This window comes from Trachypithecus francoisi, unplaced genomic scaffold, assembly GCF_009764315.1.
Source record: "Trachypithecus francoisi isolate TF-2019V2 unplaced genomic scaffold, Tfra_2.0 Lachesis_group11, whole genome shotgun sequence".
Classification (NCBI taxonomy): domain Eukaryota; kingdom Metazoa; phylum Chordata; class Mammalia; order Primates; family Cercopithecidae; genus Trachypithecus; species Trachypithecus francoisi.
The window spans coordinates 128,584,340-128,651,214 of NW_022681456.1; the positions used below are offsets into that span (position 1 = coordinate 128,584,340).

Below are 66,875 nucleotides of genomic sequence, written 5' to 3' on the forward strand. Positions count from 1 at the left end.
GCTTTCTGCTTTATATCATTTACATTTTTAAAAAATCAGTTTAGATCATTTGCTAACAGAATTCCAGTGTGTTTAAAAGGCTCAGAAAGGGGCCGGGTGCAGTGGCTCATGCCCATAACCCTAGCACTTTGTGAGGCTGAAGCAGGAGGATCCCTTGAGCCCAGGAGTTCAAGATCAGCCTGGGCAACAGAGCAAGGCCCCGTCTCCACAATAATAAACATAATTCCCTTCTCAAGTGGTGTTGAGGACTATTATTCTGAAACCAGGTTATAGGACAAAGGTCAAAACCCTACTACTTATCTATAAAAGGCAGCTATGAAAGAGAAATCTCTTTATAGTATTTCAAGAATATTTATGGAAACTTAAACTTCTACTTGCCAAAAAGGCTGCACCATCTAGCTACCATACCAGCTATGTGGTTAAATAAGATAACGTAATTTTTTTTTTCTAACTGACTTACTGACTTCAAACAAACAGGACAACACAGCTCACCCTTACCTTTTGTACTTTTTTCTTCTGAACCTTTTTTTTTTTCTTAAAAAAAATTTTTTTTGAGTCTCACTTTGTCACCCTGGCTGGAGTGCAGTGGCTTGATCACGGCTCACTGTAGCCTCCACTCCCCAGGCTCAAGCCATCCTCCCACCTCAGCCTCCAGAGTGGCTGGGACTACAGGCATGTGCCACTATGCCCAACTAATTTAAAGAATTCCTTGAAATGCCTAACAATAAGTTAGGAGGATGAAAGGAAAAGGGAACTATTCATGACCCTATTTTTTTTTCCTTCTATGTCATTATTTTGGTGTAAGTGGTTGGTTAAAGCAGGAAGCCACACAAATAAGAAAGGATAGGCTATCACAGGGTTCCTTGGTTGCTCACGCTTCTTAGAATGTATATCTTTCTGCATTTGAGCAAAGTTCTGATTCCAACATACAGTGTGGCTTTTCAGGGCTGTAAACGACCTGTTTCCTCTGTCGCAAACATCTTGTGTTGGGCTCACTTTGAGGGTCTCTGAGCTCCCATGCACTGTGGATCCCTGGAATTCTGTGCTCACAGGCATCATGAACACCGTGTGCAAATGGAGAGCAGGGAGGCATGGACACACATATGCACATATCTTCAGCTAATGTTCATGTCCCACTGTCCCACTGGACTTCACTTAGGAAGCACAAGTTCAAAGATGAAATTACCAAGAATTTCAAGATGCCAACAGCAGGACATTAAAACCAACTGCGGGGTCCTTCCAAATGTGAGTCTGTGAGCCCACACAGTTTGCACGCCCGTGAAGCCAGCCCTGCCTCAGCGCTTGGTGGTCAAATTTTTAGATGGTGGCCCAGTTAAGGCAACACAAATCCTTTCAACGGGTGAGCCATCCAATGGCCCTAGGATTCAAGTTAGTCATTTGTATGTTTAGAAAATGATGGAGGCTTCCATTTCTATTAATATATCCAGAGCTCCACCCTCCTGCTTTACGTCACTTACATTTTTAAGAGCTTAGGTGTTTTACTCACAGGTTCTAAAAGAGCAAATGATGGGAGTAGAGGTGGAATTGTCCATTTTGTCTGAGATTTGGAACAGATTGAAAAGCAAAAAACTTCTAGGAGTTCTTAGGCCCATTCAGATACTCACTTGCTGTTCTAGGCATGATGTTTTTTTATACCAAAGCTGAGCAGATAGGTTGGGACGAGGGAGGGAGGGAGTGGCTTTATTATTGAGGGAGTACTCTTTGGGAGAGAAGAGAGGCACAAGGAAGAGGATGTGAGAAAGTGCCAGATAACTCCGCATTTGGGGATCCTTTTTGTACACGCAGAGGCTTAGAGCAGCCAGGCTTTCAAGAACAAAGAAACTCCTCTGTGTGGGGAGAGAGGGTGAGACAGGAAGTTAGAACTAGAAGCACTGGGAGAGAATGAAATCCTAGAAAGGCAATTAACACTTTCTGACAGCACTGAACAGAGAGCTTTTAACTCGCACGTCCCAGGAACCAAATACTACTACAGTGAACCAGACAGGGGGCGGAGGCGGAAGGAAACCCCTCTCCTCTTTTTTAGAAAGGAGAACTCGGTTAGAAAGAGCAGTGATGGATAACAGTAAAAGTTTAGTAAAGAGAAGCCACATTTGCATTGTACCTTTAATTCCTTTAAATTATCTGCATTCACCTTGGTTTTAATTTATTGCATAAATAATGCTAATTGAGAGTACCTATTTTCATCATTAAAGTTGACAGATACGTGCCTGGCTGATGGAAATTCTCCAGGGCTCCAAAACTGTGTTTACACTATGACCTGAAAGCTAAGAATTATTTTTTGCATATTTGAAGATTTGAAACAAACAAACAAAAAGCAAAGAATTTGCAGAAATCATATGTGGCCTGCAAAGTCAAAAATATATACTAACTGGTCCTTTATAGAAAAAGTTTGTGGACCCCCTAATCTCTCCAGCATCAGCCTGGGGTTATCAACGGCTAAGTGAGCTCAGTGCATGACAAAGAGGTCTGAGTACCAGCCTCTGAGGTCCCAATTTAATTTGCCTGGGGTACAGCCTGGGAATTGATTGTTTTTAATCCTCAGGTGGTTCTAGTGGACATCTGAGGTCAAAAGTAATTCTAATACAGTAGTTCCCAAAGTGAGGTCTGGGACCAGCAGCGTCAACATTGCTTGTTAAATGCAAAATCCCAGGCCCTACCCCAAACCTGCAGACTCAGAAACTCTTGGGTGGGGTCCAGCAGCCTACCAGTGTGCATTCAGGTGATTCTGAAGCACATTCAAGTTTGAGAACACTGCTCTAAGGCTTGACCTTTCAAACTTAAAGGTCGTGCTCATGGTTGCTCATGGCAGTCAAACCTCACAAATGGGTCAGGTTGAAAGCACAGGAGGAAGGGCAGAAGCTGACAAGGGGGAACCAAAAGGCTTCAGGTCTGAGCCTGGAAATAACCGCAGTTGTTCCCTTACACATAACTGAGGCCCTGGGAGGTGAAGTGAGCTGCAGGAACCAGAGCCTGGGACAGAATAACTCCACCAATGATAGTAATGAATTCCTCCCTAGAAAATTATCATTCATAATACTATAATACTTTTAACATCGGGCTCTATTTTTCATTATTACATGTATATTTATCTTTTAATGTTAGTATATTAATTTACAGAAGGTACTCACTTGGTAAACAGGGATTTAAACACAACTTTGAACTATCTTGAAATAATTTAAGTAAATGTTACATGTGCCCGGGAAGTAGGAAAATTGGACTGCTGACCTTCACCTCGTAACTGATGGGTGAATTCTGTTCTCCCAACCTCCCCCCTACGGAGAGGACAGATTCCCACAGGGTACTTGGCCCCAATTTCCTGCCCTCCAGTGATGTAACCTGTGGGGCAGTTATAGGAATGTAATAAGAATTACACTGAAGGCCTACCACATGCCAGGCACAGTATGAGGTGTTAACATACATTATCTCCTGTAATCACTACAACTCTCTAAAGTCAGCATTATTATCCCCATTTTATAGTTGTGAATGTTGAGGCACAGAGAGCTTAAAGACCTTCCCCAAATCCCAAAACCAATAAATGGCAGAGCTAAGATTCAAACCCAGGGACCTCTGGCCTCACAATAGGTGGGATTGGAGGTAGGGAAGCTTGCCTGGGACCAGGCGTGACGTGACATTTCAATACATCTACACTAGCTGGGCTTATGAATATGCAAAGTGATCATTCCCATCCCTCCCAAGTCTTGCCCATTTTCCCGGGTTTCCTTGGCAAGAAGTGAGTCCACACCATACAAAGGTTGAATTGCTGATGTGCCCATCTTCGAATACAAGGACCAGAGGCACTCGGAGCAACCAGAGCTCTTCTGTCCAGGTTGTCTAGAATGCCATCGCTACCAGCAGAGCTGACTGGGTCCTTAAATTCCTCCTTCTTCATTTTGGAAATGAGCAGTCAAAGTGGTGTATAAACACTACACATTATCATCCTCATCAATAATAACGAGGCAGCCTTTCCGAGATCTTCATGTCTCCAAAGCGCTGTGTGCTCATTAGCTTGTGATGCCTTAGTATCATTATCCTTGGTTACAGCCACAGGCAATGGGAGCACAAAGACCATGGCCCCGGTGGGTAGCACTGTGAGTCCACAGCACCCCCCTAGCCTGGAGCACCGGACTGAGAATCAGAGATAGGGATTTGCGTCTCAACTCTCCTCAGAACTGATCGACTTGAGAATGGAGAAATGACATCCACCCTCTTGGTCTCTCTAGCCAAAATATGGGAGTGGACTGATTTCTCAGGTTCCTTCTCCATGTGAGACAGGCAGGCAGCTTTCTAAACCTTGGAACCGATGGCGCGTGAGTGATGGTGGTGGCGGTGATGTGATGAGTACATGATGAGGGAGCTGATTTGGGCACTCTAGGGTATTCTGATGCCAAGTTGGTTTCTATAACATCCTCCCTCAATAACTCATGGAGCTAAAAATCTTCCTTTTTTTGGAAAGAATTGGGGTAACAGTGTGGGAGTCGTTCGTTAGTCGCCATGTGCGTGCATTATTTCCTTGCCCAAAAAGGTCAAGCATCTTTTTAACAGGCAAGTATCCGTGTGCTTGGCTCTCCTGCAAGCAGAAGATTCTAACGCTTTCCAAAGGGTTTTCTAAGCCCCTAAAAAGACATGTTTTCACAGACCTGAGATGGAGAGACATGGTTTATTTGTCAGGGAGCTTAGCAACTTCCAAGCTCTCTTCAATAAATTACATCACCTTCGGACTTAAGACCTCACAGATTTACATCCAAGTCCCAAAGTGAACACTGGAATTCAAATCTGAATGCGTGAGTGTTCTCTCCCTCACCCTAATCACAGATGTATCAGCCAGGGTGGTGTGGGAGAAGGCAGGCTGGGCCAGCAGTCTGGACACCTGGGCTACCTGGCTTCTAGCTCCACCTCTGCCTCTGGTAACATCTCTGGAGCCCACTGGGTTTCTGAGCCTGTGCTGGGGACATAGTCCTACTCTTGGGAGTTGACAGTTCAGGCCTACACAAAAAAAGAAGGGTTGGACGTCAGTGGTTCTTACCCGTTTTGAGTGAGGAAGTCACAAACCCCTTTGGAGATCGGCTAAAACCTGTGGAACTGGAGCACACAAATAGTAAAACTTTTCATACAATTTCAGGGGCTCCAAAGTTATCATTCCCTGCAAGGAATGGTCTTTTAGGCTTATTGCTAAGCCATGGTATCCTGTTCCGGAGACAAGACAGGCACTATTTTGAAAGCAAATGAGAAATTGTACAAATCCTTCTGTCTGGGAAAGAAGATGAGTTTTTAAGTTATTCGGACATCGTTTATTCAATTCCTGCCGCCAGGAAGGAAATGTGGCTGCCTTTCCTATTCCCAGCGGGCAGGTTATGAATATCCTTAAGCACGAAATGTCATGCATGAGGAGCGCTTTTGTGGGACAGCTCCTCCTTCCACCCCGCAGCAAACTCTTCTCCAGCCTGGCCGATCCTGCCAAAGCCACAGAACATCCAAACTGTTGCCCTCCCTTGCTGGGCTGCTGCTGTGTGCTGGGGAGGGGCAGCTGCACAGCAAGGGAGGGCAGTACTTACTGAATTCAGGCACTGGCTCAGGCATCACCATCATTCTCTCGGGGATCCTCAGCCTCTAATCCCCACTGGGCAGAGGACACTGGCTCAGGTAAATCAGATTACCTGCCCCAGGTCCCGCAGCTGGCAAGGGTTACACTAATTTCCCCTCCATGTATGTGACATCCCAGCCCCCAAAGAAAACACCAGAGTCAGGCTCACATTTATGTTCACCCTCCTCCTGGCACCAGGGACAGGGAAGGGGACAAAAGCCACACTTCTGCCTGTGCTCAGGATGGTGCATGAGCGGCCCCACAGAGGACCTCTCCCTGAAGCTTGTGGGTGTCCTCTGCAGCATCCAACCAGAGGGCATTTCCAAGCCAGATCTAAGAAACTGTCAGGTCAAGCAAAAAGTGGCTTCAGCTCTAGTGGCTGCAGCTGTGGACCTGGGTGGTGCTGCTCTGGAGACCCTACCCTAGAAGGGGCAGCAGTGTTGTTGAGTACCCCATGTCCTAGGCTCTGAGTCTTCTGCATCAAGCCTGGTGGAGAGCTCTTGGTTCAGACTGGTCTGAAAGCTGGGATTATTGTTCATCGGGGGCATGGACGTGCCTCCCACATCCTCTAGACGGCCTTGAGGATCCATGGGCTCTGTGCCTTCTCTTCACACCTATACAAGCAGTGAACACTCACCTTGGCCCTCGAGAACAGGGACGCACATGGGCCTCCAGCTATAGTCTGGGTCCTAAACCCAAGCCTGGGCCTGCAGTGTCGTCTGCTTCTGCCTGGCTCCCTGGGGGACTGCGGATGTTGCTGCCAGCCTCACGGTTACCCAGCCCTCTGGCCTCGAGTTTCTGCAAGGCACCAGCCCCCAGCTACTGGCTGGACCAGCTTGGATGGACAGCAGAATGACAGGGAAGACCCCCTCCAGATGTTTCTGTCCGAGCTCCAGGTCTGAGGAGGCAGAGCAGAGCTGACCTGAAAGAACTGCCTCTCTGGGCCGGGCGCGGTGGCTCAAGCTTGTAATCCCAGCACTTTGGGAGGCCGAGACGGGCGGATCACGAGGTCCGGAGATCGAGACCATCCTGGCTAACACAGTGAAACCCCGTCTCTACTAAAAAATACAAAAAAACTATCCAGGCGAGGTGGTGGGCGCCTGTAGTCCCAGCTACTCAGGAGGCTGAGGCAGGAGAATGGCGTGAACCCGGGAGGCGGAGCTTCAGTAAGCTGAGATCCGGCCACTGCACTCCAGCCTGGGCGGCAGAGCAAGACTCCGTCTCAAAAAAAAAAAAAGACCCGCCTCTCCGGACCTGCTGCAGCTGGCGGGGTGTCCACCTTGTCATCCTCAGATCCTGACGCCCAAGTGCGGGTCCCAAAGAGCCCTCGGGTCTGGCTGGGTACGGGTTTCAGAAAACCGTGTGCACCATCTGAGTCCAGCGTGTTGGGCGGCCTTGGGAGGGGGGCAGTGAGCTGGCACTGGTCCTCAGCCCAGGTCCTCAGGGCGCGGAATGGGACTAAGCAGAGGTGCTTCTCACCATCAAGCAGGAGCTGGGCACTCGTCAGAGAAGCCTGGTGCGGTGTTGGAAGCTGAAGCTGAAGCAGCAGGCCTCGGGAAGCAAACTAGGACGTGTTCCTGAGAGGCAGGCACCCGGAGCTGGGCAGGGGAATCTGCCAGACTGTGTCCAAGCCAGGGAGGGCTGGGACGTCTCCTGCGGGGCAGTGCAGGGAGTGGAGCAGAATGTGGGTTTGTATTTCAGATGAGGCCATGAGTCCTTGAATCAGTTCGCCTATTTGTGAAGTGGGGACCCCAAGACTGCTTGCACTGCTCACACGGTATCCTCATTCCCATCATCTGTGCAAGTCACCAGGGAGCTAGCGCCTGGAGAGGCAGACACAGCAGGCTGCCCTGGCCAGCAAGCAGACACTCCTGCTTCTTCCTAAGAAAGGGGAATTGGGGGAACGGGGCCCACTTCCCCATGGCAGACACTATTTAAAAATGAGGTGAGACTGTGGATACGGTCAACATAGAATTACCATATGACCCTGCACTTCTACTCCTACGTATTACACAGGAGTTGAAAACAGGTGTCCAGACTAAAACTCGTACATGAATGTTCATAGCAGCTCTGTTGGCAACAGCCCAAAGGTAGGATCAACCCAAATGTCCATCAACAGATGACTGGATTAGCAAAAAGTGGTATATGCATACAGTGGAATATTATTCAGCAATAAAAAGGAATGAAGTACTGATGCATGCTACAACACGGATGAACTTTGAAGACATTAGGTTAAGTGAGAGAAGCCAGACACAAAAGACCATATGTGTGAGTCCGTTGACAGGAAATATTGCAAATAGGCAAATCCACAGAGACAGAAAGCAGATGAGTGGTTTCCAGGATCTGGGGAGAGGGGAATGAGGAGCGACTGCATCATGGGTATGGAGTTTCCATGTTCATCCCATTCCATCATGGGTATGGAATTTCCATGTCCAGATGACAAAGTTCTGGAACTAGATAGTGGTGGTGGTTGCACAACATTGTGAATGTACTTAATGGCACTGAATTGTACACTTTAAAATGGTGACAATGGTAACTTTTATATTGCATGTATTTTATCCCAGTCAAAAAAAAAAAAAATGGAAAGGGGAAAGGGGTTGGGACTAAGTTGGAGGTCAGCAGAGGCTGAATATTGTCTATGAAATGAAGGGCTTCTCTGTGGTCTCGGAGGCCACCTTCAGTTCTAAAAGTGTCTTGTGATATGGTCTAAAAGTGTCTGTGATACGGTCCCCGCTCTCCCCACATTTTAACCATAAGCAAGTGTGGAGTGATGATATGCAATTGAAGAATGGAAAAGCTGCTGGCTGCCTGTTGGTCTCCTAGTGTCCGAGCAGGAATTTTGTGGTCCCAGCTTTGGAGTCGGCGGCGGAGGGAGACAGTGGTCAGAGGAGCTTAAATGAGTGGAGAGCGGCTTAACACAGGCCTTCAACCAGAGGGGCTCTGCTTTATCTTTTTTATATATTGAGGCTCTACATAAAAACTTATTTGAAAGAATCTGCTAGAACACCAACTTTCTTATTGTACAGATAAAGAAACGGAGGCACAGAGAGGGGTGGTGACTTGCTCAAGGTGCTGGCAAGTAGAGAAGGCCTCCTGAATCTAGACCCCATCCCCAACACCTGGGCCTTTGCTTGCCCCTGTAATAGTGTCTTCTGCCTTTATAAACACAGCACATCAGTTAGCGGATGGCCCTGTGCCTAGCATCACTTTGGCGATTCCCCTTTCTTTGGTCATCATGGGAAGTGAGGACTTCCTCAGCCCCTGCCCCTCCCCTGGGATCCAGGAGCACACATTCTTCCCCAACCAAATTCCCTCTTGCCAAGCACTGGCTTTCACTCCCGGGCGAGGCGGGGAGGTAAGCAAGCAGCTCCCACATGGACATGGACAGGGCCTCTTACATGTGGTTCCTCCTGGGTGAAGGAAAAGTGGGCTCTTCTCTATGGAAATCATAGACCCATTCTCCAAGTGTGGGAAAAATTATAGACTGCATTCTTCCCTATATTTAAGCTCATTCAAAGGAGCAGCAGGTATATTAGTATAGTTCTGAAAGGTGTTCTGAAGACCCAGTGTGTCAGAATTAAAACTCTGCGCTCTTAGTGCAGAAAGGCAGTGATTTTCGTGAGTGAGCTTAGGGTCTGTCTTCTCACCATCGGCCTCCTCTGCTCCTCTAGCTAGGTCCACCCCAGCAGGTGGGCAGCCTGGGCCAGCTTCCATGGACTGACTGCAGGGTGGACTGGACAGCCCTTGACTGTCCTAGACAACTTGGCCTCCGCTGTGGTCTTGCAGAATCACAAGAAATTGATTAATACATGCCCGATTCTCCCTTCAGATAATTGGGCTGCTAAGTGTATTTTTAGAATTCATTTAAACAAATGCTCATTCCCCAACCCCAGACTCTGGTTTATAACCAACTAGGCCATTTGGATTTCTTTCGTTTAACCTCATAAGTGGTGACTCTAATTCTCATAACTTTGCTTACAAAGTCCACAATCGTGAGCCTGGACCATACCTTCCCTGTCACCTTCTTTGCCTAATTCCGACTCATCCTTAAAAACCTATGTCCATCGTTCCCTCTTCATCCCTCTTGTACACGTTTCTCCCTGAACTTCATCCATTGTGATGTTGATGTGTCCATCTTCCCAGCTGTGAGCTCTTGGAGTTCAGAGATAGCTTCATTCATTCCCTTCTCTTCATCTCCAGCACCGGTGCCACATAGTGACGCCTGGGATGTTCAATAAATTAATAGATTAAATAACTAGTTAATCTCAGAGGGGAAAACAGATACATGAATCACCAGCAGACCCTCTGCAATGCTAAATGAGGAGGGGAGACGCAGGCAGGGCAGCAGTGGAAAGAGTGCAATAGGCGGATTTGCAGGATGTTCTTTGAGGAGAGCTGCAGAACGGGGTTTGTTGGTAAGGCATTGCGTGTTGGGGAGGGAAGTGGTGACACTGAGAAAAAGGGGTGAGCACTGCACAGGTGATGGAGTGTCACTTACTGAAATTAGGAATAGAGGATAAATGGGTCGCAGGGAGATGTTGTTGACTTCGTTTTGGGCGTTGTGAATGGGAGGGACCTGCAGCCATGGGAGGGAGCCTACAGCTCAGCAGGGTTTTGAGTCATCAGATTGTTGGAGGTGGATGGGATTGGGCATGAATGGGGGTGGCAAAGAACAAAAAATGTTCCCCACCTCACCCTGGAGGGAGTGCCAGCCTTAAAGGGGTAAGCCAGGAAGAAGACGAGTGAATGAGGCCAAGGAAGAGAGGACAAAGCTGGAGACTTGGAGGTCATGATGTTCAGATCAAGGCAAATTGGAAACTCAGGAGAAGAACCAGGTGAGAATGTACCATGAAACCAGCAGTGGAGAGGGGTTTCAAAAGGAAGATGTGATCAGTGTTTCAAATTCAGCAGCGGTGAAGCAGAAGGAGGTTTGAAAAGCCACCTTTGGCTCTGGCAATTACAGTGACTTTGGGATGAGTAGAGTGGGCGAGGAGGTCAGATAGTGGTGGGGTGTAGGATGACTGGACAAAGAAGTGAAGCTTCAGAGGAAGAAAGATCTGGCAGTAACTCAAGAGGGAAACAGGATCCAGGAAACTGTGGGTGACTTGAGAGACAGCATGCATCCTGATGAGGCTGAGCTTTGCAGTCTTAACAGCTGAGATTTTATCCCGGCTCCATGTACTAGTCTGATTAAGGACTAATTTGTTGTTCCTAGAGCTGGAGCTAAAGTAGGATCTTTTATTCCTTTTTTGAGAGGAACATTTAAACAGAGAAAACTCTGACCCCCAAGGACATGATTCAGTTTAGAGCAAAGGCTGAGGTGCCAACTCAGAGACCCAATAGGACAGTGGCTTAAAGAACAAAGTTTTTTTCTCTCTCTCTCTCATCTACCAGTCAGCGTAGGCAAGCTGTTCCACTCCACGCAGTCATACAGGGATCCAGGTTCCTGCCATCTTGTTTCTCTACCATCCCCAAGGGCAGCATGTGTCTCAAAATGTGGTCCCCAGACAAGCAGCACTAGCATCACCCAGAAACTTGTCAGAAATGCAAACTTCAGGCACCACCCCAGACTTACCAAATTAGAATATCTGGGGGTGGGGCCAGCTGCATGTTCAGAAGTCCTTCAGGTGATTCTAATGTACCCTTAAGCTTAGAAATACTTCTCTGAGGTACTGTCCTTGTCTGCATGGTTGAAGCTGAATTTCAGACATATCTCTGTCCCAGTTTTCAGGAAGGAAAAAGAGTGTAGTGATGTGTAGGGGCAATGTTTTAAGGTCTAGGCATGGAGTGGTACTTCCACTCACATTCCATTGTCAAGAACTACTGTATGCCCAGATCTACCTGCTTGAAGGGTTGGGAAATGCAGTTGCTGGTTAGGTGGCCATGTACCCAGTTACAGCCCCATTATAATGGAAGAAGAGAAGAACAAATTTTGGGAGATCACTAGCAGTCTTGGCTACTTGTATCAAACTGGAGTGTAAGTTTAATGCCACCTCCCATCCTTTGGAATAAAGAGATCTACCTACAGATCACAGTTAAGGCCTATCTGTTTAAAGGGATCCATAAGGGTTTTCTTGTCAGGTGTGCCAGCCTCCAAATGTCTGTCTACCCTCACCGGACATGAGCAGCCCAACCCTTAGTCACCTACCTTATCAGCGATACCTTGAGGTGCCCAGTTCCTGGTTGGAAACTTCCAGTAAGAGGATTTCATCCAGTTGGCCCCATCCGAAAGAAGTCACCCAGGCTTGGAAGGGAAGGATGGGTGGTAAAGAAGGGTGTTGGTTTACTGGAAATCAGAGCTAGAAGGAAGATAAGCAGCTTGTCCAGTGAGCAGCTAGGTACTTGCTGGGCATTTTATGCACACCTGCACAGACTGTGCACTGCACAATTCCAGGGGCAGCCATTCACAGTCACTCTGATGTGGATAGCTCCCCCTGGAGCAGGGTGATGGAGGCACTTGTGTCTCAGCCATGTCCCACCCTCTGCTGAACCCCAGCACCCTGGGGTCTTGGGCATTCCTATTGCTGCTGCTCATTGCCTTACAGATCACGGTGAGCTCTGGCTCATCCTGAATGGGCCACTCCATCCTTGCTCTGAACAGCTTCTTAGGAGGTGTCTCAGTGCTCCTTGGACCAAGCCTGGGCAGAGAAATCAGTTCTGCATGGGGGCAGCTTTTCTTCCCTCCTCCAAGTCTACTAAAAGCCCAAATCTGAGAGGCCTTGACCTTGGCATCAGCAACACCTGGGCTTGATTCCTGGGTCTGCCAGCAGAGCCTCAGCTCTTCATTTATAAAACAGAAGCGATAGCAACTGCCTTAGTGAGTTATTGAGACAGTTAAATGAGAAACCTGACCCAGATGAGGGTCCCAGCACTATTTATGGCTGAAGCTGCAGGGGGCCGGGCTTTCCAACTACTGACCAGAGTCTGGAGGACGTGCCGGGGGCCAAGGTGGCTTCTCAGAGCCCGAAAATACCTTCTCTGCATGACTAGGAAATTATACATTTCTGGAACAGGCAGGGTGACCTGCCTTCCTTGGATCTGGCATGTGTTTACTTAATGAGCTACTTTCAGATCCAATACACGTACACTGTCTCTCTCTACCAGCTGTCTGTGATGCTGGGTTCTGCAGCAGGAGAAGGAAGCCACTTGTGTTTGCCACACTGAGATCTCACGGTTGATGAGCCTTAGGAGCACTGGGTTTTCCCAGCCTCTGCTGTGGGTCCATTGTTAAGACCTGGAGCAATGGCACAGAAAGAAGGTGTAGAGCTAGGAGAAGGGGGTCGACTGCACGTTCTTTTCCGATACCTTTCAGAGCTGTCCCCTCCTGCTGTGGGTTTCTTCTGAGGTCTGCCTCCTCTACAGGAGTGTCTGATTATGCCTTCAGGTGTTTCCCATCAAGGAAACTGTCCTGTTCCCATTTGTGCCTCGTTTGGATTATTTTCAAAAAGATATTCTACTTTGATATACAGTGGACATAGGTCTGTGTTTCTCACCCAAGGCTGACATTGAAGAAGGAGGGAAAAAAGAAGAAGATGCAAAGAAGGCAGAGAAAGCTCAGGCAGAGCTCCTCTTGCTGTTCTCTTTGACTTAGGTTTCCTGAGGAACCGGGTGAGAGCAAGATGGGGTGACAGGTATTTACGTAGCTCTCCCAGAGTTCATGAGCGTTCATGTGATTCTTCAGTGCATTTGCTCATTCATTCATTTATTCATTCAGCATCAGACACCCAGACATGGGGTGCTGTGTTGGGTGCTCAGGACCCCAGAACTTAGCTCAGATGTTGTCAAGTAATGTAGTTAAGGGGCATGCCTTGGGTTTCATTCATGGGGGTTGGTGACCCTGGAGTATAAGAGTATGAAGTGGATTGGAGACACTTATAGAGTATGGAGGAAATGGGGCAGAAAGATTCAGAATGTCGTTGACAAGCAGTGTAAAATAGTGATGAAGAGCCAGGACTTAACACCCATCCGGGACACTTTTTTTTTTTTTTTTTTGAGATGAAGTCTTGCTCAGTCGCCCAGGCTGGAGTGCAGTGGCACTATCTTGGCTCACTGCAAGCTCCGCCTCCCGGGTTCATGCCATTCTCCTGCCTCAGCCTCCCGAGTAGCTGGGACTACATGCGCCTGCCACTACGCCCGGCTAGTTTTTTTGTATTTTTAGTAGAGACGGGGTTTCACTGTGTTAGCCAGGATGGTCTTGATCTCCTGACCTCGTGATCTGCCCATCTCAGCCTCCCAGAGTGCTGGAATTACAGGTGTGAGCCACTGCGCCTGGCCAAGCCGGGACATTTTTGAAGTGAACTGGAGCACTGCTCTTAATTATGTTGACAATAGGTGCAAAGCAGGATTAACCTCTTTCTCTCTTTCCCCTTCTGTAACATGGGGAAGATGTGTGTGCCTACCTCATGGAGTCGTGAGGATTAAAAGAGATAATGCTTACAAAGACGGTTGCTCCTTGAATCACACGGGATTGTTGAACTGCACAGATTCGCTTCTATTTTTCAACCAAATGTGGATGGAAAATACAGTATTGACGGGATGCAAAACCCAGTGATATGGAGAGCCGACTTTTCTTGTATGTGGGTTCTGCAGGGCTGGCTGCAGATCTTGAGCATGTGTGGACTTTGAAATACAATGGGATCCTGGAACCACTGCCTCATGTATACCAAGGAACAACTGTACTAAAACCATACCTGACACACCACAGTTATTCCTGGGCACACGAGGAAATGCACAAAGATTTAGGTGATGCAGCAATGGCCCACAACTCCTGCGCTTGCAGTAAGTCTTAGAGTGAGGAAGCATCTTTACCCAACCAGGGAAAGAAGACAGTCATTCCAGTTTTATGGATGAGAAGAGCCAAGGCTAAAAGTCACAAGCAAGTTAGAAATGGAAGTGGGACCAGAACCCAGGTCCCTGGATATAAGCTCAGCCCCCCTTAGGGTGCAAGATTGGGGACGGGGTTGATCAGAAGAGAAGGAATGTGTAGGGTGACCCAAGTACCAAGACAGCTGTCACCTTCTGCACTCGACGACCTCACTAGCCCTGCTGGGACCGCAGAGGCTCAGGTGCTGCTTCCTGGAGCCCTACCCATAAGGAGCCCCACCTGCAGCCCCACCTGCGGGGCACCTCTTCCCACCCCCTGCCCCAGGACATCCTTTTGCAATGCCTTGCTGTTGAGAGCAGAGATGAGGTGTGTAATGCTCACTGCAGCTGTGGCCTTCTTTCTCTTCTTTTAAAATGGCTTTCCTGTCTGAACCAATCTGCTTTGTTAAATTGAGGTCTTGATTTTCTGCAGGTGAATTCTTCACAGCCACCTGGGGACAGGGTCCCCTCTCAATCATCTGTGTAGAGTCCACTAAGCAGGCCGAGAGGGTTGAGGGGCAGAGGCCCTGAGACTCCATCCATAGCCATCAGACACAGAGCTTGGCCAGTGTATTATTTAGGGTTACCCAACCTTTGCCTGTTGCCCTTCATTTGGGAAGCTCTTGGAGACGTGGGTTTCATCATTACCCTCGTCTGGCAATGAAGCTGTAAAATTGCAGTATACATAGTTCTTGCAACTCTCCATCCCATTTCGTCCTCACAGCCACCATGCAAGGGAGACAAAGCCGGCCCAGTGTCATCTCCAGTTTACAGAGGAGGAAGCTAAGGCTCCAGAGGTCACAAGGTTTGCCCGGGGTCACACTGCTGTAGGTGGCAGCTGATACTTACACCCGGATCCCCTAACCTGCTGACTAGTGCTGAGTTTGTGTTTGTTTGGTCACTGATTCTTGTCACAAGCGCTGGAGAAGTCCTCATTTCATAGGTCAGACAGCTTTAAAAAAAATGGGGGGGAATCTAGGAAAAACATAGCAAAATGTGATACCTGTGTACAGGCACCTCCAGAGGCTCCCTGTGTATGCATACACCTAGAGGGTGAGAGACGCTGAACCACTTGCCTGACGGTAGGAGCAGAATCCTGACTAATACAAAGAATGCAATTTGGTACTTGCAAATGAAGTAAAAATAGTCATGTACTTAGGAAACCATGTCTCTCAGGGCATAAAGACTAGGAATTCTTAGTGCTAGGGTTTTAATTCAAGTTCCACCTACAGCACCATCCACATGACTCTATAGTTAGCAATCAAACTCTAAGTTTGGTCCAAAAGAGTTGCCTGTGCTCATTTACCTGCACACAACAAACACAGTCATGTAAAAGAAAAGGCAGCTGCCGGCCAGGCGAGGTGGCTCCCGCCTGGAATCCCAACATTTTGGGAGGCCAAGGAGGGTGGATCACTTGAGGTCAGGAGTTTAAGACCAGCCTGGCCAACATTGTGGAACCCCATCTCTACTAAAAATACAAAATTTAGATGGGCATGGTGGTATGTGCCTGTAATCCCAGATACTGTGGTGGCTGAGGCACAAGAATCACTTGAACCTGGGAGGCGGAGATTACAGAGAACCAAGATTGAGCTACTGCACTCCAGTCTGGGTAAACCCTGGAAAGAAGGAAGGAAGGGAGGGAGGGAGGGAGGGACCCTGGAAGGGAGGGACCCAGGAAGGAAGGAAGGAAAGAAAAGAAGGAAGGAAGGAAGGAAGGAAGGAAGGAAGGAAGGAAGGAAGGAAGGAAGGAAGGGAGAAAGGGAGGAAGGTAAGGAGGGAGGGAGGGAGGACAGTTACCCAGAGACCCCAGCCCAGCCTGTGCCTCAGTGTGGCACTGGCGGTCACTGGATCCTCAGCCTCAATGTCACAGAGCTAGAGGACTAGGGAGAAGGTATGGTTCCCTCCAGAGGGTTCTCCAAACAGTTGGTCTCTTTGTACTGACAGCCATCATGGTCTTCCTGACCCAGGATCCTTTCAGAAAATACCGGGCCCTGTGCCTCTCAGCCCCTAGCTGGAGTCTCTGCCCTGGACAGATCCCCCAGCTCTTAGCTTCCACCAGAGATCCCCAAGCTACAAGAAATCCGAACTAGACCTCTGCTGGGAAAAGTCAAACATCTGCTCTGCACAAAACTCATGTGCCTGGCTCTCCGCTAGTGTTCTGTGCCTCAGTTTTCTCTTCTGTAAAAGGGGAAGATAATCCCATCGTGGGATTATTATAAGTTTTAAATTAACTAATGCACATATGGCACTTAGGTTCGTGCCTAGCATGAGCTAGCATTTAGTAAATGTTTATTATTTAATCAGCCAATCAAAATCTTATTGGTGGCCATGGAAAAAACACTGGCCTGGGAGACAGGAGACCAGGTCCTCCCCTGCCACTGATCTGCAGTGTGGCTTTGACCACAGTGTGACCTCCTGATCCCCCACCCCAACTCCCACCCCACGAGGGCTCAGCTGCCTCAGTTTTCAAAAGGACTGAGCTCAGAATCCTTGTGGCTCCTTCCAGCCGCCCCGTTTCGAGGGCCTGAAGAAGTCCTACTTCTCTGCTTCAGAAGGACAGTCGCACTCGACACCCACCACAGACAAGTGGAAATGAAGCCAGAGGGAACCAAGGGCACAGAAGGTTGAGGCTGTCTAGATGGAGAGAGGAAATCCACCGTGCAGGGACTGTCATCAAGTTTCATTAGAACCCAAAATGAAGTCATAAATTCAACCACGTAGACTGTTTTTTTCCTTTGCTACTGTTTTTGCCCATCAGGCAGGCATGGCCTCTTACTGGCCAAAAACTCAAAAAGGTGCAAACTGGCACTTATTTAACTGAAGGGCCACGGGCATGGGGGGCAGGGGGTGGGGCACTGGTTTTGTTGGGGTGGGGGCTCTTTATTTTTACTTTCTGAAAAATTGACAGATAAAATTGTAAGTATTTACTGCGTATAGCATGGTATTTTGAAGTATATATGCATCATAGAGTGACAATCTAGCTAATTAACATATGTATTTCATGTATTACTTTTAATGGCAAAAGCTGCAATTACTTTTGCACCAACCTAATAGCATTTTAGGGTGAGAGCATGTATCATCACTCAGCGTTTTGTTTGTTTGTTTGTTTGTTTGTTTTTGTTTGAGACGAAGTCTGGCTCTGTCACCCAGGCTGGAGTGCAGTGGCGCGATCTCGGCTCACTGCAATCTCCACCTCCTGGGTTCACACCATTCTCCTGCCTCAGCCTCTCGAGTAACTGGGACTACAGGCACCCGCCACCGCGCCCGGCTAATTTTTTGTATTTTTAGTAGAAACGGGGTTTCACCGTGTTCTCCAGGATGGTCTTGATCTCCTGACCTTGTGATCTGCCCGCCTAGGCCTCCCAAAGTGCTGGGATTATAGGCGTGAGCCACTGCGCCCGGCCCACTCAGCGTTTTTTAAGAATACAATGTGTTGGGTGGGAATTGAACAATGAGAACACTTGGACACAGGGTGGGGAGCGTCATACACTGGGGCCTGTCGTGGGTGGGGTGGGAGAAGGGGAGAGGGATAGCATTAGGAGATATACCTAATGTAGATGACTAGTTGGTGGGTGCAGCACACCAACATGGCACATGTATACATATGTAACAAACCTGCACGTTGTGCACATGTACCCTAGAATTTAAAGTATAAAAAAAAAGAATACAATGTGTTATTAACCGTATATAGTCCCGATGTGCGATAGATCTCTTGAGCTTATTTCTCCTGTCCAACTGAAATTTTATACCCTTTGACCAACATCTCTTCCCCTCCCCACTTCCCCCAACCACCATTCTACACTCTATTTCTATGGGATCAACTGTTTAGATTCCATGTATGAGTGAGATCACGTGGTATTTGTCTTTCTGTGCCTGGCTTAGGTCACTTAACATAAGATGCTACTGTGTATTTATCCAAAGGAAATGAAATTAGTATGTTGAAGAGCTATCTGCATTCCATGTTCATTTCATTACTGTTCACAATAGCCAAGATACAGAATCAACCTAAGTGGCCGTCAGGGGATGAATCGGTAAAGCAAACGTGCCATATATACACCTGGAATGCTATCTAGCCTTAAAAAAGAAGGGAATCCTGTTGTCTGTGACATGTGGATGAACCTGGAGGACGTTATGTTAAGGGAAACATGCCCGTTTTGTTTGTTTGCTTGTTTTCAGAAACATCAGGCTCCCCAAAAGCCCTCCCCTGCTATGGGGTGCTCTTCCCTTAGGGAAAGGAGAGTCAGGGCCCTCCCAACCTCAGCTTTTGCTAATGGGAGCAGACAAAGAATAAGAGGTTGGTGAGATCCCAGGAGTAGAGAATGTGGGGAAAAGTGGAAAGTCACAACTAAGTGAGGCCAAGCTTGTTCCAGGCCCTAAAGTGGCTTCCCAGCCCTTCCTGCCCCGCAGGCCCACCAAATGCCCGGCCATTCCTCCGGGCCTTTGCTCACACTGTCCCCTCTCCCTGGGTAGCCCTCCCTCCTTTTCTGCCTGCAGCAACCCTGCCCGGTTTTAAGGACCAAAGTAAATGCCCCTTTCTTTCTCCACCCACCCCCACGACCCTCGTCTGGCAGAATCAATGCCCGACCCTCTGCGCTCCCATCAGGACTGGCCAGCATCTCTGACAGCGCCCTCTAGTGTCTGGAAGTTGTTTGTATGCCTGTGCGCCACCCTCACGACTGCTGTGACCTCCTGAAGGAGCAAGTCCAGTTGCTCCAAGAACCAGGCCTGGCACACAGCAGGGACTCAATACGTGTTTGTTGAGGTAGTGAAGGATGCAGCTCACCCAGGGCCTGAAAATGCCATGTGTATGACTGTAGGATCTGTACAGTCAGCTACCACCCCTTGCTCCCCATCACCATTAAAGGACTTGGTCTTGCCCGTCAGCCAACACTTGTGCTACCCTGTACTCCTGGGCGCTGGCCCTGGCTGGAGCCTGCCCTGCTCACCAGGACTCCCGGCACATCTGGCCAGCCAGCTGGGCTCTTCCTGCACATCCTGCGTCTCTGTGCTTTGAGCCTCATCTACTTGGAAGAGGGGGGATGCAGTAGGAGAGACCATGATCCCCAAGTCTCACAGCCATGTTGTTACACATCCAGCCCTGATGAAAGTCCCCAAAACACATCACTTCACCATCAAGGCATCTGTGGTTGCCTTTCTGAGCTGTCCTATGGCATGGATCCTGACGGTGACATTCACAGCCCCCGCACCTGCTGGCTGCCCCTGAATCCCACCTTGTGCTGCAGTCAGAACCTCTTCCTGGGCGGAAGGCACCCTGAGGCTCATTGAGGGGCAGTCTGGGAGATCTTCATCATTTCAACAGGAACTGTGTCCTAAATGTGAATTTGCATGAGAGGACGTGCCCACCCTCTTGCCCCACCCAGTTATGCCTGTTTCAGATGTGAAGGGTACTTACACTGCAGGGCCAGGGACTTTCAGGGTTGGAAGGGACCTTAGAGAACACTGACTTAAAGTGTGGTCCCAAGACCAGCAGCACCTGGGAGCAGTGACTAGCCCTCCTGGTTTCCCAGGATTGTCCAGGTTTAATCCTGAACGGCACTCCTGTATCCCAAGAAATCCCCCTGTCCCGGGCAAGTGGGGATCATCAGTCACCCTGCCTGGGAGCAAATCCTGCAGGGTCTCACCCTAAACCTAATGAATCAGAAACCCTGGGGATGGGCCTTGAGATCTGCATTTTAACAAGTCCTGGTCCAGGTAATTCTAAGACCTGAGCAGGAGAACCACTGCTTTTCCCTGTAGGTGGGAAACCAAACATTCAGGAAGGGCAGTAGCTTGCCTCACCAAGCACAGGCAGCAAGTAAAGGGCAGAGCCAGAAAGAGGGTCTGGACCCCGCTGTGTGGCACCGCTGCCCCCATCTCTCAGTCCACAAGCTCGAAAAGTTAACCAAATCAGTCAGCCTGTTAAATAAGATGCTGAGAAGCACCCAGGCCAGCTGCTGTGGTCCATGGATACTGGGCTTTGCCCTGGGGGTCTGGGAAGGTGGGAATAGCCGCCTTCAGAGAGGGTGGAGTCCCCCTGAGTCCTGCAGCATTTGGACAGAGTAGCAGGAGTTTCAGATTCAGGCCACAGCCTGAACAAAGGACCAGAGGGAGGACAGAGACGCGCCTTTTAGAGGCCAAAGAAGAGATCAGCATCGCGAGGCCGGGGATCTGGGAGGTACGGTCCCTCTCCTTTGTCCTCAGAGGCTTGCCCATGATTCTGCGTCCAGCGTTGGTTACCACCCACAGTGGGAGTCTCTGCCTTGCCTGCCCCCTGCTGTTTAGCTGGTGCCCCTCAGGAACACTTCCTCCAATTGGTTCAGGAGCCCAACTCCTAACTGCTATGAGCAGAAATAACACCCACTTAGGAAGGTCAGTCGGCTTCCCAGCAATCATAAGACACTCAAAGCTCAATGAAAAATGATTTGGGGGATTATCCAAAGCCCTGGCCCCTCCATTCGCTGGCAGATAAGCTCACATCAAATGACTTGTGTTTGCTTTTCTCCTCTCCAGGGTCAGCTGCAGCCATTGCCACACTCCCCCATCCACCTTCCCCGATATATCACTCTTCAGGCCAAAGAAAGTTGGGGTACAACGAGGTCCTAGAGAGGGGAGTCCATTGGGACTGTCGGGAGGAGGGCTGGAAGTGGTGGCTGGAGCTCTTCTGCTCACCTTCCTTCAGCCCTGTGCTCTTCCCCGGAGGCAGCAGAGCTAAGCAGGCTTTGGAGCCTTTCCCAGTGCACTAGGCATGCCCGAGCCTCCCTCCCTCACCACACAAAAGCACTTCCTTTCCCTGGCTTTCTAGCTGCTTCCCTCCCAGCCTTTTCATTTGAAAATATTCACCTCCAGGTCTCCGTTTCCTCTCCCTTCATGATGCATCCCTATAATCCTCATGCATCCTCCATGGACAAAGGTAAGCCCTTGCTTGGACATCTTAGCAAGCAAGCAGTACTGTAGCCCACCCCGTCCTCCTTGGCTTCCTGGACCCCGCACTCCCCTGGTTCTCCTTCTACCCCCCTCCGTTTCAACGTCCCACCTGACTGCTTCTTCCTCTGCCCACTTCCGGGGTCTTTCCTCCCCTGCCTGTTCCTGGAGCACACTGCCTGCCTGAGGTGGCCTCCCTCTGTGCCAGTCAGGTGTCTGTCCCCTACTCTCCATTCCTCCACCATCTCTTTCTCGAACTTAAGCACCACCTTCCTGGAGTCGGCATCACTTTCAGGACATTAATTTAAGTCCCCGAGCTTCACTTGTAAGGCCACTCTTGACCTGACCCCTCCTAACCTTCAGCTCTCACCCACTCCATGCACCCTCTGCACCAGTGGTCTCTGAGGTGGTAACAGACACTGTATTGGGATACAGGAAAAACTTACTGAAATCCCTATCCCTCATTATTTTTTAACTTTAAAAGCTGCAAAATGAAGTTTCGATGAATACCTGCTATATAGATGGACAATAGTACATGAATAAAAATTATAAATAAGAAATTTGAGGGGGTGTACAGTCAGAAGAGCTTGGCAATCACTAACTGCCATGGGCCTCACCCCCACTGCAGTACCTCTGGCACAAACACGTAGCTTAAAGAAGCTACAAGTTTGTTGTTCTTTCACGTAAACTAAGTCTGGAGGTAAGCAGCTCAGGGATGAATGGCAGCTCTAAAATCATCTGAGACCCAGAATCTTTGAGCTTGTTGTTACTCCCTTTTCAACCCATAGTTTTCAGCTCATGGTTCAATGTAGCTGCTTCAGCTCCAGCCATCACATCAGCATTCCAACCAACAGGAAGAAGGAAAGGGTGAAGAGAGACATGCCCCCACCACTCTAAAGATACTTCTAACTGCTAAAGACAGACAATGACATTATTAATGACAAAGGGATTAACCCACCAGAATAATATCTTAACTCCAAATCTGTTTGTATGCCATAAAATATCTGCAAAACATATGAAGAGAATTAAATGAGGTATAGACAAATTCACACTTATAGGGAGAGTCTGTAATAGGCATCTTTCAATAGCCAATAGACCAATCAGACACCAGATCAGTAAGTATGCAGAAGATATGAAAAGTGCAGTTAACAAATTTGACCTAATCGACACATACAGAATTCTGTACCCAACAATTACAGGATTTACATGCTTTTTTGTTTTGTTTTGTTTTTGTTTTTGAGACAAAGTCTCGCTCTGTCACCCAGGCTGGAGTGCAGTGGCGTGATTTCAGCTCACTGCAAGCTCCGCCTCCCAAGTTCATGCCATTCTCCTGCCTCAGCCTCCCAAGTAGCTGGGACTACAGGCACCCGCCACCACGAGGATTCACATTCTTTTTAAATGAACATGAAACATATACCAAAAAACGATCCTTCTGAAAAGCTGCATACACCACTTCTGCTTACATACCACTCGCCGGCCAGCAGTGAATCCTGGCTATGCCTAGCAGGAAGGGAGGCTGGGAAATGTCTTTTGCTCCAAGTGACCAAGTACCCAACTGAAATGGAGATGCTCTATTCCCAGTGAAAAAGGAGAGAACAAATATTAGGGAAACCGTCAATCTCTGCCCCCTGCCCCTTTCTCCCTTGCCCTGGCAGCTCTGGTCCTGAGAGTACTGCACAGTGGATAAGAGCTTGAGGCCAGAGCCAGGGATTCCTCATTTAACTCTGGCTTTGCCGTTTACTTGCTATGTGACTTTGGACAAGTTACTTAACCCGTCTGAACCTTGGTTATATTGCAAAATGGGACTAGCCCTACTTCATAGGGCTAGTATTGGAAAGATGGACCAAAATAATGCATGTAAAGCACTTAGTTCTGCGTCTGGCACATGAAAGTGTTCCATAAATGTGACCTGCACAGAGAGGTTAAGTAACTTGCCCAAGGTCACACAGTCAGTAAAATGGCAAGGCTAGCTTTGAGATTCAGGCATCTGGCTCCAAGCTTCTTTGGGGCCTTTGCCACTCCCAGCACAGGGACCCACATGTGCTGGGATATTACAGGAGATGGAGCCTTAAATAGTGGGGGATAGAAAACTGCAACCATCAATGACAGAATTCTAGAGATGTCATTTTAAAATGTGCATCTTAACTCCTATGTGCAAATTTCCTCATTCTGTCTGCAAAAGATTGAATTAAGTGAGCCCCAAGGTTTCCCATTAACCCTGACAGTCTGTGGTTCTATCTTCTCTACCGATAACGGCTACAATTTTACCATTAGAATTACGTTTTTCTTTGTTAAGTCCTATCTTCTGCCTGAAGTTCTTTTTAAAAAATACGATTTTCCTTTCCGGGATCCTGATCCCTGGGTTTGAGTGAGTGAATCGTGCCCCTTTGCTGCAGATGGAGAGAAGGTCCTGTGTTAGGAGTCTAGTGGGCCCTGGCTGGGAGGAGAGGGACGTGCAGAGGGAGGGAGACTGCAGACAGGAGCGCCCGGACCCCCACAAATCCCTCAGCTTACTAAAAACCCATGGCGCCCAGAGGACGCTGCACCCAGTCTCTTGTCAGGGCCGACAGCAGAATGGCCACCAAACAGCTTCTGCTCCATTGCCTGGCCACCCCCATCCATCACCATTCTTGACAGGCTTCCTTTTTTTCTCATATATTTCTTCCACCACCCTATCTCTCAAACTAAATTGAAGAAAAATGGGTTTTGTCTTTTTTTAATGAGAAGACTAACAGTCTTAAATTACCTTCCTCAAGGTCTGCAAATAGAAATCCCAAATAAGACAGCCACCTTTTCTTTTCTCTCTTCTTCTCTCCCTGTCTCTGTGAGCCCATAAGCCTGAAATAAAAGGCAGAGCAGTGGCTCAGGGAAGTAATTTGGGCTTGGCCCAGCACCAGCCAAAGAGGTAAGAGCGAGGGGGAGGAGGGCCCGATGGGGGTTTGGGAATGATAGAGGAAGAGGTCATGGGCAAAACCAATGCCTCATTGCATATGGTTCTGAAATAAAAGAGGTTCCCAAAATGGGGACAAGTTCTTAAAGAGCAACTACTCTGTAAGTGTGCAGGTGCCCGGGGTACAAGTATGTCCAGGTGAAGGGGAAACCACAAAGGCTTCAGACTTACTGAGGTTCAGACCAACTAAGAAGCAAATGGGATACTGAGTACAGTGGGCCTTCTCCGCCTTTATCACCACTGTTGACATCATACTCCCTAGAAAGTCCATTGACGGGTGTCAGGACAAGAGACAGAACCTAGTGCTGGGGCAAAGAGTGGAGTTTTAGGACTGGGGTCTTAGGTTCTAGCACCAGCTCTATGGCATGTAATAATAAAAGCTAACATTAAATACTTACTATGTGCCAAGGACTATGCTAAACACGTCACATAGATTATCCCATTTAATCTTCAAAACAACCCTTTGATGTAGGTATCGTTATCCCCATTTACAGATGAGGACACTGAGGGATGGGAAGTTATGTCACTTGCCCAAAGTGTCACACATCTTGTGACAGATCAGGGTTTGAACCCAGGGAGTTAGACTCCAGAGGCTCTTAGACTTCTGCCAAACGGTCTAGGCCTGTCTGGGCCTGTCTGGACCTGCTTCCTCATCAGGGAAGTCAAGGGGTGTAGAGGCCAGGTGGGGTGGACTGGGTCATCAGTGAGGGCCTTTCCAGCACAGATGCTCTGATCTGGGATTCCTGCCACACCTGTGGATGTGCAGTACAGGTTTCCACTGCAAAGTAGCCATGCTGAATGTGTGTTTGTGTGTGTGTGTGTTTGTGTGTGTCTATGACAGATAAACTTGTGTCAGGCAACTCTGATAAGACAGGGAAAGAGAATAAGAAACAACAAGCCAGGGGAAATCTTTGGAAGATTTGTAGGTTCGACTTTTGTCAAGAGGACAAAACTGGCACCTGAAGGTCTGGAAAATTCTGCCCAAATTCACCTCCACTAAGGCATCCAGTAGCCTTTGCGATTCCCTAATCTTTACTCTATGCTGCACACCCACAGCCTCAAAGATCCCTGGCAGGACAGGGGAATAAGCCCTTCAAAGGGAACCTGGTCGAGGCGAGCCCTGGTTCCTGGAGGGGTGAGGTGGCTCTCGGTGATTCCCCAGTCCCGCATGTGTGCCTTCTCTAGACCCAGCAGCCATGGCCCATTACAAGACCGAGCAGGATGACTGGCTGATCGTCTGCCTGAAGTATTTACTCCTTGTCCTCAACTTCTGCTTCTGGATGAGTGAATTCTGCACACATATCCCGTTTCCCGAGCACTGAATGAGTCTAGCCACCTTTGTTTTTTGTGAGTCACCACTTTGAAGTTGATTTCTTCCAAATCAAAGACCACCCATGGGCAAATTCTGCCTACTTGAAAGCAAATGTGTATGTTTGCTACTGAGGGGGAAGAAAAGAATCTGGTCTGCAGGTTGGCGTGGAGTCCGTACCACATGGCGTCTGAATAGAGGCACGAACATCACAATGAGCTTTGTGTTCTGGCCCCTCGGTACAAAGGCTCAGCTTCTCTCTTCCCTGCTAACTTGTTGCACAAGTGCCTTGTGGGAAATGTGGCTGCTTGAAATAGTGGCTAATAATGGCTTGTTTCCAACCAAAGCCCATTTGCCTTTCATGGTTAACATTCTCCAGGCCTAGGGCAGGGAAACAGAAGTCCTGGGAGCTCCGGCTGCTGCTGCCTGCGATGGAAATGGTCTCCATGGTGATTCCCCCCCAGGAAACCTGCCTGGGTGATGTGTTCCAGAGGACCACAGCCTGTCCACTTGGGGCAATTATCTGGACCATTGAGAGCCAAATACCACCAGTTCCCAAAAATAGCCAGACACCAGAATATAAGTATTTTGTATTACAGTCTCAGTAAATTTGGGAAGGTAGAAGAGTAAGAGTGCAGGCTTTGCAGGTCGCTGGACCTAGGCTGTGCCAGCTGCTAATGGCGTGGCCTTGGGCAACTTAAGTTTGAGGAGCCTGTTTCCCTGGCTACAATTCAAGGATGATTGGTGTTGCATTGGATAAATGCTACATTTTGAATATCAGATGTGAAATGCCTGAAAATACCACCAAATCAACCCTCGGATAAGGCAGCCAGGCTTCCTGCTACCATGGTAAGGGAGAAGACCCTTTATAGAGTCTTAGAATCATCTCAGAAAAGCAAATGCAAATGGGATATGTCTGAGTTTTGAGCATCTTTCCTGCAGGGACTTGATCCGGATTGGGAAGAGCCATGACCTAGGAGTTTGGGATGGGAAGACATGGCAAGGCAAGAGTTTTTGAAGAGTCTTGGCCAAAAGACAGTCATCAGATGCTATCTATTCAAAAATGGTGCAATCTGCTGTTTGTGTAAATGTTATTTGCAAAGTCCCCGAAACGAACAATAAAATTATGTGCAGCTTTTATCTTCCTGGGCAAGAGTTTCCTGTGGAATAATAAAGCTGTGTTGACGAGGACGGTAAACTGTGTGGCATAGATGGCTTCGACTCTCGGGGACAAATCCAATAGTACACTTAGGATTCCTACTGATGAGCAGTTCTTTTTAAGAATGACTATGTTTTTCCTAATCATAAAAGTCTTATGTGTCCACTACAGATCACCTCTAAAATATTGAAAAGTACACTAAGAAAATGAAAATTGTCCACATCTCCCTGTGTTAGCTTCCCAGGGCTGCTGTAGCAAAGTGCCGTAGACTGGATGGCTTTAAGCAACAGAAATTCACTCTCTCACCGTTCTGGAGGCTACAAGTCCAAAATCAGGGCATCAGCAGAGCTGTGCTTCCTCTGGAGCTTCTAGGGGAGGGACCCTTTGTCACTTGTTCCAGTTTCTGGGAGTGACTGGCAATTCTCAGCACTCCTTGGCTTGCAGCTGCATCCCTCCAATCTCTGAGGCTTCTGCTGTCACAGGCTGCTCTCCTGTGTGTCTCTGTCTTCACATGATGTCTTCCTCTTCCAAGAACACCAGTCATGTTGGATTAGGGTCCACCCTTCTGACTTCGTTGTAACTTGACTACATCTGCAAAGATCTTATTTCCAAATAAGACCACGCTCACAGGTTCCAGGAGTGAGGATTTCAACATATCTTTGAGGGGACACAGTCCAACCCATAACACTGGCCATCCCAGGAATGGCCACTGTTGACATTCCCTCTAGACTTTGCACTCATCAAAGTGAAAGATGGTGTAGTGATCTGCGCTGTGGGAATGACAGTGGGGATAGAAATACTTGGAATCAAGGGATTTAGGAGGTGAAATTGACAAGAAGAGGTGCCGTTGGCTGGAAGAGGTGCCTGCCTGAGATATAAATCTCCTGATGGACGGTAGAGCTCTTCACTGAAACCAGAGACTGAAGAGAGAAGTTTGGGGTCAGATGGTGAGATCAGATGTAGACATGGTGACTTTCTGAGGTGCCAGGAGGTCTCTGAGCAGAGATGCCCTGTAGGCAGTTAGCTTACAGGTCTGGATCTCAGGAGAGAGTCCGGCTGGCACCCCAGACTTGGGGATTGTCCCCACCCCAATGGTAGCTGCAGTCACAGAAATAGGGGAGATCCCTTATGGAGATCGAGAGGAAACGAGAGGCAAGAAGGAGACAGACATGGGTGTCCTCACAGGTCAGGGTGAGTCTAGGGCATCCCCACAGGTGAGGGTGAGTCTGGGGTGACCCATAGTCCCAGTTTGCCCTGAACTGAGGGAGTTCCCAGGATGTGAGACTTTTAGTCTTAAACTGGGAGAGCCCCAAACTGATCAGTGCTTACAGTTTGATCAGGGGAGCCTGGGGCAGAACAGTCAGTGAGGTGGGAGGGAAGCCAGGGGCCTGAGAAGGTCAGCGATGTTGAGGGGTAAGGCAACATCAAGTGTTCTGAGGCCTGGAAAAGGCCACTGGGCTTAGCAACAGAGGGGCAGCTGTGGGGAAAGCACTTTCAGGAAAGTGCGGAGATGGGAGGGTAGAGGAAGTGGACTCCATGTAGACACCGCCGGCTGAGCACCAGGAGAGGGCTGCGCAGTAGCAGATGGGGCCAGAGGGTCATCGGCTCTTTCATCCCTAGGGCTGTCATGAGGTGCTCTGCCCAAATATTTGTGGAAAGTCTCAGACCTTGAGCTCCTGCCTGTGCCAAGGTGCCATAGGTGGGAATGGGCAGCAGACACAGCGACCACGGTTGGGGAGGACCCAGGGCCTGTTTGGTGTGTGCATCCTTTTGGGGTGAGAAGGAGCGGGGCCTGTGGGTGGCAACTGCACAGAAAGTGTGTTACTGGTGCAGTTGCCAGCAACGGGAGCTTCCTTCATGCAGCGCTCCCTGATTCCAGTTAAAAATACCCCTGCTGGGGGCCTGGCTGGCCATGGACCAGCCTCCCAGGGACCAGCTCAGCTCAGACTTATTTCCCTGGTGGGGGATGGTTGGATTTTGAAGGTTCAGGCCTCAGTCTCCAATGCAGGGGGTCCTGGCATCCAATCTCCAAGACCTGCTGCAACCTCCTCAGGGGTAGACACTGGGCAGCCTGCTGGCCCAGTCCCTAGGGACAGAGCACCAAGTCCCTAGGAACTCACCAGAATTCCCCAGGGAGGGGGCGTTGGCCAGCGAGGATCCCTCCCAACGAGAGAAGGCTCCCTCCCACACAGACACCCCCAGCGTCCAATCGCTGTCCTCCTGCCTGAGCCTGCTGAGGTGTGAGGCACAGCACAGGGAAAATACAAGCTTCCTTTCTCCCCCAGAACAAGGTCCTCTCTAGTCTATCACCCTGCACTCTTTATCGAAACCCAGCACAGAGAGGGGAAACCTGGGTTGGCCCCATGCGGTTCTGAGCCCAGCATTTGTCAGGTGCTGTTGGATGGTCCATGTCATTATTATCCTCATTTTACAGATAGGAAACAGGCCACCCAGTTCCGAATCTCACCCAAGGTCTGACAGTGATGATAAAGCTAACACTGACACCCACGTATTCTAATACCAGGTCAGTGACGAAAATGACAATTTAAAAATTAAGTCCACAATTTGTATGAAGCACCTAGTAAGTGCCAGATGTGGGTCTAGGCCCATAGGATCTATCAGTAAACAAAGTTCCCAGTGTTCCTGGAATTTACTATGATGAGCCTCTGTGCTTGTCCTTGCATGTAACATCATCCTGTTAATGCTCCCAGCCCTGCCTGAGGCTGTGAATTTCTCTCTTAGAGCCCTACTTTAGGAATGGGAAGCACTTTGCCTTGTCCTGGAGCTGTAGCCCGGTGCTGTCTAGCCCCAAGCCCGTGTGCTTGGCCACCAAGCTTTGCAGCCCCAGCTCTAAATCCCACACGTTCCCAGTGTCCTTGGGGCATTCATGAATTAAGGAAGCAGCACGGCATGCTGGGAAGGCTCAGACTAAAGTTTGAGTTCAAATTCAGACTCCATTATTTATTTGCCCTGGGACATTAGGTGCTACAGATTGAATTGTGTCCCCCCAAAAGTGATATGTTGAAGCCCTGACCCCCAGTGTGCCTGTATTTGGAGACAGGAAGGTAAGTGAGGCTAAATGAGTCCATAGGGGCATGGTTCTGTTCTGCTGGGATTGATGGTCTTCTAAGAACAGGAAGAGAGAGAGAGCTCTCTTTTTCTCCATAGACAAGCACCAGGTGAAAACACTGCAAGAAGCCAGCCATTGCCCAGCCAGGAAGAGAGCCCCACCCAGAACAGAATCACCTTGATCTCGGACTTCCCAGCCTGCAGAACTCTGAGACAATTAATTTCCGGTGTTTAAGCCACCCAGACTGTGGCATTTTGTTACGGCAGCTTGAACTAAGACATTAGGCAAATCACTTAATCTCACTGAGCCTGTTTTTTCATACACTAAATGAGAATACCGATACCTGTAAGAATTAGAGGTTAATATTTAGAAAAATAGTACAATTTGTGCCACATACTTGGTGCTTAGCTATAATGCATGACTATTATGATTAGACTAATGGGCATGCCTGCTCTCTTTAATGACTTTCTCTGTCCATAGTGCTGACTTTAAGACTTTTCTGATGGTGACTCATGATATGCATGGAAGCATAACAAATGCTTACATGAAACATTCACAAAACTAAACTTACCCTTACAGTGCATGATGCTGTGATGATTAATACTGAGTGTCAACTTGATTGGATTGAAGAACTCAAAGTATTGTTCCTGGGTGCGTCTGTGACGGTGTTGCCAAAGGAGATTAACATTTGAGTCAGTGGACTGGGAGAGGCGGACCCATTCTCAATGTGGGTGGGCACCGTCTAATCAGCTGCCAGCATGGCTAGAATAAAACAGGCAGAAGAACATGGAAGGACTTGACTTGCTGAGTCTTCTGGCCTTCATCTTTCTGCCATGCTGGATGCTTCCTGCCCTCGAACATGAGACTCCAAGTTCTTCAGCTTTTGGACTCTGGGACTTACACCAGTGGTTTGCCAGGGGCTTTTGGGCCTTTGGACACAGCCTGAAGGCTGCACTGTCATCTTCCCCACTTTTGAGGTTTTGGGGCTCGGACTGGTCCACCACTGGCTTCCTTGCTCTTCAGCTTGCAGATGACCTATTGTGGGACTTTACCTTGTGATCCTGTGAGTCGATTCTCCTTAATCAACTCCCTTTCATATATACATAGATCCTATTAGTTCTGCCCATCTAGAAAACCCTAACACAGATGCACACTGATATTTTCTCTACTATTTTAACTCACTCTTTTTAGTGCAGGTTGCAACCCACTAAATTTGTTTTATCACCCAAATGGGTCACATTCCAAAGTTTGCAAAACATGGAGTAGGATTCAGGTGGCAATCCTTCCCCGTCACCCTATCTCTGACTCCCACCGCCCCACCCCACCTAGGGTTTCAGTTAACCCACTATTTATGGGATGATCCTGCTGAGCAGGGGAGAAACCAAAATGCCAACACTTTCATGCCTCTTTCACGACCCTAAAAAGAAAATGTGGCCCAGGCTTTCCTAGGCAGCCACCTAGGAGATGTTTCTTTCCCCTCCCTTTCCTCCACGGCTCCCTGCAGCTCCCATTACCCCTGCAATGTTTTTCTCTAATTTATTATTTTAATTAGCTGCTTGGCTGTGTTCATAATCAAAACTTTTCCAGCCTCCCAGGAGCTCTGCCAGGCAATGGGAAGCACTCCGTGACTGGAGAGCCTGCCTCTGCTCCTGAAGCAGAGACCTTGCTCCTTCCCGGGGTGCCAGGAGGGCTCAGCCTACAGGGAACTGTGGGAGCCCTTAAAGGAGGCATGGGACCAAGACAGGTGGCAGAGAAGATGGAGGATGGAGCCCAGCAGGGGAATGAGGTGGCTTGGGAGCATCACTTCAGGATCCAGGGAGGCCCTGGTGGGGCCTTCGGCTCACCTCTTTGCCAAAGCTAGAAAGCCCTTCACCTCAGACAGCATCACCCCACTGAACGCAGCCTCTGACCCCTTCCTGGGCTTGCCATCTAAGGAAAAACAGGTGAGGGACCCAGTAGCTGGTTTCTCTGCTGCACCGCTTCTTGAGATGCTGAATGGCATGGGACTCCCCACGGCCTTTGGGGCACCTCTACCCCTCTTGGCTGTCAGGGTCTGCTGGGGACAGGGCCATGGCTGAGGGGTGTATTAGTCCATTCTCAGGCTCCTATGAAGAAATACACGAGACTGAGTTATGTATAAAGAAAAGAGGTTTAATTGACTCATGGTTCAGCATGGCTAGTGAGCCCTCAGGAAACTTACAATCATGGTGGAAGGGGAAGCAAACAAGGTGACAGGAGAGAGAGAAGTGCCAAGCAAAGGGGGAAAGCCCCTTACAAAACCATCAGATCTCGTGAAAAGTCACTCATGAGAACAGCATGGAGGACCCGCCCCCATGATTCAGTTACCCCCCACCAGGTCCCACCCACGACATGGGGATTATGGGAACTACAGTCCAAGTGGAGATTTGGGTGGGGACACAGCCAAACCACATCAAGAGGGACGTGTATTCGGCCTGCTCAGGGCCGTGGCGAGTGAGACAAGTCAGGATGAAGCTGTGGTCGCCCCTCCTAGCAGCTCTTCTGTAGCTTAGGGACTCTAGATCTGCCACAGCCCAGGCACCACACAGCTTGCTTCCTGGGCCAAGCAGCTTCGTGTGGGTCAGCAGCCCAACTGGTAAAATGGACACTAAACTGAGCATTAGTATTCCTGAGTTCTAGACTCCATGCTTCCCCTGGCTAGCTGTGTGACTGTGGAAAAGTCACTTTTCTCTGGACCTTAGTTTCTCCATCCAGAATATAAAAGGGGTTGAACTCGATTTCCTCCTCCCTTCCTTCCTTCCTTCTTTCTTCCCTCCCACGTCTAGGACTCCATTGAAGATACTAAGATGAATAAGGTTTAATCAAGAGGCTAAAAGAGGAGACACAAGGTAGCAAATAAAACAAATAGGCAGTGATGAGTGTAATTACAGAAACATATGCAAGACATGGAGCTGGTACAGAGGACAGAATGGTTTGCTGAGGGTGGGGTAGGGAGAGACAGCTCCAAGGAAGGTTTCCCCTGGGTACTGAGCTGGGTTTGGAAGGTGATTTTACGTTCCTTTCCAGCTCCACCGCTCGGTATGTCCCATGAGATTCTGCTCTTGTTATAAGGGTAGATGGGATTGGGGAAGAGAGAGGGGGAAGCAGTGCTCTGATTTATTTTATCAAGTGCTCTTTAAAACCAGAAAGCCAAGAAAAGAATGCCTCAAAGTGGAAAATGGTCCTTAGCATGACTAGCCTGTCCTTGAAGATTCAGTCAAACCAAGGCAACAGCAGCATGGACAGAGCCGGGAGAAATGCCTGCCTGGTGCTCAGAAAAAGGTCACTCACGAGCAGGGTGAGCAATGGTGCCTGATGCACGCTTGCCTGTGCCCTCCTGGAGAGCTCGGAGGCTCGGGTGTGGCACTGAGGTGCTATCTACCCTGCATGTGAGTGCCAGGCTCAGCAGTGCACTATTGGGACTGCAGCCCGGGGTTCAGCTGACCCTTCTGATGTGGGAACAGGGTACCATTCTTTAAAAGCAACCGAGCCTTGCCAGACGTGGCCTCCCAGTCCTGTCCTGAGCCCCAGGCTGTGTTTGCCAGCCCCCCTCCCTGAAATTAGACCCATTCTCCTCTCTTTCTAATGGAAATCACCCTGGTGATTGCTGGGCCTTTCCACCCAGTCACTGGCCTGTGACATGAGGGCAAGGGCACTGTCAGGTGTAGGCCCCACTATGGCCGGAGAGCCTGGCATCCTCATAGCAAGTGCACAGTGGGTGTGGGTTGAAAGAAAGAACGAGAATAGCCAAGCATTGGTCTGGCATGAAGATCCTTTCCAGGGGCTTCTTCCTAATGACCCAGAGGAAAGCCCATTGCCCTTGGGGACTGCTGGCACTTTGTAGACAGCCCCTCTAAAAATAAAAATGGCCATAAAACAGGGAAGGGGATACTCATTGCAGCCCCAGGAGCTTGGCAGACAGAGAGGGGTGAGAGGAGCAGATGCTGCTATTTCCAAAGCCCCCTACAAAGCCCCATTCACCGAGTCCCACACTCACGTGGGCGGCTCCCCGGTGCCAGGTGGTATGCTGGGCCCAGGGCTCTGAGGGGAGTCGGGGGAGTCTCCCACCGCTGTGCCGAGGGCTGCTGTGAAGTGAACAGTGCCATAGGCGTGCGGGAGAGGGACGAGCTCACCTGCCCAGCACGGTCAGAGCAGGTGCCGCACTGGAGATGGGGCTTAATGGGTGAGTAGGAATTCAGTGGAAACGGAAGAGCAGAGAGAACAATGTGAGCAGGTTGGGAAGGGACCGGAGAGAGCCTCTCAGAGGCCCAGAGTTTGGTTAACTTACCCAAATCCACACCGTAAAGTCCAAGCCATAAACAGAAGAGCTTGGACTCAGGCACTGACACTTCATCCCAGAGTTCACCCTCTTCACCACTCTACTACTGCTGCCATAGTTAGTGGGTATCCACAGTGTTTACAAGAAAAGCAGCTACTTTGTTCACGGCGATTAAAGCCTAGGTGTGGAGGAAGGAAAGCAGAGGAAGATGAAGCCAAAAATAGGTTAAGGCCAGACACATAAGAGCCCTGAGGCCATGCAAAAGAGTCTGGGCTTGGGGCTCTGGGTGTTGGAACCCGTGGGGATTGCTCAGCAGGAGGTGCCTTGGGGCACACTGTGCCAGCCTGCAGGCAGAGCCAGAGCTGGGAGCTGATGGTGGGGAGATGGAGACAGGTTTGAGAGCAGAGGGGAACTGGCTGTCGTTGAGAGGAGAGGAAGGAGTCAGTAGTGACCCTGAGGTGTCTGGTCTGGTCTTGGGTGGGTGGGTGATGGTGCCATTGACCAGACTGACCTGGAAGGAGAGGTATGGATGATGTGTGTGGTTCCCAATGGGGGAACTCCTGCCCAGGCCAAAAACCTTTTCAGTCCAGCGCGATGCTTGGCTCGAAGTAGCAAACATCAAATAAATGAACTATTCTGTCAGCCAGTGCATTTCTGCCTCCCACACCATGGGCTCCCCCTGCCCAACCCCAGGCCTGAAGGTGGAGAACTCCCCTGCCCAGGGAATCCTTCTTTACTGGGAGTCCCATGGTCCTGGCTCCTGCCCCACCCTATCCTCCCCCGAGCTCTCAGCACAGAAGCCCTAGCTAGCAGGACAAAGAAAAATCCTATATTTACTGTTACGCCGCTGCCTGCTTTCCTTCAGGCCTGCTGCCGCATTTCTATCCAGCCCTGGGGATGTGCAGCAGCTGAAGCTAACACTTCTCCCCACAATGACCTGAGCCACACTTTGGCAATGTTTCTCTCCTATAAATGGGAAGTTCCTAAAATGACACGGCATGGGTGACCTGCTCTGCCCCTACTGGTCTGCTCGCATCCTCATTGCCTGGCTTCACCCTATGCAGGGTTTGCTGGCTAATCGGCCACAGGCTATGGCTTTGAGAAATGCAGTTAATACTCCACAGAAAACCAACCCAGTTTCTACAAAGAGCCAAATACTGTTGAATCAACTCTACGCCAATGGTTGTTAAAACCGCTCACTGGGGTCAGCTCTCTCCCTGCCCCAACAGTCTTCCACTGCTCTCTGTTGAACTGGCCAGTTTCCAAGTGGTTTGAGTGACAGCCATGAGCCGCTGGTCCAGAAGCATCTTGCGGGTGGTGTCTTGTCAGAATATTGTTGCCCAATAGTAACAGGGATAGTTTAACCATGTGGAAGGGACCTCAGAGGTATTCCCATCCAGTGCCACCAATTTGCAGATGAAGAGACTGAGGCTTTGAGAGGCCAACTGTCTGTCCGCAGTCACATACCCAGTCAAGGGCACAGCCAGGACTGGCACACAGACCTGCTGACTTCCACCCTCCCATGGCACCCTCTGGCGACCCAATCCAACAGTGAGCAGTTTCCCTTCTCTTACTCAGAGGAAAGCTTGCTTTCTAAAGAGCTGACCACGTCCCCGGCAGGAGCTTTCCGGAGGACTTGCAGCACTCTGGCTCCTGCAGACCCCCGGCTAAGTATAACCAGACTTAGTTAATTCAGACTCATCTCCGGATTTCTTCTGGACAGCAATGCATGTGGATTTGTTGTTCTCTAGACCTTAATCAGGGAAGTGTGTCCCTCCAGACCCCTTCCAGACCCTGCCCCATGGCCCAGGATCCGGCGTCACTTTGCAAGCTTTGCAAGATCCCAGCCCCATTTGTGTGGCCAGCAGGTGCCCTGGCAGAGAGCAGGCCTCTGTCGGCCGGATCAACACTGCTCATCTCCAGGACTGCATTTCTCATAGCCTCCAACTGCCCTGGGAGCCACGGTTTGTTCCTTTCTTGCATAATCTGATTTTTGCCCCTTTAGATGAAAATTCTGTTCCTCGGGATTACCCCACTTTCTACCTTAAAGCTTCGGCCAAAGCAAACACCCTAACAAACAGACGGAGGGAAAGGATGGGGTTCAGGTCCTGAACAAATCTCAGTAGCACTCCAGGCAACTCCTCCCAGGAGAGGGAACTGGGAGCTTCAAGGGGCCGTTCCTGGGACTGAGCGACCGGGAAGCTGCTGTGTTCTGCGAGGCTCAGCACAGCGCCACCAACTGGGAAGAGGAGGGCAGGACTCCTGGACCCCATTCATTAATTCTAGGCAATGGTTCTCAGCTGGGATCACCCCGGAACTTCATAAAAAATTCATGCGTGGGTCCCACTCCCACAGACACGGACGGGCCTGCAGTGGAGCCTGGGTTTTTCATAGCCCCCCAGGTGATTGTACAGCCAGGTCTTAGGGCGCCATAGGGGTGGAGGAGGCCTGGAGACCGTCAAGGCCAGAGCTCATTAGGGAGTGCAAAATAGACTTCAGCCCCTGGCCCCGAGGGTGTTATTGCATGTGGATGACCATTTCTCTGGGCAAAGGATACAAAGCTCTCGGTGAGGTTCTGTGTCTTCCAAGATTGTCACCAGACCGGTCCAAACGTATGCCTTTTGGTGGCCCCAGACCCATATGCTCAGCCTCCACTCTGGTTTGAGGGACAGGCTTAAGAAGCCTAACGGATCATGGATAATGCGTGTATTTCTATAAAGAGACTATTCTCATGAAAAGCCAAGATTCTTGGCATTTTGCTGGAGTTAGATCAACTCAGTGTGGTCACCTTGACTGTCTCATGTTGTTCAGAATCTCTTCCTGGCACTATATGTGCCTTGGATTAATAAAAAAATGAGAAGTGAATTATTACTTAATTAATGCACTTTGTTTGATAGGCAAAAACCCTCAAAACATAAAATCCATGGGAAAAAATAATCAAAAGGTCCTTAGTAGTTACAGGCTGGGAACCACTGGTCTAATATAACTCACTCCCTTTTTCGAGAGGTGAAGAAACTGAGGTCTGGAGAGGCTCAGGGACTCTCTTTAGGTCACAGAGCTAGTTATACACAGTTGGGACCTGCACCCAAACCTTTCAGGCATGCTGTCGAGGGTCAAAAGAATTCTGTCCAGGATATTTTGCTGGAACTCAGACTCAGGAAGTCCCTCACTGGTCATGGAGGTTGTATGGGCCACAGATGACGCTCACCCACAGAGAATTTTCAAACCGGTTGTATTCCAGGATTTCACTGAATCTAAGCTATCAGTTGTAAGATACACTGTTGTTTTTTTGTATCACCAAGAAAAAGCACTGCCAAGCGTAATTGTAAGATGCCATCAATCGTAAGATGTGCCCCAATTTTAGAGATGTTAAAATGTGAGAAAAAATGGGCATGATGGAATTGAAAAATTACGACCTGTTAGCCTCTCCCGTTCCATTTGCTGCAGCCTGGGTGGTGCCTGGAGGGACCCATGGAGATAAAATGGCACTTTGAAGAAATCATGTCTATTAAAAATGTAAAAGTAGGTAGAGAAGCAGGCCCAGCCCACTCAGTGGGATCCAAGGACAGAGTCCTGGATTTGCCCTCAAATAACTGGGTTTGCACCTCCATTCTGAAAGCCTCTAATGGTGTCATCTTGGGCACATTCTTATTCTCTCCAAGCCTCAATTTTCTTATCTGCAAGACAGGGATAGCCTGTCCCCTCCTGCCCAGCCCCATCCTCACAGAGCTGTTGCAAAGCTCAGGAAAGAAAACAGCAAAATGGTAAAATACTTGCAAGTTGAGTAATGTAGGTGCCTATTCATTGCTAAGGATCACCTTCCATTAGCTCAGCCAAGGTCAGCGACTCCTCGGAACAGAGAACTGGGAAGTGACAGGGTGGGTTATATAGAGAGAGCCTTCTTGGGACAGATGGGAGACAACTTGCAGGAAAAGGCATCATGGGGTGTGAACACAGCCCAGGGGCGCTTCTCTAGCTTTGGCTACACCCAAGACCCCTTGAGGAAGCATCTACTGCCCATCAGAGGAAATGGACCCTAAATGGGGAGCAGAGAGACTGGGAGACAGAAGTCCACCTTCCCAGGAGCAAATGACAGAGATGATCAGAGGTCCCAGAGGACGCAAATCCTGGGAAAACACTCCAAACAGTCCCCATCTGGCACCTTGAGGACACTTGCACCCACGCACTCTGCCCTGCCGAGGATAACAGTCACTGAAAGGGCTGTTCAGCTTCGTCGCAGGAAAGAACAGGCAAGCCCTGCCACTCCAGCTACCTTTCCCAAGTACTCTAGTTTCTAAGAAGGCATCCCCGAGACCTGCAAATCAGCAATGTCCCATCCCTTCCCCTCTCAGGACTGAAAGGGTATCAGACAGCAAGGAAGTCTCTCCTCCCTCTTCCTGTGGCCCCAGGGAGCTCCAGCTTGTCCAGCACAGTGGCCCTTCCATCATGGAGGCAGCGGGACTGAGCGAGCCGGCCCTGGGCTCTGAGCCCTGGTCCTGGCCCTGCCCCTAACTTGGGCCATTTACCTTTCCTCCATGGGCCTCAGTTCCTTCCTCTGTAGAACAGGGAGGGATAAGGGGCCCAGCCATGCTTCCCCAGTGGGCAAATATAAGGATTGAACAAGGGGCGGTACTCAAAAGGGCACCTCCACAGCCATCAGGGAAATGTGGACAGAGGGAGGGAGTGCTCTGAGGGGAGGGGAGGCAAAAGGACTCAGGGATATTGGTCATCCCCAAAACTGCAGTCATTTTTCCCCGCCTCATATGCAGTAGGAACCATAGTAAGATGCGCAGAATCGGAAATCAGACCCAGATTTAAAATCTGCAGCTGGCTTACATGTGTGACCTTGGACAAGCCTGCAAACCTCTCTCAGCCTCCATTTCCTCATCTGTCAAGCTAGGCCACCACACTGTTCTCACAGGCTCGTAGGAGGCCTGAATTGAATAAGACAATGCACGAGAAGTGCCTGGTACCCAGCGGGCACTCAAGGAATGGCAGCTCCTGAGGCCCCCGCCACCCCCTGCTCCAACCTGGTGGTCTCCTGCAGGTCAGGGGGGCAGCTGTCCTGGCCATGGGCGTCTGGACCCTGGCAGAGAGAAGCGGCTACCTCAGCATCCTGGCCTCCAGCACCTTCGCCGCCTCCGCTTACACCCTCATCTGGGCGGGTACTCTCGTCATGGTCACCAGCTTCCTGGGCTACAGCACCATCTCCCAGGAGCAGAAGGGCTGCCTCTCCATGGTGAGCGCCCACCCCATGCTCTGCAGGGAGGGGGACCCTGCACGAACACCCTGTTCCCCAGTGAGGTTCCCAGCAAGGGAGAAGGGCTCCAGTCCTGGAGTGGCAAGGGGCTGAGGCCATCGGACAGCCAGCCAGAGAGGGGGCGGCTGTTCTCCAGCCTGGTGTTCTCCAGGATCTTAGGACATAGGCCAGGAGGCCAGCCTCAGCCGCTGCAGTAGTAGCTCCTTCTCATCTGTCTCTCCTCCTCCCTCTCCTTCTCCTCCTCCTCCTCTGCCCTTTCCTTCTTCTCCCTCCTCTCCTTCCCCTTCTCCCTTCCCTTCTCCTTCCTCTCCTCCTTTTCCCTTTTCCTCTGCCTTCTCTTCCTCCTTCTCCTCCTCCTCTGCCCCTTCCTTCTTCTCCTCCTCTCCTTCCCCTTCTCCCTTCCCTTCTCCTTCCTCTCCTCCTTTTCCCTTTTCCTCTGCCTTCTCTTCCTCCTTCTCCTCCTCCTCTGCCCCTTCCTTCTTCTCCCTCCTCTCCTTCCCCTTCTCCCTTCCCTTCTCCTTCCTCTCCTCCTTTTCCCTTTTCCTCTGCCTTCTCTTCCTCCTTCTCCTCCTCCTCTGCCCCTTCCTTCTTCTCCCTCCTCTCCTTCCCCTTCTCCCTTCCCTTCTCCTTCTCTCCTCCTTTTCCTTTTCCTCTGCCTTCTCTTCCTCCTTCTCCTCCTCCTCCTCTGCCCCTTCCTTCTTCTCCCTCCTCTCCTTCCCCTTCTCCTTCTCTCCTCCTTTTCCCTTTTCCTCTGCCTTCTCTTCCTCCTCCTTCCAGATTTTATCATGGCAATTTTCAAAGATATGCAAAACTTTTAAAAAGTGCTTTCATGAAGCTCTACCTTCCCATCACTCAGGGCTCAGCAGTTACCACTTCATAGTCCGTCTCCATTCTCTGGCCTGCACCCTCCCTCCATCCCTCCCCCTCCCCACCCCAGGGTAGTTTTGAAGCAATCCCAGATATCAAATCATCTGTCAATAGGTCGGCATGTTTCTGAAAGAGCAATAAGCTTTTTAAAACATTTAAAAAACAAATATTTCCGTCTGTACTTCTAAAGCTTAAGGATCCTCTTTTAGAAAACATAGTAACATTACCATTATCAACCTAAAAACTGTTAACAGTCGAGTCCTTAACATCATGAAATAACCAGGCGCTTTCAGCTCTCCCCAACTGACCCATAAACTGTTCTTTTTAAAAAAGTGTTTGGGGTCAGAATCTGAATTAGGTCCATGTGTTAAAATCGGTTAATTTGTCTTCTTTTAGCCTCTGCGTTCCACCATCAATCTCTCGCTCTCCTTTTTTCTCCTGTTGCAGTGTATCTGCTGGAGAACCAGGTCATTTTTCCTCTCGTTTCTCCCAGTCTGGATTTTCTGATGACACCCCCGTGCTGTTGTCTAACACGCCCACCCGGTGGTTAGATCTAGAGGCCTGATCAGATCCCACTGATCTGAACGTCTGGAGAGCGCCTTGTGCACGGCTGGTGTTTCAGGCACCAGCGGCTCCTTGACAGGCTTCCTCGTGGGAAACTGGGAAGATGGGAAGAGCCGCAGCTGCCCAGAGTGTCAGGAGGGGAGGCTGGGGTGGAACATGCAGGACCAGGGGCCTGGAGTCCAGCTCAGGACTCAGGCAGACCCCAGCTCCCTAACTTCCATGCCCTCTTGGCAGAGGCAAGGTCCCTGCTGCCTGGGGCCTCTCTTCACCCCACAGTCCCTCTCAAGTGGCAAAGCCCAGTGTGTGGGAAGAGAAGAAGAAGGCAGATGAGGCTGGAAAATGTCCAGACTAGCAAGGAAGCGTGAGGGGCAGAACCAGCCCAAGTCTCAAAGAGAAATCAGGCTGAGCCTGAAGGAATCGGGCAGCAGGAAGAAGCCTCAAAGGGCCCCGTGTTCCTTCTCCGGCTCCCCGGGTTCCACCACAGACTTTGCAGCCTCTGCTTTTGCACAGTGACCCAGGGAGCCAGTGGCAGAGGAAGGGTGCTGCGAAAGCCCACAGACTGCCCCTGCTGCCTCTCACCAGTAGTGACCTAGTTTCCAGCCATGGCTGTGAAGAGCCTGTGTATGGGTCTGCAGGATGGCCCTCCTGTTTTGAAGAGAGGGAGAGCCCAGAGCCGGGGCACTAGGAGAGTGGATGTGATAGGCCCATGGGGTGAAGGCCCCAGGGCATGGGCTTTGAGCTCTTTTCCAGCACTGGGGACTGGTATTCTTGGGGCCAGCTCTACCCCCACCCAGCCCTCCAGCCTGGGGCCTATTGTGAGGATTTCCAGCATCCTGGGCAATGTGGCCGCTCAGCTGAGGTCCTCAAGAGCCGAGTGGCACATCCTAGACCTGACCAATGTAGCTGGATGGAGGCATGTGGCGTGACAGCGAACTGGGCGTGTAGTGTGGCCTGGAGGCGGAGATGCTCTCTCTGTGCAGCACCCACCAGCCCTTAGGGGGCCTGAGGCTTGCAGGACCAGTGCTGTTGGGCCCAGAGAGAGAATCCCTTTCCTCTGCAGTGTTGGCGAGCCCACGGTGTCCCGTCTGGCTCCGTGCCTCTCAGCAGACTTGGCCTTCAGCTGGGCCTCAGGCTTCAGGCCGAGGCTCCGCCCCTCATACCTGGAGGTCTGCCCACAGGCAGGCTGCCGAGCCGCCTGGTCTCCACTGCCTCCTTCCTTCCACCAGGTCATCTTGTTGAGGGAGGGCAGGACTCACCTCTGGACAGCACAAGAGGAAAGGCAGAAGCCCTCACCTGGAGCCTTTCTTCTGACCCAGACCCTTGGTTCTGAGGAGCCCCTAAAGGCCAGTGGTCCCTGCAGCACAGGGAAGCAGCCCCCTGCATTCCTCCTGGGGCCTGATTAGAACACAAATGGCCACTGTCCACCGAGAGCCGCCTACCTCTGTCCTTACTATAGCAACCTGTAAAGTCCCGGTAATCTGAACTCCATGCCAAGCACCGTTCTCAACACTCAAGCACGTCAACTCAGTCCTCGCTGTGCCTCAGAGAGCAGCTTATTCTGCGCATGGACAGGGGAGGAAACCAAGGGCAGGGGCAGGGAAGTGACTTGTCCAGAACCACACTGTGTGTGTGATTGTTTCAGGCAATGGTCAGTCAGGGGCAGCCACAAGAGGGGGCACAGGAGAGGCGCAGGACAACAGATGTTCCCAGATTCACAGGCCCCACAGAGTCACTGCACGCTCTGCTGGGAGGGGTCGCATGGGAGGAGCACCCAGGGTGCAAGCTCCACCAAACAGGTGGGGGGCAGAGAGCGGGTGAGGCATTTTTATTGGGGCTCAGAGTGAAGCACACCGAAAACAGACACGAGGGAATTCCACTAGTGCATCTGAATGTGACTAGGTCACAGTCAGAGAACTTGTGGCAGGGCCAGCCCTGTCACAATAGTGCACTGGATCACCCAGGCAGGTGCACACAACCTGTGTGCGGGAATGTGGAGGCAGCAGGAAAATGTGAAGTTTTCAAATGTGAGATACACATTGCTGGTGAGTGGCATGTGGTCTGGCTCCAAGCCCATGCTCTGACCCACCAAGACCCACCACACTTCACTGCATCCAAAGAGGTAGTATTCACCCCTGCTTTACAGATGGAGAGGCCAGGCTGAGATGTGCAGCAAGTAAGGACTGGAGCTGGACTGGGAATTGCAGTCTGCTGGAATTGCCTCCAGGAGTCTGCTTCTCCTGGGGGCCAAGGCTGAGGGAAGGCAGAGGGACGGGAAGCTGAGCGGGGCAGGCACGGATGTGTGCAGGACAAATCCTGCCGTCCATCTATGGGGAGGTCTGTGTGGAGCCGTGGCTCTTGGAGATCTGACTGATTACGAGAGGGCTTTGTGTAGGGCCCAGCCCAGACCACTAGAGGGCAGGAGACCAGGGGTGTCATGGTGCGACCCGAGAAGCCTTGGGCATCCCAGTGCCTCCTTGCTCCCGTTATATAAGAAAAGAACAGCATACCTGGGTTGGAGCATATTTGGTTTGGAAGGGAACTTGAGAGTCAGAAGGTCCAATCCTCCATCCAGAGGTTCCAGGCTGAAGGCCGCTGGCTGGGTGAGCCTATGGGCTACCTAGGCGTTAATGGAGACACAGAATTATTGGCTTTTTGGGAGAACAGTCTAATCTTAAGAGCTCTTCCCAGAAAAGCCTTAGGTTTGGTACCTGACCACACTCTGCTCTCCGAGCCACAGATCACAGGCTCCCCTTCCATACTCTGTCTTACGCAATCCATTTGCAAGATCTGTCCAGCTATTCAGGCTGATCCATGAAGAATGGATGTCTCTAGCCTCCCCACATGCAATCTGACTGTCACTTAGTCTGGATGGCTGCCCAGAGGGGACCACGCCCTGGGCCCAGGGCTGTGCAAGAGAGATGTGGAGACTTAGTAAAGATCAGGGTCCTGGCCGGGCGCGGTGGCTCAAGCCTGTAATCCCAGCACTTTGGGAGGCCGAGAAGGGCGGATCACGAGGTCAGGAGATCGAGACCATCCTGGCTAACATGGTGAAACCCCGTCTCTACTAAAAAATACAAAAAAAACTAGCCGGGCGAGGTGGCGGGCGACTGTAGTCCCAGCTACTCGGGAGGCTGAGGCAGGAGAATGGCGTCAACCCGGGAGGCGGAGCTTGCCGTGAGCTGAGATCCGGCCACTGCACTCCAGCCTGGGCGACAGAGCGAGACTCCGTCTCAAAAAAAAATACAATAAAATAAAAAGATCAGGGTACTGTGCCTGCCTAAAGGCTTAATGGGCACCTCTTGACCCACCTTTCTGAGCTTCAAGGAGTCAACGAACAGAGAGCCTTGTCATCTTTCTGGGGCTTGAGGCAAGGCTGAGGCTAAGTGGCTATTGGACAGGCTGGCATGAGATAATGTCCTTCTCAGCTCCACTTTACTCACTTCTGTGGAGACCCGCCTGCGTTCACTCTCATCTCACATAGAACCAGGGATCTTTCTGGCTCAAGTCATTAAGCAGACACATCAGGGAGGCAACAACTTGAAATTGAAAGCAGAAAAGTGCAGGTACACAAACATGTACAAGCATAAATGTGTGTGCGCACATACATGCATGCACGGTCTGCACTTTCTCACACCTGCACGTGCCCTCACACACACTTGGCCACCAGTTCAGAACTTCAAGGACAGGCATCTCTGCCAGGGGGCTAGCAAACAGCAAACCCCATGGCATAGAATCTGCTTTTGCTTGCTTGGCTTTCCCTGCCCTGGTCTGAAAGAACAAATGACAGAACTGGCTCAGGAATCGAGCATGGGGTGAAGCAGAGGATCCGAGTAACCCATATCCTGGCCCACCAACCTCCGAATGTTTGAGCATTTGATTGTTTAAACCAAAAAGGTGCCTGCAGAACCTTTCCTGGGTTAACACAAGTAGGAATTTTTAAACCCGTTTAGAGTCAAGCGTGTGGTTAAGGCAGCATAAACGCGTTGTGTACTTCTTGGCGGTTCCTTCCTGGTTTCATTTCTTTTTTCCTCTCTATGTCTAACTTCCTTTTGAAATCTTGAATCAGCTGAAGGCTGAAGGAAGCCCCAAGTCAGAAGCACAGTGAGTCTAGTGCTAGACAAAGTGGTCCCCGAAGAGGAGAGGGAAAGATGAAAGACCAGGCCTTGAACGTAGTGCGTCCACCTTGGATCAGGTGGGAGGTGGACATGGGAGTTCCCAGGGAGCTACCCAGAGAGGGTCCATCCAGCTCCCACATGGGCACATCATCTGTTCCGGCCCAAACCTTCCTCCGAGCACCTCTGCAGCCCCTCAAACTCACTTTCTCAAGAAGGAAATGCTCCTCAGGGACAGGAATAGCATGTCTTTGCTGGTGCTGAGATGATGATCAGCTTGGCATCAGAAATCTGCAGAGAGGGGATGGGAATGGGGTTTAAATTATTCACACTTGATCTTCTCTTTTAGCAAAGACTGCATGAGAGAGACACATAATTCAGGCCATCTGTGCCCGAGGCCAATGACCAGGACAGATGCCACCTAGATCAAAAGAGGAAGATATTTTTAGAGTTTTGAATGTGGGCTCTGAAAACTTTTATATCTTAAGCCAAATGAAGATCATGATGGATGGTTCAGACTTAACTGGGTCTTTATCAGGGGAAGGATTAAAAAGTAAGAAGTTCTAGAAACTAATTTCTGAAAATGAAGGGAGCCAGAATTGCAACAATTTCCATCAAATCTGCCAAGGCTTGGTCAGCCAGGGCAATGGGGTCCAGAATCAGAGGCAAAATAATATCTGGGCTCAGGCTGAAAAGCTGGTTTTCATGGAGCTTGCCCAGCTCGCTCTGGGGCCTCAGGTAAGTCACTGCTTTCTGCTTTGCCACCTTGGCATTGCCATTTTATATGGGACGAGGTGTGAGGATAAGGAGGAAGTATTTTCAGGTCTTAGGAAACGAGTCACGACATTATATAAAGATTGCAAAATGTGGCTCTAATGAACATTCTCATCACCATCACCATGGCCAAGCTCCTTTGAGAAGAGACCTAAATAAGTAAGAGTTATTCTTGGGCCCACTGCCCCCAGGCCCCCACAGCCTTGGCTGGGCCACATCCTCTAAAGAAGCTGGAGCTGATGAGAAATTCAGGGGAACCTAGGTCCCTGGACCCGGGAACTGGACTGCATCCTACCCTCATTTCTCACCCACACATTCCTTTCTGTTGCTCCACCAGCCACCCAGTCCCACAGTGGGCCTTGCCTCGTCTGTTTAATGATATTTTCACCTTTGGTCAGATAAGAGACCCCTGCTCCAAAAATTCTCCTACAGACAGGGCTTGGAGAATCCTGACCCCTCTCTGGCATGACCCTCTCCTCATCCAGGATGGCTTGTGTGGTAGAGCCAGGGGAATGGAGAGGATGACCTCTGAAGCCTGAAGGCTCTTTGGGAAGCAGGACACAAACATCCTGAAGAGCCAGCCTTGAGTTGGCTGCACAAGAGACTCATATCATTCCGTGTCAACATCCACCTCTCCAGGCTGCAGTGGATGTACCTGATCACCGCCACCTCCAGCAGCACTGTTGCAATGGGGCAGGTCTTACAGTTTCCACACCGCCTCCCTCCAGTTCTTTGCAACCGAGGCTCCATCCTGCACTGATGGGCTGCCTAACGCATCGGCCTCAACAAGCATTTCCAGCACATTCTCAGCATTTCCTGCTCTGCTGGACACAAGCAGGGTGAGAAGGGGAGAGGAAGAAAGGGACTCTGGCCCAGTTCTAGGCTTGGATTCTAGCGAGGAACACCAGATGCCTGTATTAAAAGGTAAAGGACCATGCAACTGATTTGAATTTGTGTTTGGATTTGGTCAGAGGCTCTGACCTCTCTGGGCCTCAGGACTTTTCCTAACCTTTAGGCTGCCCTGTTCCTTCATATCTCCTCACTCTTGTTCTTGGTAGCCTTCGCTACCCCCCATAGCCAGTTTTGTCCTAGAATGAATTACCACTGCTAGTGACCCACCACTAGTCCTGCCCTGGGGCCCTTGCCATCGCTCTTATCCCACCCTCGCCACCTGCACAGTCCCTTCCGTCCACCTGTGTGCACAGGTACCTGCAGACTGCACCATCTCCCTCCAAAGCCTGTGAGAAGACAGCCACGGGAACATCTAGTCCTTTCCAGGGGGGCTGGGAGGAGGTGGCAGTTGGTCACCTCCCTATACCTAATCCACTGAGCATCCTCAGAGTCCCTTGGGCTGTGTCTCCCCATGGGGCACCTGGCCCCCATCCCCACAACCTGCTGGCCGGGCCCTGCTGCCTTCTCTGGGTGCTGCCCTGACAGCCCATTCCAACTAAGTTCTCAGTAGTTCCAGCTTGAAGCTCAGTGAACGCCTGTCTTGGGCGTGTAGTTCTGGAATTCTGTTCTCCTTCCAGGCTCCCCCTGCCCCCACCACACACACACACACACGCACACACACACACACACAGTGTGATCCTCTTAGACCCTAACATTTGGGGTGGGGCTTTGGATGGCCTCAGCCACATTTTCTCTTTTTTCCTGTTTTATTTTTTAAGAAACAGGTCTTGCTATATTGTCCAGGCTGGTCCCGAACTCCTGGGCTCAAGCAGTTCTCCTGCCTCAGCTCCAGGTTGCTGGGCTTACCGGTGTGAGCCAGTGCAACTGCTCAACTGCATTTTCTTGCTATGCTTGTAGAATACCTCCTGCTTCCCCAGGATCCAATTTGCTCCCTCCCTGCCTCTTCCAACTTACCCTCACTCCATCTCATCTACAGCTCTCCTCACGCCAGCCCTGGTCCTCTTCTCTGCTCCCAGTCCCCCAGCCCAGGAGGGTCTGTTAGTATCAGAAATTGGCCAGAGCACATCCTCTCGTCCTCACTGTAGAGCTGCTCCCTGTGGAATGGCTGAGTCCCAACCTCCGCCATAGCTGCAGCTGGATAGCCCAGGCTGTGAGCCCTGGGCTGGGGCCAAGAGGGGTAGAGGTCACCTTCAGCCTTCCGACAATGACATCTTGTTACAGGAATGGCTTGAGGCTCCCAAATTCACATCCTTCCGTTTGTACAAACAGGCCGGTTAGCTGTACCTCTGAGCCGCCTCCAGCCCATGGCTCATTGCCAGAAGATAATTCGCCCAGAGGTCATTGCCGTCTAAACAGCTGGCTTCATCTTTTCCTGTTTGGCCAGTCATTCCGGGCTCCCCGGCTCTCCCTCCACCTGCTTCTATGATCCTCTCACACACAGCCGGCTGGGAGCCTCAGACTGGGCTCTTCTCCCTCCAGCTTAACTGGGCGACGTCTTGGTCCTCCTGTTGTGCTGATGCCAGGCTGTTCTGGGAATAGGCTAGTCCCTCCACCTCGTCGCGACCTGCCTGGATACTGAACCTCTACCATCAGGCTATCAATTGCAGGAAACTTTGCAAGCCCTGTCTCTGTCTAATCATACAGGATGGCTGGAAGCTCCCTTTGTGGAAGAATCAGTCCAATGGAGAAATTCTGAAATTCCAGTTTTACAAAGTTCTTCAAACTAACCTCAAGGATGGCACCAGCTGAAGCTCAGTTGCCCTGTCTCTTATGCACCAGCGCATCTGCCCCAGAAACTCTTATCTGGGGCTCAGTTTGCCCCCATGTGGTATAAGTCCCTCCAAATATTCCACTTCTAGTTAGTCATCTTAATGTCACAATGAGAAATATTTCTGCATATTTCCTACAAAGCGTCTCATTAAAGAAAGTATTAGTTTGATTCAGAAAATGCTATGCTGTTCCAGCTTCACTTTGGATCTATAGTTTTAGAAAGTATCCAACTTTGCTTCTAGTTTAAGCCTCTCTGTTAAAGAGTTAATGGAAAAAAACCCACTATGGTATGAGGATGGGGGTGGGAATTAACGTTTGGGTCCCATTCTGTGCTTAACACACTGGTTCCCTCTATGTTTTGAGCCTGAAATGGAATCGTTCTTATGGAAGGCAAATGCTAGAAGAGCTTTCTTTGAGATTCTCATTACCCGTTTCCGTCAGACCAGGCCATTAGATAGTTGCTTCTAGAAGGACCGTGCAGCCCTGAGTCTGCAGGGGGCAGACCAATCACAAAAACCAGAGTTGAGCTGGGGATTGGACTGGAGTTCATTGGGCAGGTTCAGTTCACATCCCGGTGCACAGGGTCCATGAAGGCAGAACAAGGCACAGGTGAGAGCCAGGAGGGCAAGCAGGGATCCACGTGTACACAGTCCCAGGGAGCGAGACAAGCAGAGAGGCCTGGAGCCAGGAAGCTCGGAAACAAGGATGCTAGCAGTGAGCTCACGGGTCGGAAGCTTCTGGCCCAAGGCTTTATGGAGGCCATGCCTGGGCTGAATGTTGGTGGCTGAGCAGCCAATAAACGGAACACAGATGGGACCAGGGCAGGGAATTCCAGACAGGAGGAACAGCCAGGGCAAAGGCAGGGAGGCTGGAGGCTTTGCTGTGTGAGGCTCTGTGCACACACAGGGAATGCTTCCTAGGCTGTAGAGACAGTGACTAGCTTCTGAGATCAGAGCAGGCTGGGCTGAGTAAAGGGAAGGGTGGAGGGAGCAGAGACCCACATTACAGCCCGTGGCCATGAACCCAGGACAAGCCACGAGGGTGAAGGAGCAGGCAGGAGATGCTCCACCACTGCCGGCAAGGAGCAGGGGGTACTGCCTGGAGCACCACTGACTTACCCCATCTGCTGGCGAGGCCACAGAAGCTCAGCCCACGGGGCCACCATGGATGACCCTAAAAGTTGTGTCCTATGCAAGGGGAGCACAGAAGGCTGGCGCCCTGCACAGTTGGCAAGAGGCTGAGCGCAGGGCAGTGAGGGAGGCTCGGGTGCCTGGGGAGGGCTTCCTTTTTTTTTTTCTCCAACTTCAATCATTCCTCACCTCTCCTGACACCCTGTCCCTTGGGGGAGCACCTAACACCCCTGTATCCACCTGAACCATATCAGCCCTAAGGTGCTGAATCCCCGCTATTGAGCCCAATGCTCATCCACCCATCCGTGCAGCCACTGTTCAGTGGGGAAAGTCGTCTGTAGCAGGTCTGAGCACAGGCTCTGCAGCCAGAATTCCTGGGTCCCATGCCTCACCCAGCCACGTATTTGCTGTATGACCTCAGGCAAGCTACTTAGCTTCTCCACGCACGTGTGCTCATCTAGAAAACGAGGCTGATGCTCGTGCCCACGTGGCGATGTGATGAGTAATGCTAGTACTCATCTCTGAGGGTGGATGAGAGAGATCACGCAAAGTGCTTGCAAGGGGGCCGGCACCTGGGAGCACTCATACATGTTGGCTGGCACTGTCATGGAGCACCACCGTGTGCCAGGCTCTGCTTGGTGCTCTTGGGCTGCTCCCATGAGTAAGGCTCTGACTCTGCCAAGGAAGGGTGCATTTTTTTCTTTTGAAAAAAGAAAGGGATGCTTTCTGCAGCTCCCACCCTGAAAACACTGCCTGCCCCTCTGCTCTTCTCCTACTAGGCTTGAGAAGCAAGGCCAGCACACCCTGAGTTGGGGTATTGCCTCCTAAGCCACTGGCCAGCAATTCTGGGGGGGGCCTGAAGAGCATGCTGGGCTCTGCTGGTGCAGCATGGGCCCTCCTTGGTATGGTGAGCTGGGAGAAGCAGGACAGCATGGGGTCCAGTGATACTAACTGCATGGAAATAGAACTCCAAATTACAGGGCACCTGAGAATTTCTTACTGACTTGTTTAATAATTCAAAAAAACAACATCAAATCAAACTAAACAAGGCAAAACCTGTCTCTGGAGCCTTCTTCCTGCTTCCGAGAGTCACAACCTCTTACAGAGTCACGGCAGCACCCCCTCCCCAGCCCACTGAGGAAGCTGGAGGACTTCACAGCTGCTTCGGGAAACAGACTGTCCCCAGGGAACCCTTCAGAGATCTTGGGACCAGATAGGATGTACCTGGACTCCTGGAATTCCCTCTCCAGCCTCCAGGTGCCGTGAGGGTGTGAGCTGGGCAGTGTGGGCTTCCCCAGTCCTTCCTGTGTCCAGGTGAGCAGCCTTCTGCCACAGAGCTGCCCTCCCAGGCAGGCACAGCATACACGGCCATGCATGCTTCTGTCCACGTCCCGTTCCTGGCTCCTTGGGAGCTAGGTAACGTTCCTCGGATCTTCCGTTTGTGCCTCCCATAGTGTATAGGGGCACATAAGCAAATCAAGTCCCAGCGTCAGCGTGAGAACCTGTCAATGTGTGACTCAGGGTTTCCCAACCTCGGCACTACCGACATTTGGGGCCTGATAATTCTCTGCTGCAGGGGACCGCCCCGTGCACTGTGGGACACTCAGCAGCATCCCTGGCCTCTACCCACTGTGAATACTCCTTCCCCCAGTGACGACAACAGCGAAAGTCTCCCGACATTGCCAAATGCCCCCTGAGGGCCAAATCCAGCCTCTGAAACTGGCAACAGCCCCAGTCCCTCCTAAGGAGCCCCCCACCCCCAGCTGTCTCCCTCCAGCCCATGCTCCTTTCCCTGCTGGGTGAGCCCTAGAGCCTCGGGTGTCACCCATAGCCTGGTCCTTCCCTAGAACCCAGACATCCCAGTGACTATGGGCAGCTGCTCTGCTGTAGCCAAATGGGTGGGCAGTGCCTGGGGGCAGCTAGGGGAGAGGTGCTCATGAGTGGGGCTGAACTTCCCCAGGGCAAGGCCAGTTTCCATCAACAGTCCTCCCCCGTCTTCTCTCCTCCCTTCTCTTCCCTTGTTCCTGCCCAGTGCTCCTTGGCTCCTGTACTTATCTGGCTCCATCCCCCTCTCCCTGCCCCCCTCCAGCCCAAGTAGCTCTGACATGCATTTCAGACCTGTTGGCTGCTGCGAGAACACACCAGGGTCAGGGCGGAGCAGGAGCCTCCCTGACAGTGGAAAGCCAGGTGGGACTGAGCAGGGTCACACCTTCCCCGCGGGTGTGCGTGGCCAGGAAGCCAGGCAGTGGCTGCGGCAGGGCCATAAGGCAAGAAGGTCAACCCCAAGCCTGGGGGCGGCCAGGCAGCTTTGAGGGGAACCGAGAGCCCCTGCGGGGCCATGCAGGACAGGGAATGGGCGTCGGGGCGAGAAGAGGACACACGAGTCACCTTTCTGATCTCTGCCTTTGCTTCTTCCTGAGCCTTGGCTGCTGCTGCCCAGCCTGGCCCCTATACTCCAGCCATGTGGGTGCACTCTGCTCCCTGAACACAAGCGCCCCACGCTTTCCTCAGGCTCCAGGCTTTGTACGTGCTCTCCCCTCTGCCTGGAATGCACCTCCCTCCTTCTTCATTTGGCAAATGCCTGCTCGTCCTTAGAGATGCTCCCTCAGGTGTCACTGCCTCCAGGAAGCCTTCTCTGACTGCCCTCCCCGCCAGGAGCCTCCCATCATTTCTAGGGCTTAACCCATAGTTACACTGATAGCAATTACATTGATTGTAACCACTCGCCTATCCCCCCAACCATTAATAACTTTGAGGACCATAGTTGTCTTACGCTGCTTGGCACCTGGCATACAGCAGGTATTTATACATATTGGATGGGTGGGTGGATTACTGAATTGCCGCCAGTCCAATGAGGAAAGGGATGAGTGGGAAACTCGCTGCCAAGCAGCCGGCAAGGCTGGGACGTCCAGAGCTGCTGGCGAGAGAAGGAAGATGGCACAGGTGATGGGGGTCCCAAGGAGCTATCTCTGCCACCACCCCCACATTGGGCAAACATCGGCCATAGGCATGTCCTGATCCCTGGTGGCGACCCTCTTCTCTCCTTGCTCCTAGTATTTCTGCCTGTCGCCTATCACCTGGCTGAGCTCGTGGCGGGAGTCCTGGCCCATGTGTTTACCAGAGGCTGAGTGGACGCTTCCTCCTCCTCCATTGTCTGTCCGTGCCCCGATAAAGCAATGCGGGGGAGAAGGGGGATGCATTGTGATGAGGGAAACTGAGGCAGGCACAGGGGTGGTCCCGTTTTCCACCCTGGCAATCCTCCACACATCCGGATCCCAGGTGCTGGCCCCGGCTCCAGCAATTCCCTGATTCCACTGATGCTGATGTCTTCCGCATGGGAGGTGGAGAGGGGGGTCTCCCGTGGAGGGGATAGGTCATCCCTCTCCCCTCTCAAGGATGGTCTAGAGGATGAATCCATCTGCCAGAGGCATCCAAGAAGAAAGGCCTGGGCCAGGATCACATGGAAGACTCTGAAGACAGGACTAGGTCTTGCCTGCCTGGACTGAACAGGGACGTCGTGACCAGTCCCATCCGCCCCACCTTGCTGCCCTCTGAATCCAGAGTTTGAGGCCATGACCAGGGTAACGTTCAGCTGGTAGAGACAGCACCACCCTGCTGGCTGTTTAAGCAGTGCTGGAATGGTGCTCACAGGGTAACAATTGTAAGTATTTTGAATATCGCCTCTTAATCAAAATTAAGATCAACGGACATTTCAAAGTTTCTGGGGTCTAGCCTCACCTCCGCCTCCCGCCAGCTTTTGGCTGCCACCCTTTGCCTGAGCCTCCCAGCCTCCCTCAGTTCTGCCCATCGCACCTGCGCCCTGTGTCAAGGCCCAGCTTCTGTAACCTCCTCTTTATGGGCATCTTCCGCCGTTTCCCACTGATACTCATTGCACCATCCACACGCCACAGTGCTCTAGAGTCAGCTTGGGAGGCCGGGGAGCAGGCCTGGGTGGCGGGTAAGGGTGGGGTGGTCCTGCTGATGCCATCTTATCACTCCTCAGCTGAGTAATGAACAGAAGCAGCACTTGAGCCGGACTCTGACCGAGAACTACGGGCAGGCTGGAGCCACGCAGATCCCCACCTCAGTAGACCGGCTGCAACAGGAGGTACACCATGCCCTATGGCCTTGAAGGCCAAGCAGACACAGGTTCAAATCCTGACTCTTTTCTTTCCTGTCTGTGTGGCCCTGGGCAAGTTACTTACCCTCTCTGAGCCTCAGTTGCCACATCCCTAAAATGAAGCCTCTTTGGGGTATGTGAGCATTAAATTCGGCCACATCTGTAAAGTCCCTACCACCGTGACAAGTGCCTGCTGAAGGCTGGTTCCTCTCCCTCTCTCTCCTCGACTCCCTCCTCCAAACCCACCCCTGCTGTCTTCCCGTTCTGGGTCCTGGTGGGCAGGAAGCTGGCAGTACCAGGAGAACTCCATCTCCTGCCAGGATCTGGGCCAGGAAGCCTCTCTCGGGTTTCTTCTTTCTGTGGGGCTGCCTTCCTTCTTCCCTGGGGAGCGGGGAGCCGAAGCCCCGTAAGAGGGAGTGTTACCCGGCAGGGGTATTTCAGCTAAGCCACCAACAGAGCTCCCCAGTTGTGAGCCAGCAGGCAGAAAGCTGAGGGACAGAAAGGTGGTCTCCTTTCCAAGAAGAGACGCGGCAGATCCCTCCAGCGAGGCCCACCATCCTGCCAGACGTAGGGGGCGGGCGGTGGACCTCAGAGCTGTGCTGTCCAATACGGCAGCCGCCACCCACATGTGGCTATTTACAGTTAAATTAAACAAAATCCAGTTCCTTGCTCACACCAACCACATTTCAGGCGCTCAGGAGCCCCAGATGGTGATTGAACGCCGAGCTGGGCAGCACAGATGCAGGACGCTGCCTCCATCGCGGAAAGTTCTCCTGGACGGCACTGTTCCAGATCCTGATGGGTTCGTGTCAGGAAATCCAAGGCTGCTCTACCCACCTGCTCTGGTCCCCCTCTCTCTGCCACCCCACTCCCCACCCTCATCCCCTGGGCCTGGGGCCTTGGTCTTGGCCCGGGGAATGTCAGGCAAGTAGAGGACATAGATGTCATGAGCTCCAAGATCCAGGGCATCATGGCTCAGGGGGGAAGCCCTCACCCCATCTCCCCGAGACGCAGGCTCAGCTCCCAGTTGGTGGAGGGGTCTCTTTTCTGAAATCGTGGCCTAGGGCACACGTGTACACACAGGTGCACACCCACAGGCACACGCATACCCCATAGACTTAGCCCAGGACTGGGATGGAGCAGCACACACTGCTGGTCAGCCCTGTGCAAGACTGAGTGTACTCTCACTGGGCTGTGCCTGTGAGGACCTGTGCGAGACAAGAATAGGACAGAATCCCCGCCCTCGGGCTCACTCAGAAAGCCAGACACACAGCAGGCAACGTGCAGGCAGTGCGAGGCTGGGGCACCCCCGGAACAGACCGCAGGGGAGGTGGGGAGGACTCCGTGGGGCAGGGGCAGGGTTTGCTTAGGTGGAGAGAGGGTGGGAGTGGCATGAGGAAAGGTACAGCTAAGAGCAAAGGCCGTGTCACCCACCAAGACCTGCAGGGCACCGGTGCAGGCAGACGCAGGCCCTCACACAGGCCAGGAACAGTTAGAACCCCAACTTGCATCTCAGGCAGGAGACTGAGCCCCAAGAAAGCAGTGGCTGCAGAGCCAGGGCCAGCATCGGGCCCTCCAGCAGCACCCCATGCATGTAAATGACACAGGCACATGCACCTGTACTCACAAAAGTGTCTCTCATTAACTGTGGATGCTGCACCAGGCTCTATTCTAATTGCCTTCCACGAATCACCTCTTTCAGTCCTCACAACGGCCCAGGGTACAGGTCTTTTATTGGCCCCATTTTACATGTAAGTGGCCCAGCAGTCGTGCAGCACCAGCACACACAGACAGAGGCACAGGGATGTGCGAGGCTGCGAGACTCCCTGTCCTCGCTGTGCCAGTCCCTGCGCTGTCTGCCGCCGTTATGTTCGGCCAGGACACCCGGCACACCCGTCCATCCCTGTGGACCTTTCCTAGCCCTGGACGGAGGATTAATCCCTTCCTTCTCTGGAGTTCACACACAAACTTCCATTGTCTTCAACTAAACTACAGTAAATGCTACACTACTTCAGGGCAGGACTGGTGTCTGACTCATGTTTGTTCACTCCAGGCACATGGCAAACCTAGCAAAGCCCTGTTCGCTGAACTAATGAACTAATACCACTCCGCCCGCCCAGCCCCAAACCCACACCAGATACGGCCTCCCAGCTGCTGTGTCCTGTGGCCTGTGTAGGGACTTGGAATCTCAGTGCCCCGACTCAGGAGGGCAGGAAGTGGCCCAAGTCCGCTGTCTTTGAATTGCTTTCTACCCTGGCTGGCACTTCCCTGCCCTGGAGTGGTGCCGACGACCCCCGGCCTCACTCAGTACTCACACCGGCCCCTCTGGCCAACACTGACCTGCCTGTGCCATGGACTCTGGGACACCCTTTGTGCCCCTGCATGTCTGGGGCTCTGAGGTTTCACCTGGGAACCTCTGGCAAGGCTGGTCCCTGTCCCTGTGTCCTGCCTGTTGGATGACCAGGGCTCCTTGCCTCTTGTGGCTTGTCACCACCCTGTGTTCTGCCAGGCAGCGGTACACAGCCCCACTCTCTGGGGACCCCGCCCTCATCCATCTTGCCCACCTCACAGACCTACCCTGCCCTCAGGACACCCTGCATAATCTCCTTAAAGGACCTATCTGCAGGTGGCAGATAGGAGTCCTGCGGGCAGTGCTGGCCCCGAGGGACAGCTCTCTGCTCAAACAGGGAAGGGAGAAACGCAGGGAGAGCAAAGAAGGTTTGGTGAGTATTTGAACCCTGTGTCCTCGGCCCTGGAACCCCGCACAGCCTTCTCACCTCCAGCCTCTGCCTCCCCCTGCAGTTCAAGTGCTGCACAGTACGTACCTGCTGTCGTGGGAGGTGAGAGCCACCAGTGCCCGCCAGCTGCTGCAAGGCGGTGGTGGCACTCTGCAGCCAGCCGGCCCACCCCTCCAACGTCTGCTAGGGGGAGGTGAGCACCCCAGCCTGGCCTCCAGGAGCCCCCAAAGGGCTGCGGTCAGGCAGACGGGTGTGGGAAAAGCCAAGCACACATGATCCTTGACCACAAGCTCACGGTGCCAGGCCCTGCAGAGGCTCTACAAAGCCCTGGGAAAAGCAGCTCCTCCTGGGAGAGTCCAGGGCACTGTGGCATGCCCCTGGGGCTGCCCACGAGACCTGTAAGCCACTCAAGGCCAGGTCCAGCGCATGAGCCCTCTGGTCCACCCTCTGCCTCTGCCCTATGCACCGGGACGGCCAGCCCTTCCTCCCCACCTGTGCCTGCTTCTGGGCCAAAGCCATGACACCTGCCCTTCCGTTCCAGGGAGGTTGCCTCACCAAGCTACCTGCTACTCATGGGGGCGGTGAGCATCGGGGTGGCCTGCCTGCAGGTGAGTTGCAGTTGACAGATTAGGAGGAAGGTATGTGGAAGGGCTCTGAACCCGTCTCCAGTGGCAGCGATCTCCAGTAACTGGACTGACATGTCCATGCCCTGCCCTGCTCTCTTCTCTCCCCTTCCCTTTGCAACCAAGGCTGAATCCAACAGTCAGTCGCTTCCCCAGAGAACACGAAGGAAGATGCCTGAGGGACAACCTGAACTTGTCAGGAACAGGGGCCTGGGAGGAGTGTGGATGTGGGCTCAGGTATGTGCATGCACCTCGAGGGTGTGCATGTGGGGGTCCGTGTGCAAGCCTGCCGTGGCGTGTGTGGGTCTGTGGGGGTCCACATGCTCCCGGGTCTATGTGGGTGAGGTGGTATACACTATGTGTGTTTAGGGTGCTTGTGCATGTGTGAGTGTGAACATATCTGCATTCATTCCTCTGTGTGTGTATGTGTGTACCATCAGCCCTTCATATCCATGGGTTCTGTATCGTTGAATTCAACCAACCATGGAACAAAAATACTCACAAAAAATGGTTATGTCTGCACTGAACATCCTTGTCATTATCCCCTAAACAATACAACGTGACAACTATTCACATAACATGTGGATTGTATCAGGTATTACAAGTAACCTAGAGATGATTTAAAGAATATGGGAGGATGTGCAGAGGTTATATGCAAATACTGCACCCTCTTATATCAGGGACTTGAGTATCAGTGGATTTTGGAATCCAGAATGACTGTATATATGTGTGTGTGTGTGTGTGTGTGTGTGTGTGTGTGCACGCACATTCTCCTATGTACATCCAGCACTCTCACTGAGGATAAGCAATGCCCTTGGCTCCCATTTCTCCCCTTCCACCCAGTCCCCCAGCTGCTACCCAGGAAGTCAAGGTCACTCTGTCAGGCTGCTGTAGTCAAGGGTCCAAGGGAGGGAAGCCGGGAGCAAATACTCAGAGGCAAGAGCCCCCGCAGGTATAGGCTGTCCTTCTAGAAGGGTCCAGCAGTCCTGCTGTCCTGCCCAGCCCTTCCCAGTCCAGGGCTACAAGCACCGTCTGGGGAAGAGGAAGAGTAGCGCTTAGGCCTCAGAAGACCGGAGTCCAGTCCTGGCTTTGCTCCTGTGTGACCTCGAGCTACTTAACTTCCCTATCCCTCAACCCTTCATCTGCAAAATGTGGATAATTTCTTCAACCTCCTAAGGTCTAAATAAGAATGATGTGATGCCTGTGACCCACTTACAGCACCTGGCACAAAGGAAAGCCTCCATAAGCCTTTATCCAGTTGTCTGTAGACTTCAGAGGATTTCTGATACTTTCTCTCATTGGATCCACACAACAACCTGAGACCCAGGCCAGACAAGGAGTAGCGTTCTCCTCACTTTACAGAACAGAAAGTTGAGACCCAGAGAGGCAACTTGCCCAGGGTCTCACCCCCTGAATTGGCGCCCAGATCTCCCGGCATTGGCCCTTCGCTTTTGCAAACTACCTACCCCAACTCAGAGGTCTGTGGGAAAGAGAAGGAGGGGACGGTGGCCTTGGCTGGCTTGGAGAGCCTTCCAGCATAGGGTCCTTTCAGATGATGGTGCCAGCTACCCACATGGTCTGTGGGCCTGGAGGGTCCAGCTACAGCCTAACACGCTGGCAGGAGAGTCTCTAGCCTTTGGAGGGACGCTCGCCTTGGTTCTGCCACCTGCAAGTTGTGTGACCTAGGGCCAGCTATTTCATCTCTGAGCCTCAGTCACTGGTTTGTGAACTGAGGCTGACCGGACCTCATCTGATGGGAATTAGCAGCACACATGTAAGTGTCTGGCTCATTGCTGAGCGGATAGCAGGTGCCCGACACATGACACCATCATTTGTATTCTCTCTGCAAGGGCACATTGTCTCTCAAAAAAAGCCCTAGTTGCTCCCTGGCCAGACCAGCCTGCTCCCCTTCATCCTCACTCACCTGCAGGGCCAGGGAGCGCAGATGGAGTTAGCATTGCCCCTGTTTTGCACCTCCCCGGGGCAAGTCTTCTGTCTCATGTGCTGAACCGCAGAGGAGTCACCACTGGGAACTGGGGCAGGGCTGCTCTATGACACTGCACCAGAAACCTGTGACTCCCAGTGCAGAGGAGGCCTGCTCTGTATGGACCCCCACCACACCTGGGCCGTTCTGTCTATTTCTTCATGACCTCTCCGGCCCTGAAAGCCCATAGAAGCTGCCAGATGAGGGCAGTGAGGCCGAGGGTAGGCAGTAGGGCTGCAGATGCCCTGAGCCTAAGGTCAAGGTGGATGGAGCTGCTGTGTAAGTCTGATGCCGAGGAGAACAGGTCGTTGGGCAGTGGACGCTTTCCCCCCACTCACAACCCCCACCATGCAGTCTCTGTTCCTCCATGGTCACTGTGGAATGGCTCCTGGTGGCGCTCAACCCCTTGCCCTGTTTTCCCGGCTGCAGTCCACTGAGCCAGCCCTCCAGCGGCCAAGTCTCAGGTTAGAGCTCCCTCCGGCGGCCGATGCTGGGCACTACACTGCCCAAGTCCCAGGTGGGCCGAAGCCTTGAGGAAGGGCTCCTAGTCATCCTCGCCACCAGGCACCTACCTCCCCCACATACCCAGCCTGGTACTTCGAAGACCAGTAGCCTTGAGCTACACTTGGGGTTTCCAATCCAGTTTCAAAACCGTCTAGCTCATCTTTCAGGAAACTTCCAGGGTTAACATTCTGATTTTTCAGTAAGATTCTCACCTCTGTGACCAGTTAGTTACCTTGAGACTGATGTCCTGCACCATCCTGGAGTGTTGGGATCTGCAGGTCGTGGAAAGGAAAACCGAGCAATCACTTTGGAATGGCTTCCTGGAACCTCCCCGGCCCTTCCTTCGTGTTCTCTGATGACAGCCAGGTGCTGACTCAGAAACCTCATAAGAAGCAGAAGGCATGACGGCTTCCCTGTTAAAAATGTCCCACGTGTGGCCGAGTGCCACACCCAGGCGGCTGCCGAACAAAAGCACCAGACACCATGCAGCTGGGCCCCAGAGCCCGGCCCGACCCGGTCTGCCTTCTCCAGCACCTGCAGGAATTTGTCCTGTCTTGTCTCTGCTCGCCACCTGCTGGCTGCCTGGAGCCATCCATGCTGGTTTCTCCACGTCTTCTGTCAGGAGGGAGATGCTGATGCTTATTCAGGGATCCGGTGGGTCAGTATCCTGTGCCCCCCGCACCATTCAGGGTAGGGGTGTGCGCGTGTGTGCACACACATTGATGAGCGCATCCTGTACGCCTCTGCATGATTCCAGGTGGGGATGTGCAAGTGTGTGTGTGCCTGTGGACCCACATTGATGAGAGTCTGGCCCACACACCTCCACCCTTATTGGACCTCTCCTGGGAGCACCCTGGGGACACACATCTCATGCAGAAGTGTGTCTGCTGGGAGCCTAGCTCCTGTCCTCCCCCAGCATGAGATGTACACGTGGATTTTGCTTACAGCACAAATCTGTGCTGGCCTAACAGCTCCCTTCTGTCTCCCCCTTAGCATGGATCAGAAAGATCCAGAAAGTGCACAGGAAAAATCATCAGCCCATGAGGTGGGGACAGGGGAAGAGGGCGCGCTGCATGACACCTGCATGGGTGGAAGGGCTGTGACAGCTGCTTGCTTAAGCTAGTGGGACACGAAATAACCCCCTAAGCCATGTTTCAGCTGTGACCCTGAGGCCCTTAGGTGGATGAACACTGGCCCCAGCACCGAGTCTCCAAGCTGAAGGCGGTGGTCACACTCCCCGCTGCCCTCCAGGTTGGGAGGGATGGAGAGGAGAGAGGAGGGGAAGAAGTTACCTTCTTCGCCAGCCTTGCTGAGAGACAGGTGGGTACAGCCCACAGGCACCTCCACCAGCCTGCCTTCTACATCCAGATTCACAAGGCCAGGGTGGCAGCAGCTGCTGGAAACACTGGGGAAAGTCGGGGTGTTGTTTCTATACTTAGGGGAATCCACCTTCACCCCAGGTGGCACGGGACAGTCACGGGGCTGCTCTTGCCCAGTGCCCCTCTCCTGCAGACAGAGTCGAGACCCAACAACAGGTCATCATTATCAGGATCACGATGCCATTACCTCAATGCATCCTTGAGTGGGAGGGAGGAGAGGAAGAGGAAAAAGGCGGGGGAGAACCCATGCAGAGCAAGGGGGGAGAATAAAGGTCCTCTGTTTTAGAAATGGAGAGTGAGATAGGGCTGGGAGCGACCTTCCCAAGCCTGCGCATGCTTTGGGCAGGATGCTCCAGCCCCTTCCTGTTCAGCTCCTGGTTGCCAACACCGGGGCTGGCAGGCAGGACTCCTGGGGCAGGGCTTGGCACTGCGTTCTGTGCTCATTGTCAGAGCTGGTGACAGCTCCAGGGGCTCCTCCCAGAGTCTCCGTTTCCCCCATGGCTCTTGCACACCTCAGAGCATCCATAATGGACCTGAGTTTTGTTCTGGAGTCTGAGGGCAGCAAAATACAGGCAGTTTCCCAGAGAAAAAGGCTGCTTCAGACAGCTGTGAGGAGGGAGCAGAAATACCCACTCGGGATCTCATTAAATTAGGCCATCTCTGGAGCAGCCCTAGGACCACAGACCAACAGCATCGACTGGGAGCTTGTTAGGAACGAAGACCCTTAGGCCCCCACCCAGGCCTGCGAAACTGTAATAAGGGGGTCCCAAGGTGGTTTATGTCCATTAAAGTGTGCAACGCCCTGCTCTTGGACAGCAGTTCTCGGAGTGTGGTTCCCCCACGCACACTGTCATCACCTGGGAGCTTGTTAGAAGTGCGAAACCGCAGGCCCCCCCGCAAACTGAGCGGGAAGCTGCCCTTTTTCCAGGCCTCAGGGGACTCCGTGTGCACTGGGCGTGAGCAGCACTGCTCCAGGGCCCTGAGAGCCGACAGCCTTGGCGAGTTCTGCTCTCTGCTCCTTCGCCCGCTCCACCTGGCAGGTCTGCAGGATCGTTCTCCCCTGCTGCTCGCACCAAGGCTCCAGCGACATTTTTACTCATGGTCACCTGCATCCCCTTCCAACTGCCCTTCAGAAGGACGGATGCCACATCCACCTGCCAGGCCTGCAACATTAGCACGAGCTCCACCAGGGCCACAGATGCCCCCTCCTCTGTGTCCAGACGCTGCAAATGCACCAAGTGCCTTAGGCCACAGCTCCCCACCTAGGCAGGGACCCCCAGCCCCCTCCCCTCCATTTCTGAGCCCTCACAGCCAGAGCCTGGGCAGGAGAAGGACCCTCACCAGGCACGCGGGTGCCAGGGACTACAGGAGGGTGACAGTTAGGCTCTCTGCTCCCTCCCAGCTCCCAAACCTGGGACAAAGGGCTGAAAACCCAGGTGCCCTGGGACGCCTGCATTAGGGGCAGGATCCCCACTGGTGCTCAGAAGCCCTCGCCTTGCTGTTCCCTCTGGGAAATGCACAGGTGGGACAGTCAGGGGTGGCTCTTCCCCTAGATGACCTAGCTCGCCCTTTGACCTGCCCACTCCCCACACTGCCTCACCTGGAAAGCCGTGTCCTGCTGGCCTCACTCCTTCCTGCAGGGCCTGGAGTGGGGAGAGCAGAGGCAGGGCAGCCACAGGTGGGGTGGAGCTGCCAGGGCAGGGATGTGGGGTGTGTTGGCCACACTAGCACATGCTGCACCGAGAGCGGAGCCCTGCAACCTGCCTAGCGGCTTTCCCAGGAGAAATCCCTCTGGGAGACCCTGGCCCCAAGCCCCGGCCTCCAGTAATATGCCCCTCGGGGGTCTCCTGGTCTGGGGCCCAATTCTCAGGAATGCCAGTGGGTTTTCTGTTTTTGTTTCTGAGGCAGGGTCTTGCTCTGTCACCCAGGCTGGAGGGTAGTGGCACGGCCATGGCTCACTGCAGCCTTGACCTCTCAGGCTCAAGCGATCCTCCCGGTCAGCTGCTGACCAGCTGGGATGATAGGCACGCACCACCACACCTGGCTAATTTTTTAACTTTTTGTCGAGATGGGGTCTCCCTATGTTATCCAGGCTGACCTCAAACCCCTGGGCTCAAGCTGTCCTCCCACCCTGGCCTCCTGTAGTGCTGGGGTTACAGATGTGAGCCACTTCACCCAGCCGAGGAATGCCTGGTTTTAAAACTATCTTCAGCTCTTAATGTTGGTGGGTGTAAAAATCACAGGCCCTGGCCGGGCGCGGTGGCTCAAGCCTGTCATCCCAGCACTTTGGGAGGCCGAGACGGGCGGATCACGAGGTCAGGAGATCGAGACCATCCTGGTGAATGAACCACGGTGAAACTCCGTCTCTACTAAAAAATACAAAAAACTAGCCAGGCGAGGTGGTGGCACCTGTAATCCCAGCTACCTGGGAGGCTGAGGCAGGAGAATGGCGTAAACCCGGGAGGCGGAGCTTGCAGTGAGCTGAGATCCGGCCACTGCACTCCAGCCCGGGCGACAGAGCAAGACTCCGTCTCAAAAAAAAAAAAAAAATCCCAGGCCCTGCAGAGTTGGAGGCTGAGGAGGGGCAGCTCTGAATCCAGGGGACTCGCCCAAACCTCACGTTTCCTGGGGCTCCCTCTCCCCAACCCTGTGGCCACCACCGTGCTGCTTCCAGACAGCCTCGCTCTGCTTCCCTTTTCCACCCATCCCAGGCTGGATAGAGCCCATCCTTTGGTCCGCTCTTGCATCTCTCTTGACTTAGGCAGGGAGTTTTCAGGACGAACTTTCCCAAATACTAAGGGAGAATAGAGAGGAAATCCTAGGAAATACAGAGTGTTCATGCTGGCAGTCTCACGAAGGATGGGTATCAACTTGTGCGACAGCCATAGGGAACCCCCAGATGGCTATCACCAGTGGGCACCTTGAGCCTCACACAGGAACCCCACGCCTGGTCTCCATACCTCCCGGTCCTGCACTTCTCCCCAGAGGGGGCCTCTTACCCGCTGACGCACAGCACCTTGCGATGCAAAGGCCGAGGCTGGGAGAGGTCACACCCAGTCTCTCCACGTGTTCCAGCTCCCAGCCTGCTGAGCACAGCCCTTGCTGACCTGGGCTGGCCCTGCGGAGAGGTGTGCTTGCCCCCACACAGGAGTGGCCTGAAGGCCCTCACTGCGGTCACAAACACAGCCCTAAACTGTCCAGAAACTACATCCTCAGAGCGGGAAGTGCCCACGTGGGCAGAGAGCAAGCCAGCCTCTTGGGGCAGATTGCCGCCTCTACTCTGAGGATTCTCCAGGGGCTATCAGGAGGCTGGGCTGGTTTATCGCCTCTGCCTAGAAGGGCCTGGAGTGGCCATGTGAACTCATTAAAAGGAAGACCAGTTTTCCCAGAAACAACTGCACCACGGCCCAGAGAAACAGTGTGACATGATTCTCCTTGCTGCCCTCCAAGCTGGGCTTCATGCAGATCATCAAAACCTGATCTCGACTCCCAGGAGCTCTGAAGGGCTGCCTAGCAACCAACAAGACCTACAGAGTAAGGGCTGAGAAAGAGGGAGCCTGCTGGGCCAGGGTCTTATTCTTCCCGGTGGGGCACCGAGAGAGGCAGCAGTGGGTAGGAGGGCTGTGGCTTGACCTGTCTGTCCTGGCAGGGATGGGAGACAAAGATGGCAGCAGCTTGGTCACTGAGGGCAGGCCCAGGAGAGCCTGCTCCGTCGGCCCCAGCCCCATGGGTTGGGTTGGGCCAGCCTGACTGGGGGCAGGATTCGCTGTGATTCCTGCCCTGGGGGGTTGTCCAGCCCAGATTTTCATTGGGGAGATTGGCTGGTCCAAGCTGTAGAAAGTGATAGGACAGCTCAGAGCTTCTTGGAAATGCAACCTCCACATTCAGACCAGCAGCCTGGGAGATGAGACAGGGTGGGAGGAAACAGGCCAAAGACAGGGCAGGTTCTGTCTGGGAATGCACAACGGCTAGAGTCCAAAGCCCAGGATGCAGCCCCAGCTGCGTGTAACCCTCCTGCTGCCCAGGGCAGACATGGATGCCCAGGGCAGGTCCTCCCGAGCCCTTGCTTGGAGGCCAGCAGTCTTGAGTTCCTTGGAGAGAGAGGACATGCCTATGTAAAGTCATCACCAGTGCTGTGTAGGCAAAAGGCTCCTGCCCACCAGGGCCCTGGCAGAGCAACAACAGGTGCTGGGATCCCACAGAGCTCAGGCCAGCACGTCCTCACCCTGCACACGCCACGCCACCCTTCCCTAAGGGGCAGACACCAAGCGAGAAGGGTACGTCCCTGTGTCCCCCGGATGAAGGGTGGATGAAACCTGGCCTTGTGGGAGGGGATGAAGTGTGTGTGCCCATTCTCCTCTTTCTCCCTCCCCACTCCCCAACAGTCTAGCCTCAACCCCAGGAGCCCTCCAGGCAGGGCCATCTGCGGGGTGTCCGGGGAATGCCTGGTGCTTACTAAGGGCCTGCTGTGCACTTAGAATGTATTACTTGCTGTCAGTACATTCGCTTGCAATTACTCCAATAAGAAGGTATTACCCCCATTTTACAGGTGAGGAAATTGAGGCTCAGCAGGGTTGAGAGGCTTGCTGGTCAGCAGTAATGGCTGTTGTCTTGCCACCCCAGCCAGGTAGAAGGAAGCAAAGCTGAGCCAGGAACCCCCGTCCTCCGTGTCCCATAGTTCTCCATCTCTGTAACAAGTGCTCAGGCTGACGTTCAGAAACAGTGTCCCTCGGGGACACCATCCTATAGCAGCAGCTTCGGCACCCCCTGCCAGGTTGAACAGAATCCAGCATCTGGGCCAGGCACCAGCTGCCCTGCACATGCGTGTGGTGCAGAAGCCTGGCTTATTTCAGGCCGACAGCCGGGCCCCCGGTACAGGAACTCAGACAGCAAGTGAGCCTGGCAACAGCCCGGCCCATTATCTCAGGGGCCAATGCTGACCCCACAGTGAGAGCAGGGACTGGCCCTCAGCCCTCGGAGCCTTCACACACGGTGTGGAATCTCATGCCCATGTCGAGATCACTGCGGGTTGGAGAAAACCTGAGGTCGCGCCCCCTGCCAGAGCCACCCTGGGCTGGGAGGGGACATCTGGGGGTGCGTTGACCACCTCCCCCTCAGGTGACGCCCCTCTCTGCCTTCTTTCTCCATGCCATACGAAGCGTCTGCTGCTGCCGGGGCTCTGGAGTGGACACGACTTTCTGTTTTGGGAAGTTCACCTTGTGCACAGCCAAAGGCCCTGAGAGCCAGAAGGTCCCAGTGTGGCCCTGAGGGGAGGGGGCCATGGTATGTCAGTATGATGTTGCCCGGGACCCTCCAGCCCTGCAGCCAGCATTAGTCTCAGAGTCTGCCACTCTGGCCCCCTCTTCAAGGTTTTCAGACAGGCGCAGTGAGGTGGGACAGTTACCGTCACCGCCACCCACCCTAGGACCTGCCTTGAAGACATTCTCCATGTACTGGCCACTCTGGGCCTGGGGAAGGAAAGGGGGTTTGACTGGCTGCGGAGAAAACCAGTCTTTGGTACCGCTGCGGAGTGTTGCTTACATCTGCTGAGAATGTCGTGATCAAGCATCTAAAGCAGGAGTGATCAAACTCGAGTGGGCGTCAGCATCACCTGGGGTTGGGGGGATGCTTTTCCAAACAAATTGCTGCCCCCACCACCGGAGTTTCTAATCAGGGGAAGCAGAGCAAATAACTTGCATTTCTAACAAGTCCCCAGGGGCTGCTGCTGGTCCTGGAACCACACTGTAAGAACCACTGCTTTAGACCATATCCCAGGGACACTGCCACGACCCTCAGGGTTCAAAAGTCCCTCGGGCTGCCTAGATGCAACTGTCCTCCTACCTCCATCGTGGGGTCGGGGGTGAAGCATATGCTGCTAGGGTCGCTCACAGCCGAACAGGAAAGCCTCTGCACTGTGCATCTGTGCAGCACCTGCCCTGCCCTGGAGGGCTCTTGGATGGTCTGTGGC

The 66,875-nt window shown here is 52.1% G+C and overlaps 1 long non-coding RNA gene and 1 pseudogene across 1 annotated transcript; both read left to right on the forward strand.

Annotated features, from left to right (window-relative positions):
* Nucleotides 1-25,531: 25,531 nt before the first annotated feature.
* Nucleotides 25,532-60,651, forward strand: LOC117090929 (annotated as a pseudogene).
* Nucleotides 25,920-26,719, forward strand: LOC117091122. The gene is made up of 2 exons (XR_004440247.1): nucleotides 25,920-26,493; nucleotides 26,587-26,719. It is a non-coding gene; the product is annotated as an uncharacterized LOC117091122 (long non-coding RNA).
* Nucleotides 60,652-66,875: the final 6,224 nt, after the last annotated feature.